Here is a 71,383-nt window from a genome sequence, read left to right on the forward strand (position 1 = left end):
GTTTGATGTTATAAAGCCACTAACACTAACAGTGGAGGCTCCGTGTTTATGTATCTGAAATAACATCACAGCCTCCACAAAAAAAGATGGAAGGGCCAAGCCTGCAAAATATAGCAACAACAAGGATTTAGTTCAAGGTTAGGCTGGAGATCTCTTATCTGATGCCTGCCCGTAATTTATCACATAGAACCCATCATTAGTGTCAAGCTGTTTTATTACCCACTAACTTAACACTGAAAGCTGTTATAGCCAGAGTCAAGTGTGATGTCACTGATGTGAGAATGATTTAGTGCTGGGAGTCAGGGGGGCTCTGCAAGGTTTTCCAGTAACCTGGAGAGAGGGCAGTCCTGAGAAGGACTGCTGGGTAGAGGGAGATTGCAGCCGTCCATATACCCAATCATTTCTATTAAGACTCCTTTCACCACGCGTTTCCGCCTTCCATCAGGAGTATACCTAAGGGGAATTTCCTGGTGTGTGCCAATGCTGCGACGGTATGCCACTGTATAGGCATATACCAGTTTTCTGTGACTGACTGATATTGCAGTAAAAGATGAGCAGCGCCTATGTAACGCCGCTTATCTCTGTATAACGGTCCAGCTCTGACATCAGAATGTGATGTTTATACAAATATTATTTACATACATATCAATGGAAAATTTCTATCGATTGTATCATAAGTAATAATAATCTTTATTTATTTATCATGACAACCTATGCTGTGTGGTTCTTTACAATCCTGCTCTCTTCAGATTTTGTATTTTTGCTTTGTTTCATTTATCTCTTAACCGGCTGACCCAGTCCCTTATAAGGCCCCATGCACACGAACGTGCTTTTGGGGCCGCAATGACCCCCGAAAATCCACGGGAGAATTGCGGCCCCATTCATTCCTATGGGGCCATGCACACGAGAGTGGTTTTCACGGTCCGTGCATGGCCCAGGAGCCCGGACCGCAGAAAGAACGGGCAAGCCTTATTATGGCCGTGTTCTGCGGTCCAGGCTCATAGGAAATAATGGCCGCGGCCATGTGCATGGCCCACGATTTGCGTGCGGCTCGCGACTGACAGTCCTTTGCCGGCCGACACCGAAAATCACGGCCATGCACATGGCTACGGTCGTGTGCATGAGGCCTAAGAAAATAATACAGCTCCTTATAGATTTTTTTCATTAAAGAGGCTCTGTCACCAGATTTTGCAACCCCTATCTGCTATTGCAGCAGATCGGCGCTGCAATGTAGATTACAGTAACGTTTTTATTTTTTTTAAAACGAGCATTTTTGGCCAAGTTATGACCATTTTTGTATTTATGCAAATGAGGCTTGCAAAAGTCCAAGTGGGCGTGTTTAAAGTAAAAGTCCAAGTGGGCGTGTATTATGTGCGTACATCGGGGCTTGTTTACTACTTTTACTAGCTGGGCGTTCTGACGAGAAGTATCATCCACTTCTCTTCAGAACGCCCAGCTTCTGGCAGTGCAGACACAGCCGTGTTCTCCAGAGATCACGCTGTGACGTCACTCACTTCCTGTCCCAGGTCCTGCATCGTGTCGGACGAGCGAGGACACATCGGCACCAGAGGCTACAGTTGATTCTGCAGCAGCATCGGCGTTTGCAGGTAAGTCGATGTAGCTACTTACCTGCAAACGCTGATGCTGCTGCAGCCTCTGGTGCTGATGTGGCCGACACGATGCAGGACCTGGGGCAGGAAGTGCGTGACGACACAGCGTGATCTCTCGAGAACACGGCTGTGTCTGCACTGCCAGAAGCTGGGCGTTCTGAAGAGAAGTGGATGATACTTCTCGTCAGAACGCCCAGCTAGTAAAAGTATTAAACGCTCCGATGTACGCACATAATACACACCCACTTGGACTTTTGCAAGCCTCATTTGCATAAATACGAAAATGGTCATAACTTGGCCAAAAATGCTCGTTTTTTAAAAATAAAAACGTTACTGTAATCTACATTGCAGCGCCTATCTGCTGCAATAGCAGATAGGGGTTGCAAAATCTGGTGACAGAGCCTCTTTAAGACAGATGGCAGCATATTATATGTGGTATGTGATAATGTAGTCGTATAGCATGCAGAACAAACAGGAATACCATGTTACCAGAAATAAATTCACTTTTGGAATGCTGCTGAACTTTTTTTTTTGCCTACAAAACTATTATTGACGAGCGCGTTGATGACCTGATTGCTGTGAACATTGAGTTTTCTGAAATATTATCTGTGTCTACTCCTGCATTGATATGATGCAGCAATGATGTAACGGTAGGGGTATGAAAAGATAAGATTCTTCTTATTGGCAGAGGGTCTTCTTTTGCTACCAGTTGTTTTTATTGCTCCATTCTATCTAAAATTAAAAATGAGCAACTTTACAAATCGTGTTGATTTAAAAATCTCCCGCCGTTTTGTGTCTGCAGCACCTATGCAGACCTAAGTGTCTCCATGGTTACACACAAACCCTGTGTAGATTGATTCTACAAAGAAAAGGGAGAAAAGGGAAGAAGAGTTACACATGACTGCAGGATCAGACTACACAGGCTGGGTTTGTAGTCAGTTTCCATGGAGACACATAGGTCTGCATAGGAGCTGAGACAAAAAACAATAGTTTTTTTCTATCAAGACTATTTGCATAGTTGCTTAATTTTTTGAGACGCATTAAAGTAATAACATATGGTTACAAAAATAGTACTACACATTCTCCGATTTTTTTGTTTGCTGTAAATACATTCATACAAAGCATAGTTTGGATTCTATGAAGTGAAACATAGAGAACAAGTGGCGACGATCTGTTTATTTATGTAGGAGCTAAAATATTATTTGGAACCAATGCACCAAAATCTGAATTAAATTAAAGCCATTGTCCAGTCCGTGGGGTCCACTGTGAGGTATTTAAAGGGGCATTTCAGCCGGATCGGCCGACTAATGTGTATGGAGTGCCCTGACTCTGCCTAATGACAGATGTCGGCATAAAAGGGATCTGGCATTTTGGTTTTCAACATCCCTGATCCTTTGTTTTCACAGGAAATACGCCGCCACCTAAGGTTTCTGGCAGCGGCTTATTCCCCATTGAATACACATGCGCGCTCGGCCGAGCCAAGGGCGGGGGGTCAGGAGGAATAGCTGTTTGCTGAACTAGCGTTTGTCCGACAGCTATCTAGGGTGTATGAGCACCTTTAGACTACTGCTTTCACCTTATTACCACTGTGTGGAAGTGATAGTCTGAAGGCCCAGCAATATGGGGTACATGAGACTGGTATCAGGGGATTAAAGCAAAATCGGTAACGTAGGTAAAGTGCACAGTTTGAATGTTGCAGTACCAGACGCAGCCCATGGACATGAGTGGCGCTGTTTCTGGGAAAAATATCCTGCACAACCCCAGACATGCTGTGCCCCTAAACTAAGATACACTTTTCCTGCATGCGTCTTTCTTTGCATTGCATAGGTCAGTCAATCATTACATGGACACCCATCAATTCTTCTCCGAGACCTCGCTTAACGTCCGCCGAACGACGCATACATTTTACATTTCTCAGCAGAACCTGATAATGTGAATCAGAATATACAGCATTTTATAGGTTTCATTATCTGAGGTCGTATTTCTTGCCGTTTTTTGAACATTAAAATCAGTTTAGGGCCAACAGACTTGTCTTTTCGGATGAAGGGCCAGTAATGGTACATAAGTATTTCTTTCCTCTAGTCTCCTGCCAATGCCTGACAGTCTTGGGGTCACTCTCAGGCCGCTCACTGTATTTATTAGAAATGAGATTTCCCATTTAAAGTACTTTCTGGCTCTCACTCTCATTGCACACTTAATGAATCCACATTTGGGATTTTGCTTGGTGATAATAACAAATCTATACGTTTAACATATATCTGGCATATCTTTTCTCTTGTCATGTTAAACAAACACGAATCCCGGGCTAGTTAAAGCAAATCACTTGATTTGATTGTGTCGCCGTGGAATGACCTGCGGTGAAAGGGTTAATGCAAATTTAACTTACTTGATAGAGGACAAGAATGCTTGAGGTCACTTGGATTCCTGCTGTCGGAGCATGTAGGAGACACGTACATATGGTGCCGGGCTCAGTACCACTATATGATTTGTATACATCACGGCTTGGCAACAATGAGTATAAGTGACCGTCAGAGACATTTTTTTTTTAGAGCTGTCTAAAAACCACCTACCACCAAAAACGTACAGTTATGCTCTTTATCTCCTATCTATCTATCTATCTATCTATCTATCTATCTATCTATCTATCTATCTATCTATCTATCTATCTATCTATCTATCTATCTATCTATCTATCTATCTATCTATCTCATATCTATCTATCTATCTATCTATCTATCTATCTATCTATCTATCTATCTATCTATCCAGGATAATCAGAAATTTCAGACCATCCAACATGGTCAGTACTTACCTCCTCTTCACAAACAAATAATATGCATTTCTGTGCTGTGATATTTCTACATGTACTATGACATCACAGGTTTTATTATCCCTGTACTGTGACATCACTGCATTTATTATCCCTGTACTGTGACATCACTGCGTTTATTATCCCTGTACTGTGACATCACTGCATTCATTATCCCTGTACTGTGACATCACTGCGTGTATTATCCCTGTACTGTGACATCACTCCATTCATTATCCCTGTACTGTGACATCACTGCATTCATTATCCCTGTACTGTGACATCACTGCATTCATTATCCCTCTACTGTGATATCACGGCATTCTTTATCCCTGTACTGTGACATCACTGCATTCATTATCCCTGTACTGTGACATCACTGAATTCATTATCCCTGTACTGTGACATCACTGCATTCATTATCCCTGTACTGTGAAATCACTGCATTCATTATCCCTGTACTGTGACATCACTGCATTCATTATCCCTGTACTGTGACATCACTGCGTGTATTATCCCTGTACTGTGACATCACTGCATTCATTATCCCTCTACTGTGATATCACTGCATTCATTATCCCTGTACTGTGACATCACTGCATTCATTATCCCTGTACTGTGGCATCACTGCATTCATTATCCCTGTACTGTGACATCACTGTGTGTATTATACCTGTACTGTGACATCACTGCATTCATTATCCCTGTACTGTGACATCACTGCATTCATTATCCCTGTACTGTGACATCACTGCGTTTATTATCCCTGTACTGTGACATCACTGCATTTATTATCCCTGTACTGTGACATCACTGCGTTTATTATCCCTGTACTGTGACATCACTGCATTCATTATCCCTGTACTGTGACATCACTGCGTGTATTATCCCTGTACTGTGACATCACTCCATTCATTATCCCTGTACTGTGACATCACTGCATTCATTATCCCTGTACTGTGACATCACTGCATTCATTATCCCTCTACTGTGATATCACGGCATTCTTTATCCCTGTACTGTGACATCACTGCATTCATTATCCCTGTACTGTGACATCACTGAATTCATTATCCCTGTACTGTGACATCACTGCGTTTATTATCCCTGTACTGTGATATCACTGCATTCATTATCCCTGTACTGTGAAATCACTGCATTCATTATCCCTGTACTGTGACATCACTGCATTCATTATCCCTGTACTGTGACATCACTGCGTGTATTATCCCTGTACTGTGACATCACTGCATTCATTATCCCTCTACTGTGATATCACTGCATTCATTATCCCTGTACTGTGACATCACTGCATTCATTATCCCTGTACTGTGGCATCACTGCATTCATTATCCCTGTACTGTGACATCACTGTGTGTATTATACCTGTACTGTGACATCACTGCATTCATTATCCCTGTACTGTGACATCACTGCATTCATTATCCCTGTACTGTGACATCACTGCATTCATTATCCCTGTACTGTGACATCACTGCATTCATTATCCCTGTACTGTGACATCACTGCATTCATTATCCCTGTACTGTGACATCACTGAAATCATTATCCCTGTACTGTGACATCACTGCGTGTATTATCCCTGTACTGTGACATCACTGCATTCATTATCCCTCTACTGTGATATCACTGCATTCATTATCCCTGTACTGTGACATCACTGCATTCATTATCCCTGTACTGTGGCATCACTGCATTCATTATCCCTGTACTGTGACATCACTGCATTCATTATCCCTGTACTGTGACATCACTGCATTCATTATCCCTGTACTGTGGCATCCCTGCATTCATTATCCCTGTAATGTGACATCACTGCATTCATTATCCCTGTACTGTGACATCACTGTGTGTATTATACCTGTACTGTGACATCACTGCATTCATTATCCCTGTACTGTGACATCACTGCATTCATTATCCCTGTACTGTGAAATCACTGTGTGTATTATCCCTGTACTGTGACATCACTGCATTCATTATCCCTGCACTGTAATATCAATGCAGTTTTTTTTATCCCTCCACTGGGACATCACTGGGTTTATTATCCCTGTACAATGACATCAGTGTCCGTATTATCCCTGTGTTGTGACATCACTGTGTGTATTATCCCTGTACTGTGACATCACTGCGTGTATTATCCCTGTACTGTGACATCACTGCATTCATTATCCCTCTACTGTGATATCACTGCATTCATTATCCCTGTACTGTGACATCACTGCATTCATTATCCCTGTACTGTGGCATCACTGCATTCATTATCCCTGTACTGTGACATCACTGCATTCATTATCCCTGTACTGTGACATCACTGCATTCATTATCCCTGTACTGTGGCATCCCTGCATTCATTATCCCTGTAATGTGACATCACTGCATTCATTATCCCTGTACTGTGACATCACTGTGTGTATTATACCTGTACTGTGACATCACTGCATTCATTATCCCTGTACTGTGACATCACTGCATTCATTATCCCTGTACTGTGAAATCACTGTGTGTATTATCCCTGTACTGTGACATCACTGCATTCATTATCCCTGTACTATGACATCACTGTGTGTATTATCCCTGTACTGTGACATCACTGCATTCATTATCCCTGCACTGTAATATCAATGCAGTTTTTTTTATCCCTCCACTGGGACATCACTGGGTTTATTATCCCTGTACAATGACATCAGTGTCCGTATTATCCCTGTGTTGTGACATCACTGTGTGTATTATCCCTGTACTGTGACATCACTGTTTTGTTTTTTATCCGTTACATTACTCCTGCACTAGAACAATAAACATGGCAGGGGAAATACATATTCTCCAGACACTTTTCCTTTTTTCCCAGGATTGACAAGAGTTAAATGCGTTTATGTGGGGGAACCTCCACCCTACCCCTATGATCAGCTCATTGTCGGGGGAACTATAATATAGGAAGGGGTTGTCCAAATCACAAGTAGTATAGTAAGGGCAGCACGGTACCTCAGTGGTTAAGCACTATTGCCTTGCAACGTTGTGGTCCTGGGAGTTTGTATGTTCTCCCTTTGTTGTGTGGCTTTTCTCCCACACCCCAAAAAACATACAGGAATTTAGATTGTGAGAACATCCTCTGCGCTGCGGAATATGTTGGCGCTAATTGAGTAACAGAGTTGAATATAAATAACAGAAATAAATATAAGTAACATAAATAAATAAGTTTCTTTATCCCCTTGTTTAGGGGAAGGTAAGATACAGTTACCCCAACAATAAGAAAGTAAACTAGTTTTGGCCTGTAAAACAAATAAAACGTTCACCTCGTAGGAGTTTGAAGTGTAACCTACTGGAGTCGTGCACCGTCTGACAGCACACCTGAGGAGCGATAAATCATTGCGTCACCTCCCTATGTCAAATGTCTTATTTACTAACAGGCTCTAAGCAGCTTCTCTTCTGTCCTGACCTCATCTTCAACCCACAACAGAATTGTATGTAGATGAGTGGAACGTGTTGTCTCAACCACTTCACTGCTGCACCGAGCACTCCTCTGTTCAAGTGGAGGTTAGATCAAAGTCACATACCCAATCATTGTTCTGGAATCCTATGTGTACAAGCTGCATAACTGAGACCTGGTGAAAGAACAATGGACCGTCCAAACATGGTGCCACCAAAGGCTTCAACCCAACATTCGACAATCAATCCGATTACCACCAGAAATGATCCGTTCTTTGGGAGGTGGAAAACTGGGTCTCCTTTACTCACCTCTTGTGCAGTAGGCGCGTCCAGTTTCTACCATCCACTTCTGGAATTAAAGGGACCAGCCGTGCTTCTATGATTAGTGAAACTCATTATATACATCACTCTTGGATTTGGCAAATGGGCCACATCCATATGACTCCTTTTCCAGTTATCTAGGTCTATGTCCATTTTAGTCAGGGTCGGAAGCCGTGCCATTACCCAAGAGTAGGTCGAACTGTGATTCAGCTCTGGCAGTATAAATTTCATTCCGATGGACAATCATGAAGGGTGGCAGCAGGAGCTTATGGTTTGATTCACACGCGGCAGATTTTGTAGCAGTAATTTCTGCAACTGAAAATCCGTTCCATGCTCAACCGGTCTCAATGTTCACATTGGTCCTTCTACACCGAGCGATAATCGCCCGAAAGATCGTTGGATTGAACAAACATTTCCAATCGTTATCCAGTGTAAATATGGGCAGCGAGCGAAAATTCACTCATTCGTCATTGATCACATCTTTTATGCTGACTTCAAAATTTTCGATTGTCGACAAATGATAAAAACACTTATTGTAACATATTAATGCAAGTCTTATAAAATGTTGACCACTTGCAATTATCGTCAATCTTTCTTTCTGTATAAAAGGACCCTTACTGGGGCAATCAGGGCTGCTTGTGCTTGTTGTTGGCTGAATGATTGTCCGTGGACTGAGAATATGGGGGCATTCATGAAACCCCTTCTTTGGACAGTAAGCGAGCTCATCCTGCACCTACATGTGTCAATTCATTACAATTTACTGCCTTAGGTCTCATTCACACGAGCGTATCAGATTCACGCGCCTGAAAAATGTGCGTGAATCTGGTCCGTGTGTGTTGCGTTATGCATCATTGTGCTTTGCGAGTGGCATGTGTTATTCACGCACTCGCAAAGCACATAATTTTTATTGTTATTTTTTTCAATCAGGCACCGGATTTCCGTACCGGAAGCAGATGGGTCCTGTCACAGTATAGCGGCCATTCTCCAGTACTATTCAAGTATAGGATCAGAGGATCAGCTATACAGTGTACGGAGCCATCTGCTTCTGACACCGGCCACTGCATAACATCCGGGGCCTGGAGGCAGACGGAACAGAAGATCGGTGCAGGGTCCAGATGTCGGACCCCCACCTATCATATACTAATGACCTATCCTGTGGCTAAGTCATCAGTATGAAAAACCGCCCCGTGCCTGGAGAGCCCCTTTAATTAAGCAGTGTAATGATATTCTAATATTAGGGAGAGCAGGAATATCGGCCATCGATAGCGACACGTCATTCCTTGTCTGTGATTTATGTGCCGTGTGTTCTGTAGTGTCAGGAGCTTTTGTTACAGCTTGTGCTTGTTATAAAGTAGAGAAGGAAGAAAAAAGAACCACCGACCCGCAGATTAACATTGTAAACATTCCCACCAATGTTACAGAATACAAAGAGCAGCATTATAGGGCATTACATACAATAACTGTGCCCATACTATTAGAAGACCTGAGGGTATACTATGAGATATTATAATGTGAGGTCTCATCATGGGGTACAGTGCACTGAGATCATATTTATATATTATTATTGGGGTTCTCTGGTTTTATGTGGATACAGCGGAATCAGCCTATAATGAATAGATCTAAACGTTTTTAATGCATTTGATGTTTCAATTCCTCACTTTTATTTTCAAGATCTCTGCTTGCTGCCAGAGAATGGGAAGATTCTTGTTTACTTAGGCTCTGTTCACATCTGCGTTGGGGTCCCGTTCTGACGTTCCGTCCGAGCTTTCCGTCAGAACGGGACCCTGAACAGACATAAACTGACAGACGGAAACCAAAGGTTTCCATTTCCATCACCATTGATTTCAATGGTGACGTATCCGGTGCCCGTGGTTTCCGTTTGTCTCTGTTGTGCACCGGACCCGTCGTTTTTCCGGAAGCAATAGCGTAGTCGACTCAAATTTGACGGAATCGACAACGGAGCCTCTGACGCAGATGTGAACAGAGCCTTAGGCCCCATGCACATGACCGTAAAAACTCTCCGTAATTGTGGACCATAATATGTCAGACCAATTCAGTTCTATTGGCCGTGAACACCTTTCCGTATCGCTATGGATGGGTGTCCGTGCCGTAGAAAATTATGGAACATGTCCTATCTTTTGCATTTTACGGGATGTGATCCCATACTTTATATGGAAGCACGGCCCAAAAATGCGAGCGGCCGGCCACAATCGCGGGCTGTGATTGCGGGGACGGCCGTGCGTATGGGGCCTTACTGTATTATATTATTTCTCAAATCTGTGAATGAACAGCGCAGCTTCTCTTTATATTTATTACATTGTAATATTTTATTATTATAGCAAACGTAAATTAATTGGAAAGGGAGGATCTAGAAAAAAAAAACATAATTATAAATGACCAAGTGGGGGGGGTGGGGGTGGGGGTATTTGTGATCTCCGCACTATAAATTAATGCGAGCTAGATGTTTGCAGGGAGTGAGCAATGGGGTAGGATTGTGACAGAGTGAAATGAAAGTCAGGGCTCAGGGAGGCAGCAGTCAGACAGGAGCCTGGATCTCTCCCTGAAAGATTACACTCCTCTGTAGAGCCCCTGCATTCCCTAAAATCCTAGCAACTTCAAGCTCCCCCTGCATGCAATGAATCATGTTATATAACCTTTACCCCGGCCACCACCAGGTTAATCTAGCAGAATACGCTCTCCCCGCTCAACCTTATTACAAGGAGATACCTTAGACTTCACAAGATCACCACTAGGGTTCTGCTGGACTCATGTCAGCAGCTTTCCAGGAAATGTATTATAGTCCAAAAATGAGTGACCAATTATATAAAGGCCATTCCAATCTCTCCACCTTCCCTGTTACCAGACATATATTGCATTGCTTACCATGGTTAGCTGTTCTATAGATTATAAATGTTTGAGGTTGAGAAAGGATTTAGTCAATCTGACATTTAAAGGCTATGTACACCTTTAAAAAGTTTTTTTGTTTTAAATAAAAATGTGTATCGGTGTGATTGGTGCAACTTTATTAAAAATTATTTGTACGTTTTCAGATACAGCTGCTTTGTTTTTTGTATTCAGAGCAGCTGTATCTTGCGCTGAGACCTGAATCCATCAGGTCAGTGGGACTGACGTGTTCAGTGTCAGCGGGTCCTGTGTGTCTCCGACACTCAGGATCAAGCTGTTATCGATCACATTTAAATTCATAACTTAGATGTGATCAATAACAGGTGGATCCTTCTAGGGAAGCCGAGTAGTTGGTGTATGGGATCATAGTCTATGAGCCTGTACCCCAACTCCTCGGCTTTCCAAGTAAAGCCGATCAGAAACTTAAGCGGCTCAGTACTCACCCGAGCGCTTCTGCCACTTCATTTTAGCGATCGGTGGGCATCTCAGTGCTCGGACCCCCACCGATCAAAACTTCTGACATGTCACTATGACATGTCAGAAACTTTCTGAAAGTTTAGGTACCCATTAAAGTAATAAAAATAAGTGAACATCAATCTGGACAATAAATATTCTTCCAAGAGCCATGGATTTAGATAGCAGAGGGCATACATATACAGTGAAGGAAATAAGTATTTGATCCCCTACCAACCATTAAGAGTTCCGCCTCCTCCAGACCAGTTACACGCTCCAAATCAACTTGGTGCCTGCATTATAGACAGCTCTTACATGGTCACCTGTATAAAAGACTCCTGTCCACAGACTCAATTAATCAGTCTGACTCTAACCTCTACAACATGGGCAAGACCAAAGAGCTTTCTAAGGATGTCAGGGACAAGATCATAGACCTGCACAAGGCTGGAATGGGCTACAAACTATAAGTAAGACGCTGGGTGAGAAGGAGACAACTGTTGGTGCAATAGTAAGAAAATGGAAGACATACAAAATGACTGTCAATGGACATCGATCTGGGGCTCCATGCAAAATCTCACCTCGTGGGGTATCCTTGATCCTGAGGAAGGTGAGAGCTCAGCCGAAAACTACACGGGGGGAACTTGTTAATGATCTCAAGGCAGCTGGGACCACAGTCACCAAGAAAACTATTGGTAACACATTACGCCGTAATGGATTAAAATCCTGCAGTGCCTGCAAGGTCCCCCTGCTCAAGAAGGCACATGTACAGGCAAATGAACATCTGGATGATTCTGAGAGTGATTGGGAGAAGGTGCTGTGGTCAGATGAGACTAAAATTTTGCTCTTTGGCATTAACTCAACTCGCCGTGTTTGGAGGAAGAGAAATGCTGCCTATGACCCAAAGAACACCGTCCCCACTGTCAAGCATTGAGGTGGAAACATTATGTTTTGGGGGTGTTTCTCTGCTAAGGGCGCAGGACTACTTCACCGCATCAATGGGAGAATGGATGGAGCCATGTACCGTCAAATCCTGAGTGACAACCTCCTTCCCTCCACCAGGACATTAAAAATGGCTCGTGGCTGGGTCTTCCAGCACGACAATCACCCGAAACATACAGCCAAGGCAACAAAGGAGTGGCTCAAAAAGAAGCACATTAAGGTCATGGAGTGGCGTAGCCAGTCTCCAGACCTTAATCCCATCGAAAACTTATGGAGGGAGCTGAAGATCCGAGTTGCCAAGCGACAGCCTCGAAATCTTAATGATTTACAGATGATCTGCAAAGAAGAGTGGGACAAAATTTCATCTAACGTGTGCAAACCTCATCATCAACTACAAAAAACGTCTGACTGCTGTGCTTGCCAACAAGGGTTTTGCCACCAAGTATTAAGTCTTGTTTGCCAAAGGGATCAAATACTTATTTCTCTGTGCACAATGCAAATAAATATATATAATTTTGACTATGTCATTTTCTGTTTTTTTTTTAATATAGTCTATCTCTCACTGGTAAAATTAACCTAGCCTAAAAATTCTAGACTGTTCATGTCTTTGACAGTGGGCAAACTTACAAAATCAGCAAGGGATCAAATACTTATTTCCTTCACTGTATAAAGTAAGTAACTAAATATATTGTTCATAAATATATATCTAGTATGCCCATATGTGAGTCACATATAGAGTGGTGTATCTCACCAATTCTGAATATATATACCTACAAAGAACTTATGAGAATAAAAACTGTCAATGCTGACAAATATAAAAAATCTTTATTATTGAACATATAGGACAGATAAAAATAAGTCCCACAATGTGACATCACCAGGATGAAACAAGCGGGATTTAAATAAGCCTACATAGGTGGAAATATACATGTTACATAAGGTGCATAGTGCAAACAGCAGGCAAGGGAATGACTGAAATATGATACATGTATGCAAGGTCAAGCAAACAAACATGCAAGTCAAAAATATATGTACATCCCTTGCGTAATACATGATCAAGAAGCAATGTCCATTGGGGTAGCAGCATATAAGGTAAATGCCATAATTCAGAACCCACTCTAACAACAAGTATATGCCATGTAATAATGAAAGTTCTTCAATACATAGCCATGAATGTTTCAAACAGGGATGGCGTCGTCAACGTGATGATGTCATCACATAGTCATGTCACATAAATTAGAGAGAAGCCTCCCTGCGTCCCCTCTCTGCCTTATGTCATGGGACTACTTGATGACATCACCACGTTGGTGACATATATTTTTGACTTGCATGTTTGTTTGCTTGACCTTGTATACATGTATCATATTTCAGTCATTCCCTTGCCTGCTGTTTGCACTATGCACCTTATGTAACATGTATATTTCCACCTATGTAGGCTTATTTAAATGCCGTATGTTTTATCCTGGTGATGTCACATTGTAGGACTGGTTTTTTTCTGTCCTACATGTTCAATAATAACGATTTTTTATATTTTTCAGCATTGACAGTGTTTATTCTCACATGTTCGCTGTAGGTATATAGAATAGTGGTAGACAGTAGTGTGCTGGGGTGGGGGCCCTGTCACAGATTTTGCCCTGGGACCCAGAAGGGGCCCACACCTCGGGCTGTGAGTGTACTCGATTGTTGTCAGATTTTTACACTGAAATTACATTGAGTGATTTCTTTAGTTTTAGGCCAGATTCACACGAATTAGTGCAAATTCGGAAGTGAAAAACTGCAGTTTTTCATGTCCGAGTTGCACCCGTGCAAATCCCGTTTTCTCGGATCCCCATAGACTTGAGTCTATCTAGGGATACGTGAAAACGGAAGAAAATAGGACATGTTCTATTTTTCCACGGACCATTCACACGGTCCGTTGAAACAAAGGTCGTGTGAATGGCCCATTGATATACATGTGTCCGTGTGACAGCCGTTGTTTTCATGGCCGTCACATGGACTTATAATATGGTCGTCTGAATTCGGCCTTAGGCTGTGCTCGCGTCATTTTTTTCCTATTAAATACTCCCGAAGTATATTTTTAAAGGTGAAGGCTATAATGGGCCTGTATTGAAAAGTATCGTCGACTACGCTTTTCAATACAAGGTGATCCCGCCCCCCAAAAATATACCACATGCTATCATTATTTTTACAATGGATGTCAATGGGCAACATATGCAGATGTACGGTATACAGTTGTATACATTGAGGCCATGTGCTCATCATATGTCGGGAGGATTTTCTGAAAAAACAAGAAGTGAATAGAACCTTACACTGCAGCGTTACTGCCCCTCTGTCTGCTGAATTATCATCATTTTATTAATTGGGTAATCTGACCCCAAAAAATCTTTTCAAATTTTGCTTGGAAGAAATATTTGGGGATTTAGATCTTCCCTACACAGCAGTTTATAAATTGTACATATCCTGAGTAAAACATGCTGACTGGTCCTCCTTAACCCTATGTGTATAATTCCTTAGTACAATCAATCTGAAGGGACTTTATGAGATTAGAAAAAAAAAGTCTGCTTTTAATTTCCTCAGAAACAGCGCCACCCTTGTCCATGTGTTGTGTCTGGTATTGCAGCTCAGCTAAAGATACATCTATGTTTCTAGACAAAAAAATGCAGACCCACTCATTTAGCATTTTCCTGTTTTTATTTTCATCTTTCACACATATGTGAGATAAAGCCTCTGGCTATTTTCTTGGTACCAGTTTATACCCATCTAAGGCCCCATTCACATGGCGTTTGTGATATCCGCCGAGCATATACGGTTTTAAACACTAAAAAAGTATTGAAACATATAGCTCGGCGTATACATAGACTATAATGGCTCACGCATAGACCAAAATAGCATCCGTTTGGTCTATGTGTGTCATGGTTTACGTTGGGATACTTTTTTTTGAAAGTACTGAATACCGTAGTCTGCTGCGCTATTCTGTACTTAAAAAAAAAGTATATACGACATAACAGTTTTTTAAGCATTGATCTCAATAGACGACGTATGGAAACTTAATGCTATACGTTTGTTTCCGTTTACATACAGTAAATCTATCAGGTTTGTTTTGTTTTTCCATCCGTGTTTATTCTAAAAAAAAACAAAAAACTTATACTTTTTTAGGTAAATAACGGACCGACGTATGATGATACGCTAAACGTACACGCTACAAAAACAGACGTATACAGAAAATGGTACATATTTGTATACGTTTTCCAAGGTCCACGTTTTTATAAAAAAACGTATACGCTCGGCGGATAGCACAAACGCAATGTGAATGGGGCCTAACCTGATAGAAGAATGCAGAATAACTGTTAACAGTGTGAGGGCCGGTTCAGACGTGGCGGAACTGCAGTGGAATTCTCCTGCGGCCGGTTTTTATATTTGTTTCAATACATTTTTAGGAAAGTTAGTTCAGACGTTGCGGAAAACTCCGCTGCGGACCACAGGCTGTGGTGTGGAATTTTCCCTCCCAGCATGCACTGTCTGTTGCGGAGAAGAAGCGGAATTTCACTGCGGATTTCAGCCTTTGCAATGCAAAAACTGAAATCTGTGGCAAGTCCGCTGTGATATCTGCAACGTCTGAATTACCTGTCAAATATGCAAATGTTGGTGCAGATTCGTTGCGATTGCCCCAAATCTGTACCAACATTTGCAGCGGAAAAACTCTGCCACGTCTGAACGTGCCCTAAAGACTAGATTCAGACAGGCGTTGCGCATCTCGGACGTGAAAAACTTGCGTTTATCACTTCCGAGGTGCATCCATGCTCTGCGCTGCGAGACGCTATATCACGCATCCCCCATAGACTAGAGTCTATAGAGGCTTGCGTGAAGCCTGTAAAACTAGGACTTTCCTATTGAAACAACGGCTGTGTGAACGGCCACGTTGAATTATATAGATCCATGTAACGGCCGTCACACGGACGTTTAACACGTTTGTGTGAATAAGGGTATGCCCAGACGTGGCAGATTTCGTCCGCAACTGTCCGCACCAATGCCGCACAGAATCTGCGTTGCAGATTCTGTTGCGGCTTTGCCCAAAATGTGCAGTAAATTGATGCGGACTGGTCGTTGCGTATTGAGGGGAAGTACTTCCTTTTTCTCTATCAGTGCAGGATAGAGAGAAGGAACAGCACTTTCCCTAGTGAAAGTAAAAGAATTTCATACTTACCCGGCCATTGTCTTGGTGACCCGTCCCTCTTTCGGCATCCAGCCCGACCACCCTGGATGAAGCGGCAGTCCATGTGACCGCTGCAGCCTGGGATTGGCCTGTGATTGGCTGCAGCCGTCACTTAGACTGAAACGTCATCCTGGGAAGCCGGACTGGAGGAAGAAGCAGGGAGTTATCGGTAAGTAGGAACTTCTATTTTTTTTTTACAGGTTGATGTATATTGTGATCGGAAGTCACTGTCCCGGGTGCTGAAACAGTTACTGACGATCGTTTAACTCTTTCAGCACCCTGGACAGTGACTATTTACTGACGTCGACTAGCAACGCTCCCATAATTACGGGTGCACACACGTAGTCACCCGTAATTATGGGAGCCCCATTGACTTCCTCAGTCTGGCTGTAGACCTAGAAATACATAGGACCAGCCAGAATGAAGAAATGTCATGTTAGTAAAACTAATACGCTCCGCAGCACACATAACATCTACATAACATCTGCGGACTTCATTGCGGAATTTTGAGTCTCCATTGAAGTCCATGGATAAATTCCGCAATGAGTCCGCAACCAGTCCGCCACACGTCCGCAACATCCATTGTATGCTGCGGACACCAAATTCCGCGCCGCAGCCTATGCTACGCAGCGGAATTGTCTGCAATGTGTAAACAAACGCAACTAAAAAGCAGTGGAAGGCAATGGAGAAACGTGTATGCTGCGGATTTCCACAGCAATTCCGCCACGTATGGCCATGCCCTAAGACCTAACAATCTATAGAACTTCCTGATTCTGTGAGTTCCTGATCTGCTAAAAACCTAATTTCACTTTTTTGTGTTGATAATATGTAAAATATTGTGGAAGGTTTTAAGAGCAAGTAAATAAGTGCCCCCTTCCCCTTTCATATCAGTAGGTAGTATTGATATTTCATTGTACCACATCTAGCAGTGCTATTTTATAAATCCCAGACTGTCATATCTGCTGCTACTACTGACAATATCTGTTACCTCTGACTCTATTTTGCATTAAACCAAAACACAGAAGTCAAGAATAGCAACAAAATTATATTAACCCCCCCCCCCTCATAAATGAAAGAAAATCCAGAGCACACTTTCCTATATAATAATGAATATCATATATAATGTTACATTACACTTATACTGTGTTAGAGGGGTTGTCCGGTTTTAGGAAATTAATGTTATTTTTTTTTGTATAATTAAAGTTCTACAATTTACCAATATTCGTGTTTTAATCCTCATGGTTTTCAAGATCTTTGCTTGTTGTTATTCAATGAGAACCTTCATTGTTCACTTCCAGTGGATACAAATCTGTCCTGGTCATGTGATGGACACACAGGTGCAGAGCTCGTCACAGTACAGTTATCAGAGCTGGATAACTCAGTATTCAAAAAGTGATCGAGTAAAGGGGATTTATACCTGTAGAATTATTTTATTTATTGCTCTGATTCATCTAAAATAAAAAATAAGCAACCTACCCCACTCCCCTTCCTGATGTCGTCTGTAGCCATGGAGACATATAGGCCTGCAGAGGAGCTGTAGACAAAAAATCAAGACTATTTGGAAAATTAAAAAAAGTTGATTGCAAGGATCAGTTCACATGTTGCATAAATACTGCGGTTTTTCCCAACGGAATTAGTTGCGGAAAATCTGCCTCAAATACAGTAGCAGGAGAGTGGATGAGATAGAACAAATCTCATCCACGCGCTGCACAAATACTGAGTGGAAAAAAACTATCAAATTGACCTGCGGTGCAGAATTTTATTCTGCAGCATGACAATTGTATTTGCGTGAACGCTGCTTATTTGTTTGCGGGTTTTCCCCATTGAATTCAATAGGGAGTGTAAATCCCGCAACAAACAGCAGTTGTTGCATTTTTTGCGGCAGGTTCGCAGCGTTTATGCCGCAAAAAAACCTGCAACTCAGACAAAAAAAACCTCATACTTACCCAGAAGTGTTCGTCCCTCCAGCTCCTGGGATGACGCTTCATTCCATGTGACCGCTGCTGCAGCCAATCACAGACTGTAGTGGCAGTCACATGTAATAATTCATCATCCCAGGAGGCCGGCCTGGATGACATCAGGGGGCTGGCCTTCTGGGATGACGGTTCATTCCATATGACCGCTGCTGCAGCCAATCACAGGCTGCAGTGGTCTCCTGGGATGAACAGTTTGGTTTTTCGCCCTGAATTCCCTGAGGCGCACAGGGTGGATACGCTGCATGCTTTTACGCAGCGTATCCGCCCATTATGAACTCCGCCTAGAGGTGGACATTGCTGGAATCACACATAGAGTTTTCGTGGCAGTTTTTGATGCAGCTTTTGTGGCAAAATCAGGCATGGAACCAAAAATAAAGAAAAGTACAAGATTACATGCACAGGTTGCGTAATTTGATGCGGAAAATGTGCATCAAAACCGCAGGTACACTCGGGTAATTCCGCAGGAAAAATCTGCACATAATACTGCATTAATTGGTGCGGTTTTTACATTCTGATGCGGAAATAGGTGCGGTTTTATGCTGCAGATTTTGGTGCCTTTTTTTATTATAAACTTGTCAGATACAATTCTGAGATGGAAATACAAAATAAATTGAGAAGCTGCAGATTTTAAAATACGAACTGCAGGTCAATTCATTTACCGGAAAATTTTACAGCATGTAGATGAGATTACTTGAAATCTCATTTACTTTGCTGGTAGTGTATTAAGCCACGGATTTGCATATAATGCGCATCATGTTTATGTGGCCTAAAAGAAAACTGATACTTCACTCTTTTGTATCCACTCCTGTGTGTCGCTATGAAAAACTGCCACAAAAACGGCATGTGTAGGCTATGTTCACACGGAGTATTTTGGGGGAGGAATATCTGCCTCAAAATTCCGTTTGGAACTTTGAGGCAGATATTCCTCTCCCTGCACGCCGATTTTCGCGGCAATTATCGCGCCGTTTTTCGCCCGCGGCCATTGAGCGCCGCGGGCATAAAACAGCGAGAAATACGCTTTCTCCTGCCTCCCATTGAAGTCAATGGGAGGTCGGAGGCGGAAGCGCCCGAAGATAGGGCATGTCGCTTCTTTTTCCCGTGAGGCAGTTTTATGCTGGGTTCACACGTGGCGGAATTTCACTTAAATTCCGCTGCGGACACTCCGCAGCGTTAATCCGCAGCGGAGCCGTTTCTCCATTGACTTCCACTTTAATTTAGCAGTGTTCGTTTAGACGATGCGTAAAATTCCGCTGCGGAGCATAGGCTGCGGAGCGGTATTTGGTGTCCGCAGCATGCTCTGTCTGTTGCGGAGCAGTGGCGGACTCATGGCGGAATTTCTCCATTGACTTCAATGGAGATTCTAATTTCCGCAATGAAGTCCGCAGCTGTCATGCACATGTTATGTGTGCTGCGGATGCGTCTTGCTTTTTTAACTTGACATTTCTTCATTCTGGCTGGACCTATGTATTTCTAGGTCTACAGCCAGACTGAGGAAGTCAATGGGGCTCCCGTAATGACGGGAGCGTTGCTAGGAGACGTCTGTAAATAGTCACTGTCCAGGGTGCTGAAAGAGTTAAGCGATCGGCAGTAACTGTTTCTGCACCCGGGACAGTGACTACCGATCCCAATATACAGCAACCTGTAAAAAAATAGAAGTTCATACTTACCGAGAACTCCCTGCTTCTGTCTCCAGTCCGGCCTCCCAGAATGACGTTTCAGTCTAAGTGACGGCTGCAGCCAATCACAGGCCAAGCACAGGCTGCAGCGGTCACATGGACTGGCGCGTCATCCAGGGAGGTCGGGCTGGATGCCGAAAGAGGGACGCGTCACCAAGACAACGGCCGGTAAGTATGAAATTCGTTTACTTTCACTAGGGAAAGTGCTGGCCCTTCTCTCTATCCTTCACTGATAGGGAGAAGGGAAGCACTTTTCCCGCAGTCCGCAGCAGCTAGTCCGCATCAATTTTCTGCACATTTTGGGCAGATCCGCAGCCGTAATCCGCAACCCGGATTAGGTGCGGCATTGATGCGGACAGTTGCGGAGGAAATCCGCCACGTGTGGCCATGCCCTTACTGCTCGCGGGAAAAAGACGCCGACGCCTCCCATTGAAATCAATGGGAGGTGTTCTCGGGCCGTTTCTGCCGAGTTTTGCTACGCGGTTTCCGCGTCAAAAAACTCGGCAAAATACCCCGTGTGAACATAAGATTTCCTAACTTGCTGATTTATCATAGTTGAATATTAGATACTCTGGACTGCTGCTGTATGTCCAGTAAATAGATGATTTGTAGAGTTATCTCTACCCCCTAGTAGTTTTTTTTATTATTATTATTATTATTATTATTATTATTATTATTATCATTTAAATCCTAGCATAGATGACCCAACTCCCCATGTAGCATGTCCAATAGCACAGATGAAGACCAGCAACAGACCCAATGGGAAAAAAATAAAGATAGATAGATAGATAGATAGATAGATAGATAGATAGATAGATAGATAGATAGATAGATAGATAGATAGATAGATAGATAGATAGATAGATAGATATAGATTAGATAGATGGATGTACATTTATATCTATCTATACATACATACATACATATAGCCCAGCATCAAGTGAGGTGCTGATGTGTAACTGTGATAAAACAATGTATTATCCTATTATTATTGTTGTTAGAAACAGATGTCTGTCCGACTGTACTAAATCTACAGCCCCCTGTATCCCCCCGACAACATTATCAATAGCAGCGTGTATGGTGGTAGTCGGAATGCTGGAAGTTGTAGTTTCAAGGCAGCTAGAGAATCCCAGGTTGAGCAGCGGTGTAGAGCAGGTTTTCTAGTGACTAATGTATATATGATGATTTTGTATTTCATATAACCTGCGTTATGTGATGATCCCTGCTGTATTGTGCGATGTATTCATTAGCTTTATTTTTTTAATCATATAATATGCATATAATTTAACAGCTTCCATATAGTTGCAGCATTGTGTGGACAGTTATCTGCTGCCTTCCCGGTAATCTGCAATGTCGCAGATAGAGTGGATCGTGTTTATGAATACGAAGAATGAAATGTAGCAGAGCTGATGTTTTTTGTTTGTTTCATTTGCTCATTGGTGATAATGGAGTAGATTTAACTTGCGGTCCTATGAAAAACCACAGGTAGCAAAGACTTCATGAGCTGCGCAAATAACAATGTTACCTCGTCTGACAAATGTATCTCTATCTCTGCTGCAACCTATTAGTTCTGATGGCTCATGACAGTACCAATGACTGAAAAGAGGACACAAAATACAGATTGCTACCCACAGCATCCACTGATAATATACCCAGTGCTGGACCCAAACCAGTCCAGTGATGCCAGACACAACTGATGCTCTATTTTCTAGTCCGGGAAATTGCAGCTCCATTCACTTCATGGTTTTCATATAGTTGCCCAAATAATAAATGCTACACACATTGTGAGTGAGGGTTGTAGTTTTATTAATAATAACGAATACTATAAATTATTCAAACCAGCTAATAATAACAATATAATGTCGTTAATACTAAAATAAATCATTATAATAGAAACTAATCGTAAGAAAAAATATTAATACAATAATAATAGTTAATAAACAATAGCTAATAACGATCTGTCTTTACTACAGAGAATAAGACAATTATAACTAATCACAAGACATACATAATAATAAGCATAATATAAACAATAAGAATTATAATACTATAAATGATGATAATAAGAATAATGTAATAGTAATAATAAAAAGGACGATGATGATAATAATAATAATAATAATAATAATAAAAAAAATAATTCTAATAGATGATTATAATAAATAAAAAGTATAATAATAATAATAAGAAGAATAATAATAAACCATAACAATTAAAATAAATAAAAATTATAATACAAATAATTATAATAGATGATTAGAATAAATAAAAAGTATAATAATAATAAATAATTATAATAAATGATGAGGATGATGATCACAGTAATAATAATAATAATAATAATAAAAAATTACAATTATAATAAATGAGGATGATAATATTAATAATAATAATAATAATAATAATAAATAACAATTATAATAAATTAGGCTAATAATAATTGCACGGTGCTTCTGGCTGTCACGATATCAGGATTCCTTCTCTTGGGGTCACAGCAGGTTAATATCTGACAATGTGTCTTGTGGGTGATTAATAATTTGGACATCTCTTATCCCAGGAGTCATTGTCCACTGCCGACAGCTCCATAGTGAAATACTAGGGAGGACAGGAATTATTTGACCTCAGATTATTCCCTCTCTCCCTGCATACAGTAGTGAGGTGTCTCCCACCCCCATCTCAGGTGAATGAAATCTCCCTATACTGGGGGTTCAATACCCAGACCTCTACTCCTCATGGCCACTGACTGGCTGGAGATAAGCTCTCAGTCTGATAATAGTCATTATTAGATTAGACTGTCTCCAGCTCATCTGCATGTATAATGATGTTTTCTCGATCCCTACTGTGCACAATGAGAGATCAGACTCTGTGTCCTGGAGTCCTCTCTCCAGGACTAAAAATACAAGAGGAGGCCTCTCTGGAGCGATGTGTGACAGGGGACAGCTGGAGACCCGCACCCCTCCCGGACTCCGTCTACTATCAGTGTATTGGAGGAATACATGTCTCTTCTGGGCATTATGTAGAATCCTCAGTGCTTCAGATGACAGGTTATATAATACACGAGTGACGACTATAGTAACTATTATACTATCACCAAATAATTACACAAGTCACTACTGCACGAAATAGTGATCTCCAACCTGTAGCTCTCTAGCTGTGCAAAAAACTACAACTCCCAGCATGTCACAGTTTGGAGAAATTTACTAATGTGTATAGAAATAGAATAATGTAAAAATGTCTCTGTCTCTTGAAGGAAATAAATATTATTATTGCTGATATTTAATAGGATATAGAAGACGTCATATGACATCTAAAACTTGTCATATACAATTCGTATGGCGCAACACATGTAATATAGAATAATGTAAATGTGTGATATAGATGCTGACAATGAGACATGAAGTGAAGCACAGCGGCTTGTATGGTCCCTGTAGTGCCTGATATCTGATGAACAATATGTGCATATTATGTATTAAACCAGCACTGAGCTTCATCCCTTCACTATCTACAGATTTAATCTTTACACCGATTTATTAAACTTTTTTAGGATTGCAGACATACAGACAAAGCATAGCTTTCAATTGATACTTCTGAGGTTATCCAAATGTATTATAAGGGTTCATGTGTTTGCTTCAGCTAGACAGGGCACATAGGGCTAAAGGGGCATGCATATACAGAATTGGCACTTAGTTGGTCCGGGATTTGTGTGTTTTTGTTATTGACATTGTAGTCAACCAGTGCAGATTGTGGTTACATTGTGTATGGATTATTTGCATGTTGTTACATTGTATATGGATTATGTGCATGTTATTACATTGTATATGGATGATTTGTATTGTGTTACATTGTATATGGATGATTTGCATGTTGGTACATTGTATATGGATGATTTGCAGGTTGGTACATTGTATATGGCTGATTTGCCTGCTGTTAACAGTCTTTACATTGGTTTTTCATTACGTATTGTCGCATTGTACTTAGTGGGAACACAGTAGTTACATTGTATGTTATGGATTATTGTTGGTACATTGCTAACAATTGTTAGGTTGACTTTTGAGCATGATAGTTATTGTGCAGATTCTGTTACATTATACTTAGAGTGCCACAGTTGTTATAGTGTATCTCAATGGTTTACATGTTATAACATTGTGCCCATGTTACATTTTACCTACAGATTGCGCATTATTGTTATTGTGAAGATTGTGTTACATTGTACTTGGAGCCATAGTTGTTACAGTGTATCTCAATTGTTTACATGTTGTTATATTGTACCTAGAGCGTGACAATGGTTGTTACATTGTATCTGGTTTACATGCTCTCACATTATACCAGGTCAAGTTGTTACGTTGTATCTTGGTTTACATGTTATTACATTGTACTTAGAGAGGTCGTTACAGTGTATCCAGCTGGTGAAATCACATTGTATCTAGATGTTTGTTATGTCACATTGTAAGTATGATGTGCTCCTTCTTCTCTGGGATTAGTAATGAAAAGTGTTTACAGCCTCCACTGAAAGACAGCAACAAAATGGAATAGTGATCCCTGACACACAAGCAGCGCTGATAATACACAAGTTATTATTTATTATTATTATTATTATTATTATTATTATTATTATTATTATTATTATTATTATTATTATTATTATTATTATTATTATGTCCTTGAGACTCATTATCCTTCTACACATGCATGTGTACATCGGTTTGGGTGATACCATTATAGTTTCGGGATTATTTTCTGAGATTATAGAGGTTTTCTGATGATGACTATAAACCCATTGATAAATAGGAGCCGAAACTTTTTCAGATGCCAAGTGCTGTACACAGTCCTATATGTGATATAAGATTACAAGGGTGGGCAACAACCCCGCAAGATACAGTCCTGATGTGAGCAAAATTCACAAATATAATAAACCATCCATGTGTGTGATATACTCCTGGAGTGCCCAACTAAATACGTGTATATAAATTACACTACTGGATAATAGAATTGTAATCCAAAGGATAATCGGTGTGTGTGTGTGTGTGTGTGTGTGTGTGTGTGTGTGTGTGTGTGTGTGTGTGTGTGTGTGTGTGTGTGTGTGTGTGTGTGTGTGTGTGTGTGTGTGTGTGTTATGTATATACGATAATGGATAATAGTCTGATGTCGGTTGAACAGAGGATACACTTCACAATCTGTTATAATGTACACTGAACCCATGTATCTACATGACATGTAGTAGCCCGATATAGCTGCAGACAGTATAGAGTTAATCGGTTATGTTAATGTCTGCAGGGTGATCACTATATATAGACATCATGCGGCCTGACCTTCTATCTGCTCATACCTATATACTGTATGTGCTACAATTCTTGCTACCGTCAGGTGTATAAATATACTACATGGAGTATACAGGAAAACGTCACAATTATTACACTACACTGCAGAAACTACCCCCAGGTACACACAGGATTGTAAATTCCTATATACAGTATTTCTATACTGCACTCATTTATATCCAGATAGAACGTGTTCTCACAGGATATACTACACAGTCCCCCAAAATAGTCCCCCAAAATATGTATGATCAAATTGGTATATGTGTATATATATATATATATATATATATATATATATATATATATATATGTGTGCGCGTGTATATACAAAGAAAAGAACACACACACACACACACACACACACACACACACACACACACACACACACACACACACACACAATCAGACTATATTATATATAGGTACTTCTCACTTTACATACATATACTGTATAACCAAATCAGGACATATTTTATAGATGTATCTAACACTATTCTCTACATGACATATATATATATATATATATATATATATATATATATATATATATATATATATATAAAATCAAATCTCTGTGTTATGCATAGACATATATAGTCCCATTCAATACTATTATTACACTTTACTTACATGTAATCTATTTAATTCTATCTGATATAATTTAGATAGATAGATAGATCGATAGATAAATAGATAGATTATTAGATAGATATTACATCGATATTAGATAGATAGATAGATAGATAGATTATATAGATAGATTATTAGATAGATAGATAGATATGAGATCTATCTAGAGACATTCATATCATGTATCATCTATAAACTGATCGTCAGCACAGCAGGGTTCACATCAGGGTACAGCCAGGTGTTAGGCAGGTTACCACTAGCAGCTGGAGTTGCTGGGTATATTCAGGGCACACAGTAGAGGGTGAGATCCATAACCTGTTGCTGGTGCAGTCACCAATCCCCTGGGACACAAGGTGCTTCTCTGCGCGTCACGTGACTCTGCCCATACTATTGCCCTGCTGGAACGTGTGGCAGTCAGTCAGTCGCTCCCAGGTCGGCAGCACAGGAGGAGAATTGCAGCAGCTCCCCCGCTATACTCCCGGGAGCCCGGCTCGTAGTGTCTGCAGGAACACCGCGCAGCAAAGTGAGTAGCTCTCCCCTCTCCTCCCGCCTGCATCTCACCCCTCTCCTCCCGCCTGCATATCACCCCTCTCCTCCTTATCTGACAGATAAAACCAGGGCAGGTTTATACTGGGACACACGGATGGCAGCGGGACGCGCTCCTTCATATCTTATAACGTCTTATCACTGTACAAATGTTTGCGCCTCATGCCCTCACACCACGCAAGATTTATACCCCGGGTTATCAGGAATCCCTGCTGCTTGTACCCCCAGCGGTGCCCGGGAGATGCTGGGCACAGGGCTGTTGCCCTGAGCCATGCCCTATAATATATATCTATATGTGATCGCTACATGTATGTCTATAGGTATCCTATGAGTCCCACCCCCCAGAACACAGCCCCCTTCCCCCTCCCTGGCTGCAGAGCTCGGGTTTCTTCCTTAACTTTTGTCTCCTCCACACAGTTCCAGGTACTTCAGATGTGGGCAGGAGAGGACCTCGCCTCTCTATAGACCTGGAGCGCGGACCACCACCACCACCACCACCACCACCATCATCATCATCATCACTTGGGCAGGATCTTCTCCAGTTTAGGACGCTTGGGTTTTTGGATATAAGAGGATAGACCATGTACCAGGCGCTCACCTCTAACCATGGCCAGTCTGCTTACCCTCATGATTCAGCCAATTTCCTGCACCCCACTGCCAACCCCTATATGCAGACAGGACGTGTGCCCACTGTGCTGCAGCCCTTCCCATACCTGCAGAGCTGCGACAGCCCCCACCAAGGCCACCACTTGGGCAGCCACTCGGCCTGGACACAGGCGGCTAACGAGAACCACGCGTTTAATGCCAGCAGTCCTCACACCCCTTCGGGCTTCTCTTACTCACACAGTCCACCCGTGGGCAACAACGCTGGAAGGGAAGGAGCCTTCCAGAGCCCCCTGATGACCACAGAACGACTGATGCGCACAGTGAATGGCTCTTACTCCAGCCCGTACCAATATGTCAGCCCGGAGATGCCACCCAGCTGGGCAACAGGGCATTTTGACAGCAGCATGTTGCACAGCTTGCAGGGCAGACCAGGTTTACATGGAAGACGACCCAGCCTGGGTGAGTATAGCACAGGGGCTGCTGAACCTACTACACCAGTGATCTGTAACTGCTACTACGGAGGATATATACAGTATACACATTCATGTAATATATACATAATATCACAGTAATGACCAGTTGATGCTGCAGTGGATATTTATTATCAGTATTATTATTACTACTACAAGATAATATTCTTCTGATCAATGTATGGGGAGGTCTCTGGGGGCTCTGCATTGTGATAGGGATTGGCCACTTTATACTTTGTTTATCTGAAAGGTTTATGCTGCACTTTGATCATTGTGGCTATTAAATACAGCGACTGCTACTGAAACTGCAGGACACAGAAACGCCGGGATTATTTCAGTCTGGATTTAACTCTAGTTAATGAATGAATGTGTAGTCAGCTTTAATAAACCGCGATAGATAGATAGATAGATAGATAGATAGATAGATAGATAGATAGATAGATAGATAGATAGATATGAGATAGATAGATAGATAGATATGAGATAGATATGAGATAGATATGAGATAGATAGATAGATAGATAGATAGATAGATAGATAGATAGATAGATAGATATGAGATAGATAGATAGATAGAAGATGAATATATATATATACGATAGATATATATTAGATATAGGAATACATATACGATAATTAGATATAAAATAGATTAGATATAAGATAAGCATTAAAAATACATGATAGATATTTTATAGATGGATAGTTATTAAATAGACAGATAAATAGATATTCGATAGACAGATAGATAAGACAGAATCCTGTCTAATAATACAATGTATACTTTATTCTATATATATATAAAATGGGAGAGGAAGGAGGAGTACCATGGAACAAAATGTGCAAATCACAAAATATAAAGAAAAACTATAATAACAACGCGGGCAGATACCTGGTGGGGATGGGGTCATATACTGTGTGAATATGGCAGCATTTTGTGTGTGTGTGTGTGTTTGTGTGTGTGGTGTATATAATATGTATGTATGTGTGTGCTTATATCTGGCTGCAGTATGTCTGTATTCATCTCTAGTGCCATGCTATATCGGAAAGTGATTACTAACGAGTTGTTGTGATAACCTCTTTGCAATTGGCATCTGTCAGATTTCAGATACTTGATATTGACTGCAGGGATCACAACAATCAGAGAAGATAATCTCCTCTGTCACACTTATTACACTGGGATGATAATGTTCCCTCACCCTCCTATCTGAGCAAGTAATAATATTCATATTCAATGAGACTTATTATAATGCTGGGCGATGGATCTTTAATAATATTGTTAAGGCTGAGACATGCTGTCAAATATGGTCAATGATAGTAATGACAATGCCATGACTGCTACTAATAATAAGGATGTTATACATAGACCTCCCTGTGCTCTCAGATGTTATTATTAATACTAATAATGATAATAGCTCCAGATATTTTCTAATAAACTACCACAGCTACTACTACTAATACTACTACTAATAATATGTGATACATGACTACAACAGTAGTAATAATAATAATCACCCTTTACTTTACATGGACCTTGTGCCCTCAGATGTTGTTGTCAATACCAATAATAAAAACAATACTAATAATAATAATAGTTCTATATAATATTATAACATATCACAACTATCAATAATAGTAATATGTGATTCCTAACTACAACAGTAATAATAATAATAATAATAATAATAATAATAATAATGTTATAAATAATCACCCATTACTTTACATGGATCTTGTGCTTTCAATATTACTACTACTACTACTACTACTAATACTACTACTACTACTACTATTACTACAACTACTACTACTACTACTATTAATAATAATAATAGTTCTATATAATAATATTATAACACATAACAACTACTAATAATAGTAATATGTGATACATGACTACAACAGTAGTAATAATAGTAATGTTATAAATAATCACTCTTTACTTTACATAGACCTTGCGCTCTCAGATGTTGTTGTCAATACCAATAATAAAAACAATACTAATAATAATAATAGTTCTATATAATATTATAACATATCACAACTATCAATAATAGTAATATGTGATACGTAATAATAATGTTATAATCGCCCATTACTTTACATGGACCTTGTGCTCTCAATACTACTACTACTACTACTACTAATACTAATAATAATAGTTCTATATAATAATATTATAACATATCACAACTACTAATAATAGTAATATGTGATACATGGCTACAACAGTAATAATAATGTTATAAATAATCACCCTTTACTTTACATGGACCTTGTGCTCTCAGATGTTGTCGTCAATACTAATAATAAAAATAATAATAATAGTTTTATATAATATTATAACATATTACAACTAATAATAATAGTAATAATATGTGATACATAACTACAACAATAGGAATAATAATGCTATAGCTGATTACCCTTTACTTTACATAGACCTTGTGTTCTCAGATGATGTTGTCAATACTTATAATAATAATAAAAATAAAAATAGTAGCCCTATATAATAAATTACCACAACTACTACTAATAAGATGTGATACATAACTACAGCAACAGTAGTAATAATAATAATAATAATAATAACAGTGATAATAATAATTTTATAGATAATTATCTCTTTATCTTACATAAACCCTCCAGTGCCCTCAGATGATGATAATAATAATAATAATAATAATAATAATAATAATAGCTCTATATATTATAAACTCACTACTACTAATAATAGTAATAATAATATGTGATACATAACTACAACAATAGTAATAATAATGTTATAGATAATTACCCTTTACTTTACATAGACCTCGTGCTCTCAGATGATGATGATAATAATAATAATAATAATAATAGCTCTATATAATATTATAAACTCACTACTACTAATAATAGTAATAATATGTGATACATGACTACAACAATAGTAATAATAATGTTATAGATAATTACCCTTTAATTTACATAGACCTCGTGCTCTCAGATGATGTTGTCAATACTTACTATAATAATAATAATAATAATAATAATAATAATAATAATAATCATAATAGCAGCTCTATATAATAAATTACCACAACTACTAATAATAGTAATATGTGATACATAAATACAGCAACATAATAATAATAATAATAATGATATAGATAAATATCTCTTAGCAAACATAAACCTTCAGATGTTGATAATAATAATAATGTTACAATCCCTTCTGACTGTGTATGTTCTCTATGGCAATGATCTTAACACATTCAATAAATACTATTTATTATGATGATTATTATTAGCATATTAAGATTTCCGCTAAATTGAAGTGTTTCCTGGGCTGCTGCTAATATTATTGTCTGCATTAGCGCATATAGAAGATTGTCTATAGTTATTAATAGTCATAATAAACAATTATGGCAGCAGCACAGGGAACATACTTACATTCAGTGTTCACCTGGCATAATATACTACTATAAATAATAATACTTATACTATAATACAATCGTCTCTATTTTCTTATATGAAGCTTCTAATAAGAAACATAACAACAATAATATATGTAATAATAATTATAATCATTGGTATAATAATCCTCCCTCTCCTCTTATAATAACAAGACATCCCTTGACCATACTGTCATATATTGATAAATAATCGTCCATTGTGCTCTTGCAGTAATAATAATTATATGGTACAGAGAATCCCGTGTACTTATAATATATAATATCTCATACTATTATCTCCATTTAACGACAATAATCGTAATATTAAAATAAAATACTAATTCTAATACTACTGAAATAAGCACAGGGAGAATTATGGACTTTATAGATTTTCTTGCACATGTCATTATTATTTTTGATAGATGAGAGCAAACAAGAGAATTATTTATTACAGTTGTTACAATTATTAGAACATGCACATGGAGACACCCTCCAATATCCCTTATTATAACGTAATAATAATACTAATGTTAGTACATTATAAGCACATAACAGCACAGGAAGAATATTATAATGAGTTAATGCTTTACAGCATAATAACATTAGTATTACTAGATGAGAGCATAATAATAATAATAGGAATTCATATTCTCCGATCAGTGAATGTTACTATTTTGCTGTAAATAATGTGGAAATTTACAATAGGAGTATAAGACTTACACAGGTGTGTTGATAGATATTAGATATATATTTACTGTGTGTTGTATTGTGTGTCTGTATGTGTGTGTGCATGTAGATTTATTGATGTATAAAGTTTGTATGTATCTGTGTATTGTGTTACTCTCTTTCTCACAGTATGTGTGTGTGTATATATACATATGTCTTTCTGTCTCTTTCTTTCTTCTCTCTGTCTCTTTCTCTTATTTTTCTTTCTCCGTCCTGTTTCTCTCTCTCTCCCTCCCTCTCTCCCTCACTCTCTCTCCCTCTCTCTCTCCCTCTCCCTCTCCCTCCCTCTCTCCCTCCCTCTCTCTGTCTCTTCCTCTCTCTCTCTCTCTTCCTCTCTCTCTCTCTCTTCACCACTCTCTATATGTGTGTACAGTACAGTGTCTAGATTTCCCTGCAGGCTGGTATGATAGCGCTGTCTTCCGTGCATGGATCTGTCCACGATCGTCTTCAGTTTGGGAATAACCTGACAGTCAGGGCCGCGATCCTAGAGAGACCCTCTATTCCGTGTCATTCACATTACTACAATGTTACTGTAAGTGCGACACTTGTAGTAAAGTGACAACGTGGGGGAGGGGTGGTCGTTCTATACACTGGTTCCGACAGTCGGGGGGTATGCTGTGTAGTCGGGTCGCTGTGCTCCGTTATGTCTGCTGCTTCCTCTTGACGCGATCTTGGTGCTGGCAGTCCTGTGGAACTACAAATGCCAACTTGTCCTATGAGTTCTGAAGCTGAGGTGTAACAATGACTTCTTCACTAGCAGCCTTCTCTAAACCATAGCGAGTCAAGTGCAGAAAGACTACAGTGTATCAATGGGAAGATCTAACCTTTATTAGTGCAGGGACAGAAACTTCACCTGAGGGTATTATATACTGGATCTGCAGCTCTTGTCACAGGTATATACATATGTCTCTCTTATTCATATGCAGCCTGTGATATTGGATTATTGTCCTATAGAAGTAAAGCAAGTTGTAAAAAACATACATACAGCTTCCTGTTTTTATCTAGAAAGACTGGACACAATACAGACAAATAATCCAGTATAGATCTTATGCACATGACAGTATTTGGGATCACAATCACATAGATCCAGAAATTAATGCATATTGTGTACAAAGTTTTCCTTATGCCGTCCACATAACTGAGGGCATCCTGTTGGTACAAGCGCTTGTCATCAGCCAAATTATTCTGATATATTCACACGCGGCAGATTATTTGCAGAAATTTCTGAAAATTAAAAATCTATTTCATTTTCTATCAATACGGTGGTGTCTTCAGCATGGATTTCTGCAAACCTCATTCAGCATAATGCGACGGTCGCAGAAATGTTTGCAATAAATCTACTGTGTGTGAACATATCCGAAGGCCAGGTTCCCATATATCCAGCGTAATTTCCCTACATTACGGTACATTCGTAGATGCTTGTCTATGGGATTGTTTCTGGCATTCTTTGCATCAGGTTGTGCAGGATGTCTACCTGAAAATCCGTGACTAATCCGGAGCAGAATTAACATGCTAATCCGCAGCATGACCTGAATTCTACATGTTTTTGTTCCGATACATGTGGATGGGATTTAAAAAAAAAAAACCATCCACGTGCATTGTACTGTAAATTGTTACAGATTTTCTGTGAAAAATACGCCCCCTAAAAAAAATTCCCCGCTTTTTTACGCCCGTTTTTGAAGCTGTTTTTCTATTGTGTCAATGAAAAACGGCTCCAAAAACGGCTCAAGAAGTGACCTGCACTTCTTTTTACGTTTTGTTTTTTTTTAAAAATGAGGTGTAAAAAAACGCCCCATCGGAACAGAACACAGTATTTCCTATTGAAATCAATGGGCACATGTTTGTATGCGTTCTGCTTCCGATCTTTCAGCCATTTTTCGGGATGTTTACGGCCCGAAAAACGGCTGAAAATAGCCCGTGTGACCATACACTGAGGGACACCGCGTGCCGCTTTATGGTGCTCAGTGCAGCACAGTATTGCAGGGTTATTCTCTCCTTGCTTCTAGGGAAATATATCTCCATAAGGCGACATTCACATGTTACGGGATTTAGTGAGGACAATCCGCACCTGATACTGCAGTTTTTTAATGCATTTTTAGGTGCAGTTTTTTCATTGTTTTAGGCTACATGCACACGTTGCATATTTTGCTGCAGAAAATATGCAGCAAAACCGCAAGAAATTCGCAGAAAAAAACTGCACCTGAAGGTGCGGTTTTTAATGTTTTTCGGTGCGGTTTCGATGTTTTGCTGTGTAAATCACTGCGTTTTCATGCATATTTCTGTAGAACTACAGGGGTAGAATTCCGTAGTGGAATCGCAGGATAGATTGACATGCTGCGGTTTCGGAAAATACGCGCCGCGGGTCAATTTACGTCCTAAAAAATACGGCAGTGTGGACATGAGATTCCCTAGAATTTCATTGTCTATGCTGGTACTGTATTACTCTGCGGTTTTGCCACACGCAAATACGCGCAGCAAAACGGCATGTAATACGCATCGTGTCCATTGACCCTAAATGCAGAAATAGGTGCGGTTTTATGCTGCAGATTTTGATGCTTTTTTTTTTATAAACTTGTTACATACAATTCTGAGGCGAAAACGCAAGATAAATCGACAACCTGTGAATTTTAAAATTCGCACCGCAGGTCAATTTACGTGTGGAAAAATTCTGCAACGTGTAGATGGGATCACTTAGTGTCTCCTTTAGGGCATGTTCACACGAGGGCTGAAAACATACCCGTAATTTCAGCCGTAACGGCATGTGCAGGCGCTTGAACGCCGCGTCCATTACGGCCATAATTAGTGCTGCTATTCATTGGAGTCAATGAATAACGGCTCCAATTATGGCCAAAGAAGTGACAGGTCACTTCTCTGACGCGGGCGTCTATTTACGCGCCGTCATTTGACAGCGGCGCGTAAATATACGCCTCGTGTGAACAGACAAACGTCTGCCCATTGCTTTCAATGGGCAGATGTTTGTCAGCGCTATTGAGGCGCTATTTTCGGGCGTAATTCGGGGCAAAAACGCCCGATTTACGTCCGTAAATAGGCCGTGTGAACATACCCTTACTTTGCTGGTACTGTATTATGCTGTGGATTTGCCGCAGGTAAATTCACGTGGGAATTCCGCACGTAATACGCATCATGTGCATTTGGCCTAATACACCATTTGATGGAGCACGCTACAATTTTTTTTCTTTTCTACCTGATTCATGTAGAACATGACAGAGAAAAATCTCCATATGAGGAATTATACAGAGGTACAATTGGGCCCTATAGAAGTCTAAGGGCTTATTCAGACGAACGTGGTATACGTCCGTGCACGGACCTATGTTAGTCTATGGGGCCGTGCAGACTGTCCGTGATTTTTACGCAGCGTGAGTCCGCTGCGTAAAACTCACGACATGTCCGTTCTTTGTGCGTATTTCGCGCATCACGCACCCATTGAAGTCAATGGGTGCGTGAAAATCACGCATGCCGCACGGAAGCACTTCCGTGGGACGCGTGTGATTCGCGCAACAGCAGTAAAACTATGAATGTAAACAGAAAAGCACCACGTGCTTTTCTGTTTACAAACATCCAAACGGAGTGTCATAATGATGGCGGCTGCGCGAAAACAACGCAGCCGCGCATCATATGAACATGACACACGGAGCTGCTAAGTACCTTTTGTGCGTGCAAAACGGCGCATTTTTTGCGAGCGCAAAACGCACACGCTCGTGTGAATCTGGCCTAAGGGTGCCCCTTTACGGCTCTGTGCAAGTCCGTGGATGCATGGAGCTGGAATATTGCCATGTGCATGAGGCATTAACCTGCCTGCAGGGGCACAGCTATAGGGGGTGCAGAGATATCAGTCGCACCCGGGCCTTGGAGCCTGAAGGGGCCCAAAAGCCCCTGAGCCGCATAAGAAGACACCAGTATTATAAATTATGTATAGTAGATGGGAGCCCTGATATAGATTTTGCATTGGGGCCCAGGAACTTCAAGTTACGCCTTTGCCTGCCTGATCCTATTTTTCCCTGAGATAAGCAGTGTCAGAAATATCTGGCAGCCACTTACCGAAACGCCCACCAAATGGACGAGCCAAATGGTCACGGTTGGGCAGTAGTCGGGTGAGATAACTGTAAGGGCTAGTTCACACAGAGTATTTTGGAGCTGTTTTTAACACGGAAACCATGTCGGAAACAAAATCGCCTCCCATTGATTTCAATGGAAAGCGGAGACGACATGCCCTTTCTTCGGGCGTTTTCGTCTCTAACCTCCCATTGACATTAATGGGAGTCAGAGAAAGCGGTTTTCGTGGCGTTTTTTTTTTTTGCCCGCAGCGCTCAATGGCTGTTGCAGAACTACAACTCCCAGCATTGCTTGACAGTTACAGTATATATATATATATATATACAAACGTGCTGAGTTGTATCTGGTGTGAAATCAGCAGGAGGAGAATAAGTGGCGGCTACGACCTCTGGATAAATCTCTGTACAAAAGTCACTTGTGCTGCCTGGCTGGATCTTGTTCTGTAGTTGAAAACTTTGCTTGATTTGACAGGTGCAGATAAGGGAATAGCTACACGTCCAGTTATCAGCAAATGATCACTCCATGGGAGTAATTGACCCTAAATATTAGTAATGTCAAAGCGATCACGCTGCAGAAAAGGTTACACAAGCCAATGGACAGGCCGGTTCACTCATCACCATTATACAATCACCACTATCAGATGCTGCATTATTCAACTCACTGCAAGCAAATTAAACCCTCTTTAAGATTAATCCCCTGTCAAACAGCAGAAGTAGTGTGGGCAGGGACGATGGGGGTTATATTGTTTCATACAGTGAGAGGCTGACTTATCACTGTTTATTCTGCATTGTTGTACGATGAATCTACAGTTGTCTGAAGATAAGTCACACTATTATATATAAATAACAATCCGATAATGGATCGAATACAGTCAGAGCTTTCCATAAACTAAACAGTCGGAACAATGTATTGTATTTATTTTGCATATATAGCGCCAACCTATTCCACAGCGCTGTGCAGATATTGTCATCACTCACACGTGTAAATAATTCTGTATCTGCTGGTTCAACGTAGATCCAGTTTTACTGGTCAACACAAAGACAGAGCGGCCCCGCCTAATAATAAGGGTATGTTCACACAGGGTGGATAAAGGTGAAGGTACGCAGCGTATCTGCCCCGGAGCCCGCAGGATATTCCGACCAAATTGTGGTGCAGTATTTCGGCCAGAAATGTCCGCTGCGGAAAACCGCACATAAAAATGTAAAAAAAAAAAAGTTATACTCACCAATAGCAACCGACCTCTTTGGATGACGTTTCATCCCATGTGACCGCTACAGCCTGTGATTGGCCCCAGCAGTCACATGGGAGGAAACGTCATCCCTGGAGGCCGGGCTGGACACAGGAGCATCGAGATTTGGGTAAGTAGAGACTTTTTTTTTGTTCTGAGTTGCGATTTTTGCGACGGAATTTCAGCTTTTCCTACGCAAAAATTTTAATTCCCCTTTGAATTTAATGGGGAAAACCTGCAACAGAAAACCAGCGATTCCGCAACATAAATTGACATGCTGCGAATTTAAAAAAACGCACCGCAGGTCAACTTATGAACTGTTTTTCTGCGTTTTTTCTACGCAGCGTGTGGATGAGATTTGTCCAAATATCATCCACTCTGCTGCTACTGTATTACGCCTATGGATTTTCCGCAATGAAATACGTTGTGGATAATACGCAGTATTTACGCTCCGTGTGGACTTACCCTAATGGTGGAGTATGTTTACAGGCGGCAGGTTAGTTGCAGATATTTCTGTGACTGTCCCATTCATCTCAATGGGGTTTGCGGAAATCCACATGTAAGGAATGGATTTTCAGTCGCGGAAATCTCTGTAATACATCTGCCTAAAGCCTTATTCACACGGACATGTCCGATTTGCGCGCGCAAAAGGTCCGTGTGTAATCAGCATATGGTGCGCGGCTGCGTGATTTTCGCGCAGCCGGCATCATGATGACACTCTGGTTTTATGTTTACAAACAGAAAAGCACGAGGTGTTTTTCTACTGTAGCGCGCATCACACGTGGCACCCGGAAGTGCTTCCGTGTGCCGAGCGCGATTTGCACGCACCCATTGACTTCAATGGGTGCGTTCTGCGCAAAAATGGCCAAGTATAGGACATGTCATGAGTTTCACACAGCGCACGCACGCTACGTGAAATTCACTGACAGTCTGAACGGCCCCGTTCATTAACATAGGTCCGTGCGACGCGCGTGAAAATCACTCACGTAGCACGGACGTATAACACGTTCGTGTGAATAAGGCCTAAGGGTGAATTCACATGGGGCATAAAAAAATGCACCAGCGTATTTTTTTTAAACACACGCATATTTTTCAGCGCTTTTTTCTGCGGATTTGACTGCGTATTTTGTGGCGCTTTTCTTGTTTTCTTGCTGCAGATTTCAGTGGTGTATTCGAAATAACATTGAAGTCTATTAAGAAATTCTGAATACAAAATCCGTAGCACATACATGTACGGAAATAACCTCAAGGGTATATGTCCTGCTGACGGTGCCTCCAGTTTGTCGGTGACATAAGAGGGGATGTTCACAGAATACGATCAAATCCATTTTTGATACAATTTCCAAAATTTGATTGCGACGTTTGAATATACCCATATAGCACTGCACTGTCCAAATCACAAGAGCCAATCAACAAATGATATGAAATGCTGTTCATGGTGGTCTATGGAGCTCAGGGTACAGACTGTCATAAAACAGTCTGTAGTCTGCTGACCTCCTGCGGGGGAGCTATAGGGAATTTGCTCCTCCATGTAGCTGCTGTAATGTATCATATTCTGATATGGAGACTATATTAGGGAGTGGTATAAAATATACTTATAATTGTGCAACAAGAGTTTATTAACTGATCATCAGATGTTTAACTCGTGTATATAGATCCTGTATATAGATCCTGTATATAGATCGTGTATATAGATCGTGTATATAGATCCTGTATATAGATCCTGTATATAGATCCTGTATATAGATCGTGTATATAGATCGTGTATATAGATCCTGTATATAGATCCTGTATATAGATCCTGTATATAGATCCTGTATATAGATCCTGTATATAGATCCTGATAGTCCAATGACTCATAGTAGGTCCATCAGTTGTTTTGCTTTTTCTGGATAGAATAGTGCAGCATCTTACACTACCTGACACAAAAGAGCCCGAGTCTCCTGCTGGAGCTGCTTATCCCAGTTTATAGTTTACAAAGTACTAAGGCTTCGTCCACATCTGCGATGTGGCATCAGTTTTAGCGGATCCGTTGAAAAAAAACCAAAAAAACACTGACGGATGCCAGACTTAATGCAACGGAAGGTAAAATATGGGCCTGTTCACATCACCGTTCATTTCCGTTCCGGGGTTCCGTCGGAGGTTTCTGTCGGGTGAACCCCGCAACGGAAAGTGAAAGCGCAGCTTCCGTTTCAGTCACCATTCCGGCAGGTTTCTGGTTTTCCGACGGAATCAATAGCGCAGTCTACTACGCTACCGGAAAACCGACTACCGGAAAGTCGACAACCGGAAACGGAACGTCAAAACGGAACTCTGACGCAGATGTGAACGAAGCCTTACTTCCGTTCTTCTGGTCCTCTGACTGAGGGATCCATGAAAACGGGATCTGCACGGGTGGATTTTTCACGTCTGAGTTTGCACTTGTTCGTGTGAATCTAGCCTTACTTTTACTACATGGGTACACCATCCGAGGGGGCAGAACTCTATCCCTGCACTTTCCCATTTCCATATTAGAGAGGGCTGTGCCATTTTATGTTTCGCCTCAGGCATTGGGAAAGCTATAGTTCCTCCTGGCATTTTTTTGTGCAATGTACATCTCATTCTACGCTCTCATATTGTCTGTGTACATCAAAGTGTTCATTTCACTCATTTATGTCCATGTCAGGGTCTTCCTCAAATTGGAGGATGCTCACATCACAGAGCTCCTTAGATTGACTGGGGAATCTGCCCGCCCCCCCCATGCGGCCCCTCCTCCCACTCCCAGGGTCTGTCATTTGTCAGCTGCAGAGCCCGGGTGATAGATTTGTATTTTAGGAGCTCACCAAAAACTGTCCGAACCCGGAGCTGTGAGCCATAAGCATTCCATCAGCCCCCAGCCTGCCTGTCGCCAGCAGTCAGCATGGAAAACTATGTGATGGAGTTCAGGAAAGTTTCCAAGCCCCCTCCTCCTTTTATCATCTTACAATAACATTGAACTAATCATTTATTGTCCGGCTCTGTGGGGAGCGCTGGGAAAGTACAAGCTCTTTGCTGCTGAGGGGTTAATTTTTTTTTCCAGGTGTGCATGCAAAGGGTTACCAAGACTGCTTTCAATCAATCTCCATTTGCACCCCCCATTCACCCTTGTGCCAGTGGGGAGCTATGTATCACTCACACAAATTAATACATGTTATCATGCTCAGGGCTTGGCAGCCATACATTACACATAAAATATTGTCCTTCTATACATTAGAGTCAGGTCACCGCCAGCACTCCCAAATAGTCATTACAGCATTAACATTAAGCAGAGTGCAGCTGAAATGTGACAAAAATGTAAATGCCCCAGTAATAGAGAAGGCCAGATCAGAAAACAACGCCACTTATTAAACGTTAACCCGCACAATTATGTCACTTGTGCTTGATAAACCTGCAGCACAAAACACGGTGACCTCACCTCAAACAGATCCCGGCCTCCTGCCGCATTCCCGTGTCACAAGGATCCATCAGCACCCTCATCTCTGATGGTTTATGGAACGTGGCCGGCCGCATACTGCGATGGAGCATATAACATTCATTTACCATCACCGGACTATTTGGTGGAACATTCCCTGGGGTGGTTACCCTGATCCATGAGTATTTCCTGCCCCCCAAATGTCCCATAATATTTTGAGAGTAACTTTGAAATGACTGTTCTTGTGCCTTTGACCCGTCCCTGTAGCAGAATTATTTATTAATCTCATATATCTATCTATCTATCTATCTATCTATCTATCTATCTATCTATCTATCTATCTATCTATCTATCTATCTATCTATCTATCTATCTATCTATCTATCTCATATCTATCTATCTATCTATCTATCTATCTATCTATCTATCTATCTATCTATCTATCTATCTATCTATCTATCTATCTATCTATCTATCTATCTATCTCATATCTATCTATCTCATATCTATCTATCTATCTATCTATCTATCTATCTATCTATCTATCTATCTATCTATCTATCTATCTATCTATCTATCTATCTATCTATCTATCTATCTATCTATCTATCTATCTCATATCTATCTATCTATCTATCTATCTATCTATCTATCTATCTATCTCATATCTATCTATCTATCTATCTATCTATCTATCTATCTATCTATCTATCTATCTATCTATCTATCTATCTATCTATCTATCTATCTATCTATCTATCTATCTATCTATCTGTGTCAGTCTATTGTCCCAATATATACTGTATATATTATAAGATAGATTTCTGAGTAGTGATATGGCAAAAATGCCCCAAAAAAACAATATTTGTGTCAATGTTGTATAATTTTGGTTATTTACACAGGGTAATTGTGGTTGGATCTGAATGATAAGTGTTCTGTAGAAACAGGTCTGTGTTTGTATTACTGTACATGGGAGATGATAGAGCTGCAGAAATAATAATTATCATTGAACAGAACGTAATCATTTCAATGAGGGATTTTTATTTGTTTGTTTTTATGTCCTACTCCTAACATAAATAATTTCAAAATTTTTATTCCACTATGTTCACACAGTCGACACAAAATTACCGCAGGATCCGCAGCAGAAATCCGAGGCTTATTTTGAATTTTCTGTTGATGTGCCATGAATCCACATGTGGAAATCTGCATTGAAATTTTCCTCAGTGTCTGAGCGGGGTTGGAGTAACTTCATTCACATGCATTGGATGAGGATTGTCATTGGATTTTATGTGGATTTCCGCCGGGATCTGTGTCAAATCTGACATGTGTGAAGAGTGCCTAAGGCCTCATGCACACGACTGTGCTCGTAATCACGGCTCGTGATTGCGGGCACGGCCGGCTGCTGACGGCCGCTCGCATTTTTGGGCCGTGCTCTTATACAAAGTATGGGAGCACAGCCCGTAAAACACGAAAAAAACTGAATGGGTCCGTAATTGCGGACTGTATTACGGTTCGCAATTACGGTGAATTTTTATGCTCGTGTGCATGAGGCCTAAGATAGTCATCAAGTGTTAAATGTAACAACTTTGTCATTTGAGCTCAGTGGTATGGACTCTCCTGTTGCTACATGGAAACAGTCAACAAGCTGGGCATAATGTGGCCACATAGTAGGGTCAGTATAACGGGCACAATACTTGGACCCTTTTGGTGAACTAAGTAGAATCGGGGATGGGTCATGTCCAGGTCGTAATACATCTGTGTAAAAGTGGCCTAATGCCCGTGTTGTGGCTACCGATTATAACGGAAGCCAAGACGCTCTGCCGCCAGCGCCCAACAAACACCACTGGCTTACAATGTAGTCCGTCAGGATCCAGCATGATGTCCATCGCTTTTACTGGGAAAATAGCACTGCATGCATTGCTATTTTTTCCGTCAAATTTGACTAAATCTGTGACGGAGCCCGACGGACCACGTTGTAAGTCAACGCGGTCCGTCGTTTGATGGATCCGGCAGTCTGTTCAGCCTCCGACGCAGATATAAACAGAGAATAATAGCGATCTATCTGGTCATTTAATTTTTACCAGGTCAGTGTTTTGGGGATGTGATAGATTATCATTCTTATTCACTTCTTATCACTAATTGCAAAACGCCTTCCTGTCCGCAGAATACTTTGAAGATTTCCATGCAGAGGGAAGAGAATGTGTCAACTGCGGAGCAATGTCCACCCCGCTGTGGAGACGAGATGGCACCGGACACTACCTATGTAACGCCTGCGGACTCTACCATAAAATGAATGGAATCAACCGACCTCTCATCAAGCCACAGAAAAGACTGGTAAGAGACGTTCTTCCCATTTCACCCATTCATTGAGATCCTACCATCTAAAGCAGCCGTCTTCAACCTGTGGCCCCCTAGCTGTTGCAAAACTACAACTCCCAGCAAACCCTGACAACCACATCCCATTGATTTCCATTGCGTCCTCGTACACATTTCTATTGCATCTGCACTGCAGGGAAAATGTAGTATTTCATGGATTCCATTCAAGTGAGTGGGCAACCATGTAATACATGGTCACGTCAGAATGAAAGCTCTTGTCCCGAGCGGGGTGGCTCCACTCTTAGGGTATGTTCACACGGCCTATTTACGGACGTAAATCGGGCGTTTTTGCCCCGAATTACGCCCGAAAATAGCGCCTCAATAGCGCTGACAAACATCTGCCCATTGAAAGCAATGGGCAGACGTTTGTCTGTTCACACGAGGCGTATATTTACGCGCCGCTGTCAAATGACGGCGCGTAAATAGACGCCCGCGTAGAAGAAGTGACCTGTCACTTCTTTGGCCGTAATTGGAGCCGCTATTCATTGACTCCAATGAATAGCAGTGCTAATTACGGCCGTAATTGACGCGGCGTTCAAGCGCCTGCACATGCCGGTACGGCTGAAATTACGGGGATGTTTTCAGGCTGAAACATCCCCGTAATTTCAGCCGTTACGGACCCCCGCCGTGTGAACATACCCTTAGGGTATGTTCACACGTAGAGTCAAAAACGTCTCAAAATACGGAGCTGTTTTCAAGGGAAAACAGCCCCTGATTTTCAGACGTTTTTTGAGCAACTCGCGTTTTTCACGGCCGTTTTTGGAGCTGTTTTCATTGGAGTCTATGAGAAAACGGCTCCAAAAACGCCTCCATTATGTCTGAAAATAGGTCGTGTGAACCCAGCCTTATAATATCCATGTGCCCTAATAGGGTTTTGCATTCAAAAGGTTTAGACTCTCCCTGTGCCACATATTAGAGGTTAATTCCTCCGCAATACGGCATATGATAGAAACCGGAGGCAAGCGGAGGTACAATATGGCTTCATAGATTCATCATGGGTTATAAATGGATGATCGTCGTGTGATTATAAACCCAGACATATGCACTATAAGGGTATGTTCACACGGCAGCGTCCGTTACGGCTGAAATTACGGTGCTGTTTTCAGGAGAAAACAGCACCGTAATTTCAGCCGTAATGGCATGTGCAGGCGTCTTTCGCTGCGTCCATTACGGACGTAATTGGAACTGGTTTTCCATGGAGTCCATGTAAAACGGCTCCATTTATGTCTGAAGAAGTGACAGGCACTTCTTTGACGCGGGCGTCTTTTTTATGCGCCGCCTTTTGACAGCGGCACGTAAAAAAAATGCCCGTCGGAACAGAACATCGTAAGACCCATTCAAATGAATGGGCAGATGTTTGCCGCCGCTTTTGAGCCACATTTTCGGACGTAATTCGGGGCTAAAATACCCCAATTACGTCCGTAAATAGTGTGTGTGAACCCAGCCTGACGCTGGACGCTTGTGTAGAATGAAGGTCCTGGTCAACAGAGCTGACAATCTACTATAATCCTGCGCTACAAATAATGCAGTCGTCACATTAATGGGAGTTTGTTTGGTGGTAACGTAACTCCTGCGGTGTTTGGTTTCTGTTCGCACCGTCCTGAGCAGCTTTTTCTTTTAAACGCCAGATGGGGAAACCGTCGGCCATAAACCTTTTATACTACAGTTGCTTTAGATTAACACCAAGAAGTCAGATTTTCTGCGAGGTGCGAGAGCTGAGATCTCTATATAGCTTGATGTGTGAGGCTGAAGGGTTATTGGGGGCCCCCGCTTAGGAGTAAGCTGCACTCTCTGAAAACGGGTAGTCACTCTCTCCAGAGCATTAACGGCATTAACATCGGCTTCTGCAGAATCCATCACATCATACCTGTGCATAACACTGCTGTAAAGATTTAGACACCGCAGAGACCCGTGCTGTGCTATGCGTCTGCTATACTATAGACACGGGGAAGCAAATACTATCAGTCCGTTCATTTTGTATCACTGCTTTATATGACATTTTAAGAAAAGGGAAGGATGGGGCCACGGCCACCATGTTGGAATATCATCAGAGTATCTTCTCTATGCAGCCTAATACGCACCCACATGTGGGAGGGGGTTGTATATAACCAGCGCGACAAAGAAATAAAACAAACATTAGTAATGACCAAATGTCCTGCATAATAAAAATCTGTGTTATCGAAGGCCCCCTTTTTATATATCCGGTGATCCAGCGTAGTTTCCGTCCGGCGTGGTACAGAAAGGCCGGAGGGAAACTGATACCAGAACTGATCCAGTGCTTTCCTATAAGATAGTTTCTGGCATCAGTTGCATTTGTTTTAACGCCGTACGTCCACCATTGCCGGATAGAACTACTCTGCATGCCGCGTTTTTACGTCCGGCTTTAGATGCCGGACCGGTGCGCGAAACTTCATCAGTTGTGTCCGGCTCAGGCTAAAAACAACTGGCCCGAAGCAACTGATATACAGTGAAGGAAATAAGTATTTGATCCCTTGCTGATTTTGTAAGTTTGCCCACTGTCAAAGACATGAACAGTCTAGAATTTTTAGGCTAGGTTAATTTTACCAGTGAGAGATAGATTATATAAAAAAAAAAAAAGAAAATCACATTGTCAAAATTATATATATTTATTTGCATTGTGCACAGAGAAATAAGTATGTGACCCCCTACCAACCATTAAGAGTTCAGCCTCCTCCAGACCAGTTACACGCTCCAAATCAACTTGGTGCCTGCATTAAAGACAGCTCTTACATGGTCACCTGTATAAAAGACTCCTGTCCACAGACTCAATGAATCAGTCTGACTCTAACCTCTACAACATGGGCAAGACCAAAGAGCTTTCTAAGGATGTCAGGGACAAGATCATAGACCTGCACAAGGCTGGAATGGGCTACAAAACCATAAGTAAGACGCTGGGTGAGAAGGAGACAACTGTTGGTGCAATAGTAAGAAAATGGAAGACATACAAAATGACTGTCAATCGACATCGATCTGGGGCTCCATGCAAAATCTCACCTCGTGGGGTATCCTTGATCCTGAGGAAGGTGAGAGCTCAGCCGAAAACTACACGGGGGGAACTTGTTAATGATCTCAAGGCAGCTGGGACCACAGTCACCAAGAAAACCATTGGTAACACATTACGCCGTAATGGATTAAAATCCTGCAGTGCGCGCAAGGTCCCCCTGCTCAAGAAGGCACATGTACAGGCCCGTCTGAAGTTTGCAAATGAACATCTGGATGATTCTGAGAGTGATTGGGAGAAGGTGCTGTGGTCAGATGAGTCTAAAATTGAGCTCTTTGGCATTAACTCAACTCGCCGTGTTTGGAGGAAGAGAAATGCTGCCTATGACCCAAAGAACACCGTCCCCACTGTCAAGCATGGAGGTGGAAATATTATGTTTTGGGGGTGTTTCTCTGCTAAGGGCACAGGACTACTTCACCGCATCAATGGGAGAATGGATGGAGCCATGTACCGTCAAATCCTGAGTGACAACCTCCTTCCCTCCACTAGGACATTAAAAATGGCTCGTGGCTGGGTCTTCCTGCACGACAATGACCCGAAAAATACAGCCAAGGCAACAAAGTAGTGGCTCAAAAAGAAGCACATTAAGGTCATGGAGTGGCCTAGCCAGTCTCCAGACCTTAATCCCATCGAAAACTTATGGAGGGAGCTGAAGATCCGAGTTGCCAAGCGACAGCCTCGAAATCTTAATGATTTACAGATGATCTGCAAAGAGGAGTGGGCCAAAATTCCATCTAACACGTGTGCAAACTTCATCATCAACTACAAAAAACGTCTGACTGCTGTGCTTGCCAACAAGGGTTTTGCCACCAAGTATTAAGTCTTGTTTGCCAAAGGGATCAAATACTTATTTCTCTGTGCACAATGCAAATAAATATATATAATTTTGACTATGTGATTTTCTTTTTTTTTTTAAATATAATCTATCTCTCACTGGTAAAATTAACCTAGCCTAAAAATTCTAGACTGTTCATGTCTTTGACAGTGGGCAAACTTACAAAATCAGCAAGGGATCAAATACTTATTTCCTCCACTGTATGTGAACCCACCATTAAGGGGTTACTTTATTGTTGCAACAAATTTTGTCAATTACTTCAATGTATAAAAAATAAATAAACTATTTGGAAATAGTCTCCTACCATTTGGTGTAAACAGGACTATGTGTCTCCATGGTGACAGACTGCAAACAAACCCTGTGTAGTCTGATTCTGATGTCATGTGTTACCCTCTGTCTACTGTCTAGATTAGCAACCAAATTGGGGGGAGATGAAGTAACATAAGTATAGGATCACACTACACACAGGGCTTGTTTGTAGCCTAATCATGGAGGCACATAACTCTGCATAGGTGCTGTATACACACACAAAAAAAGAAGACGATTTGCAAAATTGCTTCATTTTTTTTATTTTGGAAACGTTGCAGCAATTTAAAAAATGGTTACAAAAATGTACATTAAGCCTGAAACTGATCGTGATAACTGATCTCATAGGATCTCTCTTCAATCCTTTGTTCAGGACGGGATGTGCACCCTAGGTTATATTTTTAGACTATTTGTAGGATAAGGTGATGGTCCCACTACCAGATAAGAAATAGAAGATTATTGTATGTACGGAATAATGCCATTTAGATGGAAGGAATGTAATCATAACCATAACGCGGTGGATGCTTCCAGCACTTCATGGGTTAAGCAGCATCACTGTCCCTAACACAAAGAAGTTCAGTGTAATACAGGGAGAGAGGAAATGGAACATGTGCTGCATATAGTGAACGTCTCCTCAGGGTACGCAGCAAATATAAGGAGGCTTTAATAAAAGGATAATATACGGCACTTGTGTGATATGGAGGGAATTATAGAGCGCAGGGGGTTTATACATTATAGGGTTTATTTACCCGCAGGTATACATACGTTCAGCGGCCAGACAGGCACGTCCTGACTCAATGACAACTATTTGCATTATAAGTTGCTATGACATGAATAGACCGATCTATATACCTGGTGTTTTCAGCGTATTACAATGACCACTCACCGAAAGGGACGTGCAGCGAAATAAATAGCAGCACCTAATGGTGAGTGGCTGCAGAAGGAAAGATCAGGGGCTGTGGTGGCCCTAAGAGGACAACAACATAATAAACGGGCAGTGCACAAGTGCGAAAGGGCAGAAATATCATACGGTAGGGATGCAGAGGTGGCAGTCACATCCGGGACATCTGAGGAGGCCCAAAAGCCCCTCTGTCATATAAGACAGAGTATTATAAATGGCACCGTTACAGATTTTGCATTGGGGTCCAGGAGCTTTATTATGACTCTGTCATAGAGGCAGACCAGGCAGCTGCTAGGGGCCAATTGAGAAGGGAAATCCCAGCCCAGGTTTTTACCAGCTTCTGGTTCTAATTGGGAGATGGGCTCCACTTACCCATGAACATTACAATGTTAGCAAGTGAAGGGTAGAAACTAAAGAACCATGCTGCCATTTTCTCTTAGATGGGATGGTATAGGATGGGCCAAACAAGCATTGGATCATTCATATTTTCGGGTGTGTGTGCTGGTATGAACTGCTCCAAAGTGGAGCCCCATTAACACGTTAGCCATGTGGCCCTCTCTTTTCTTTTCTATTCTTCTATGATTCTACATGGTGTTAAGTCATTGCTCGCAACGGAGCAAACTTATTACAAGAACTCCAGTATGGGCTCATTCTTATAGCTGTAGTACGGATCCATGTGGTATTAATCCCGAATATGGCAGTCATAGAAATCTATAGGCCCAGACTGTACCTCCATGTGTCTCTGATTTTACATGGAGTCACACAGGGGTATTAATCTTGTCGAATTTTCAATGCCTTATTATGGAAGTATTCTCTGCATCTATAGAATAATAATGTGCCTCATAAGCATCACAGGGGGGCAAGGAGTCCAACATTGACGTGGGCATGAGTCCTAATGCAACGCTTCACTTCACCTAATGCAACACTGACACCATCTTGCCCCCACTGCTATAGACAACAAGGTCATTTTTTTTTTAGACCGTTTTGATAAATAAGGTCCCAATGTTCCATGGAAAAATAACTTATTGTTATAGGTTTTGTCTCATCAGAGTCAACCCCTATCATAGGGCGGCCCCCTGAGGCGATCAGCAGATCAACCTGGGTCCCGCTCCCGGCACCACCGGCAAACAGCTGATTTTCCGCCAGGCATATTACCCACAGCGGCCGCTGCAGGAAAAATGTGGTATTACATGCAGCCATTTAGATGAATGGGCGTTCTTGTAAGACCAGTACGGCTCAAGTCTGCCAGAACTGAAGTCGCTTGTAAAGAGCGGCTCTTTGTTCTGGCATATAGGGACCCCCCACTATAATGTCTCTATGCCCTAATAAAGAATATGGACAGGGTTGTAGCACTGTATCTCTGTGTGGCTAGTTCAGAAGATCATCCCTTCGGGCTCATTAGGACCAAAACATCAGTAAACCCATCTCCAGACATTAATGGGTTGTATCATGAAGACCAACCCTGTCCATATCCTGTATTAGGGCATATGGACGTCATAGCGGGGGTCCCCCGGTCGGCATCTCCTCTATAATCCAGTACGAGGAAATGCTCCTATTCTGGCGAACTCGAGTTGTCCATGTAATCCATTCATCTGAATGGCCACCAAATAATATTACATTTTCCCCCGAGCGGTCGCCTCAGTGAAAATGCCTATTTGCCGGGGGTGCCGGCTGAGTCTACCCCTTTAAACCATTTAACCGGGGGCAACTGCTTCCTAAAGCATTACCTATCCCTCTAATAAATCTGTTAGTTATAACGCCGTTTGGGTTTTGGCCCCGGTTGCTCGTCTTTTATAACAATGACATCTGAGATTTATTTTATAGCAAATTATTTTTTACTTTGGAAATATTTTTGGCAATCAAACTTATTCATGTAAAACAATTCCAAGTAGAGAAAAAAAGGTTAAATCTTCACATTGCAGTAACCCTTGGCTGACTGATGGTCCTGTACTGTGCATGGAGACCAACGACCTTTCAGCTACTTAGTGGAGGACGGGATGAGATCGGAGGGTCATTCACAGAGGGTTACTGGACGTTCAGTTATGTCTTCAGGACACATTTCGTTTTTAGATGTATATTTATGTTCATTGTTCTGGGATCTCGCTCCCGGATTCTGAGAAAGACCATTCACTATGTGTAACATGTATAATCCACACATAAAAATCTCTACTATATGTCATACCTTCTGATGGTCCATTGTTGACATAGGGCAACTGGTTAATACCATAGTACATATTCTACAAAGACGGCCCTGATCAGAGGCGTAGCTATAAGAGGTGCATTTGCACCTGGGCCCTGGTAAATGAAGTTGCCCAATGGTCCCTCTGCAGCTTAAGAAGTCACTAGTATTATGAATGGCACATGGAAGGTGGGGGGTCCTGTTATAAATTAAAGTTAGGGGAGGATAGGCCCAATGGTCATGATGCCCTTCAAGGATGTAAGGAGGGGGATGGTGTGAACATACAACAGGAAGGGTGTCTATTGATTGTTACTATGGGGTTCCCTTGCATCTATGTACTCCACCAGCCGATAGAAATAATTTTTGACCTATCGTAGCCTTAAAAAATTCTATTAATTTTGATATGAGGCCAATGAAGTGATTCAGCTTTGGATCGGAGATACGAATTAAAATCCAGTTGCAGATCTGATCTATATGGGTACATGCGACTCCAACGGTATCTGTCTCGTCCTACTGAAAAGCTCACGGCAGCCATCTGGATTTTCAGTGAGGCAATTTAGGCTCTGTTCACACTAGCGTTAGTTCTTTTCTGCCAGGTTTCCAGCAGATTTCAATGGTTAGAATAGAGTAACATGAGGCGATATACGGAAACCCAACTAACCCATTATATGTCAACGAGGTAAAGAAAAGTATAATCATGACGGATCCGACAAATGGATCATGGATCGGTCATGGATGCTTTAAAAATGGAAGTCATGACGCAAGTGAGTACAGAGCCCTCCATTAAAGGATCTGTCGGCCATTCTGTAAAAAATACCAGAACTTCGACAGACCCCCATTAAGATCTGAGGTCCATTGGTGACCATTTGGATCTGTTGGACAATGCGGCGTGGCACAGTAAAAAGAAGCGAATACCTGACTGAAACCTGAACGGACCCATTATCAGTATTTGGGGTAAAGTGGAAACATCATGGATGGGGGAAAAAAAACGGAAACCATGTATGAACAGGGAGCGACGCAAATATGTTACGTGTTACGACAAAAACATTATAGCGTTTTATTTTTCCCTACACAGATGTATAACTATCCCCATAAATTGCCTGAGCCTCGTACATGTGATCAAACATTGCGTCGCTCATTTTTATATAAATAAACCGCACAGTTCAAAGTTTGAGACGGAGGTTCTTCCAGACAAGGTCAAAACGTTGCCAGAGAAATGTGACCGGCCCCTTTAGTTTAAAGTAAACTGAGAGGAAATTAGGAGTAAAATATCGTTCTTCTCCTGTCCTTGACAAGCCTCTGGGCCTTGCAATCGTCCATCACTAGCGCTCAAGATTTAGGATTTAGGGAGGAACATTTTCAGAGACAATATTTTTGGAAGCAGCTAATGGAGACTCTGCCTTTCTCTGCCTGTCTCCAGCTCCGGAGCTGCCAGCAAATGATGACTTAACCCTTTCATAGGGCAGGGAAGGATTGCAGACCTTTCAAGATAAAGAGAAGAAATAAACACCACAATCATTCCACTACTTTATCCATTACCAAGCCAAGGAAACACTGAGCGCTGCGCTCCACCGTGGTTTTTATTACATACGCGAGAGTCCAGCTTACACAGAGGGGGGTATTAAGATTACATGGGGTTGTTGTAGTTACCTACCCCTGTAATTCACAACCTTTTCACCCTGACAAAAATGTTCCCTTCGTGGGGAACTCTAAGGGCCTGTTAAAACGTGTTTTTTTTGCGCTGATTTTGATGTCGGAATCTGCGCCCAAAAATGACCGAAATCTGCGTTTTAGCCTATGGTGGAGCTGCATGTCCTTAATTGCTGCGGTTCCGCATCTGACCTCTCATTAAAATCAATGGGAGGCAGAAAAAACCAGCGGCGCTCGTTTTCTGAAGGAATTTTGAGCCAGATTCTTTTCTGCCTGCAAAAACCTCAGTGTGAACTAGGCCTTACAATTACCCTACCCCGCCCCATCATGGGACTATCTGGAGGTGCCCATAGACATTAGACGTGGCATCTGATAACTTATGTTTATGGCCAGCTTTAGTCTAGATATGAAAAATTCAAAGCAAACTCATCTGATCTTATTATAATCATGAAGGTCTCGATATTTCCCATCTCCAGGGTGAATATAACTCTTTGCAGTTCTTTAAAGTGCCCATACATATTAGATAAAAGTTTTCCCAACCTACCGGAAATAGACAACAATCTAATGTGTATGGGGGTCTCCCGAAAAACTGATAACGCTTCTCTCATTCCCCTCTCTCGTCGAAATAAATATAAACACTCAGTCGAACCAAGCGTGCAGGTTAATGGTGGAGTCGGGAGGATATAGTGATCATCAAAACGTGCGTTCGGCCGACAGCTATCTAAAGTGCATAGGCACTTTCAGTAACTAAACTTTCAAAAAACTTTTGGCATACCATAGTGATATGTCAGAAGTTTTGCTCGGTAGGGGTCCGAGCACTGAGACCCCCACTGATCGCTAAAACGAATCGGCGGAAGCGCTCGGGTGAGCTCTGTGCCGCTTCGTTTCTGATCGTACAAGTCTATGTGTCTATGAGTCCGTACACTGGGTCGCTCAGCTTTCCGAGAAAAGCCGATCAGAATCGAAGCAGCACCGCACTCTCCCGAGCCCTTCTACCGCTTCTTTTTAGCGATCGGTGGGGGTCTCAGTGTTCGGACCCCCACCGATCAAAACTTCTGACATGTCACTGACGTGTCAAAAGTTTTCAGAAAATAACCCTTATGTGCTGCTCTATTTTTTTTTTCCCTTCATTTGGCATAAGGAACAAAGGTCTCAAAGTTACTTACCAGCATCACACCATTGTTTGGGGTTACAACATTTCTGAGTGTTGCTATAGCAAAATCACAGAGAAAAATGAGGTGCTAGAGTGTTACAGCTCTGCTACGGGATTTTTTATTTTTTTTGCCATTATAATTTTTTTCCAGTTTCTCAAAATGAAATGAAATCTTTTGAAGGACAAGTCCATTACGTTATAATTATTTTTTTCTTTGCGATCTCCGAGAAAGCCAAAAATAATCTACGTTGTGGTTTCATTAACCTTTGTGTTTTTTCCCAACTCAAAACTCAACATGGACAATCTAAGAGCAATTACTGTCAGATAGAAAATTCTTCTAACTATTCATGTCCCCCATAACGAAGGGGAAGTTGTTTTTCTATAGTGAAGATATTAGTTAATATGTTATAATTTTTTTTTTTGCATAACACCAGTTGAAACGGCTTGAAAGGTGACAACTATTTTTTCTGACACAGAAAAGGTTTGGACCCTTGGTAGTTGGCAGGCCTAATACAGCAATTGAAAAACGGATGCCAGAGGCATTGGTCCAATCCATGTACACACCCTCTGATACGTCACAGAGGATTCCCATAACAGCGTGAGTTTCCCGGCGCGCCGCCAGTAGCCCCATGAACCCCTGAGGACGCTACATAAGTAGCGAAACATGTCGGGGGGGCTCTCTTCCTAATTTTAACGCATGCTGGAATGTGGGCATCTCTACTTTATAATTTAACAATTTAACTACTTAGGAGGTCTCCGTCGATATCGGTGACTTCCTGAATCTGCTTGTCTGCAGTCACAGACGGCAGGAAAACATATATATTGCTATAGCCACAACGGCTACTGACCCCATCCATGCATAGAAAATTTTAACTATTCATGTTGGTTTTGTCTGTCTGTTTACTTGCTGGAATAGCATAATAAAGATTATTATTCAAAATTTGAAAATTTAACTGTTCTATTGGTAGCTGGGAAATAAGGCTTCCTTGCCTCTGGTATCCGTTTTTCAATAACTATTTTTTCTGAACCCGAAATGTGGCTCTGAGCAGTTGCCACTTCCCTTCCCCCTCTCCGCTTGGCAATTCATATAAAATGCGTTAAACAGCAGGGGGCAGCAGTGAGCACAAGAAAAAGATCCACCCAAGGAATATAGACTATGAAATCTGTCTTCCGACCTGGGCATGATCCTGGCTATTAAAAAAAAAAAGTACCCAGGTAGCATTTTGTGATCCACACCTTTCTTTTTCATTGCAGTCTTCCTCTAGACGTGCTGGACTTTGCTGTACAAATTGCCATACATCCACTACAACCTTATGGAGGCGAAACTCAGAGGGGGAACCTGTGTGTAATGCATGTGGCCTATACATGAAGCTGCATGGGGTAAGTAGAGAATCAATGCTCCTACTATTTTGCTGGAGATATTCTGTAAAATGCGCTGTAAATATATAAGCTGAGCACTGATTGGTTTACAATAGGCCTGCACGGTTTTACAATTAGACTGTTTTGATAAATGAGGCCCATTGTGTTAGGTAATTCAATATTGTAAATAAAATGCAGCACAAACTAACCGTGCAATTTACAATTCATATATTCTGTCTCTGTCTAGGTTCCTCGTCCATTAGCCATGAAGAAAGAAAGTATTCAAACTCGAAAGAGGAAACCCAAAAATGTCAAAGGGAAAACAACAGGTAATGAAAGAATTTGTTTCATTTACTATACTTAAAGGGGTTATCCGACTTTCTTAAATAATTTTACTAATGGCTGCAAATGACATAAATTTAAAAAAACAAGCAGAACTCCGCAATCCTTTCCCTCTGTTCCAACGCTGACGCTCCGGTGGCACTCCAGTTTATTTTTAAAGTGTAATTAAACTTTTAAAAAACTTTTGACATGTCATAGTGACATGTCAGAAGCTTTGATCTGTGGGGTTCTGAGCACTGAGACCCCCACCGATCGATAAAAAGAAAGCGGTAGAAGCAATCAAGTGAGTGCTGTGCCGCTAAGTTTATGATCGGCTTTCCTTGGAGCGGTGTACGGGCTCAATAGAAAGTCTATGAGTATGTACACTAGTCGCTCGGTTTTCCAAAGCAGGACACCCATCAATCAAAACTTCTGACATGTCACTATGACATGTCAAAAGTGTTTTAAAAGTTTTGTTACACTTTAACATGCAGGCGGCTAATCAGATGGCTCAGTGGTAATGAATCGTAAAACATGACCGCTGAGCCCTCTGATAGGCAGAATGGGTCACATGTTGCCTGCATTTAAACAATCACTGGTACTACTGCCGGAGCAGTAGCTGTTGCGTAGTGATATGTCTCCTATGACTACACTGGTCACTTGTATTTTGTGTTGAAATTTATCATTCAGAAATCAAAAAAGTGTTTTCCTGTTGACTTTTACATCAATAGTTATATCATGGTGACATCTCTTCCAGGGCCAAACACTTCAGCGAACAACTCTCCATCATCAGTTACAACAGACACCACTCCGGTATTAAAAACAGAGCCAACACTATCTATACAGTACCCTGGACAGTCTATAGGACCCGTCTCTCTGGTAAGAAATTATAAAAATGACCTTGAGTAATGACCAGCGACCATTTAATGTATAGTGAATGACAATTCTGGTAACCGGCGAACCATTGGTTTAATGAGAAGATAAAACATTGTCTATAGCATGGAACTCATCACGCGTTTTGCACACCTTTGGACAGCAGAGTGGTTTTCCGACTACTAGTTGGGCTAGAGGTCTTCCAGTCTGGAAATCATCATTCTCATGTATTGTTTTGTTTTATTTATAGGGTCAAAGCCAAGCAGACGAAATCGTAGCCGGTTCTCATGAGCTAAAATATATTTCAGATGAATATCCCTTTAGTCCAACACTGAACCAACAGTCGGGACTCAGCGTTCCTCACCGTCAGGACTCATGGTGTGCGTTGGCTCTTACCTAAAATATTTCACTTTCCTGGAACACTTAGAGGCTAATGTCTCTACTTGCTCTAGTGAGCGGAGATGTGCAGAGACACGGCTTCTCTTCACATTGCTCAAGGGACAAAGAACAGGACTGGCACTTTTTGTAGTCAGAGACTATGAGCATGATCTCAAAGTTCTTAAGATCCTTCACCTCAGGAGAAGAGTATCCCTATCCTCCAAGGAGGTTGTAGCATCTCACACGAGATCCAAAAGGTGGTGGGACGGGGTCCAGATGACAATCGTGGACCACTTACAATGATTTGCGTTGTTTTGGAAGCCTTGATGTGTTTTCACGGCTGCAAGGGGATTCGCTTCTTACCCAAAATCCTTGATGCCTTTGACAATCAAAAGAAACTGTAACCTTCAGTTTTGAGTTGAATTGGAGACTTCTAACTACAAAGTGCAACCAACCTGGAAGATAAAAAGTATAAAAAACAAAACATAAAAAGAACTCAAAAACATTTCACAAAGACTATTAACAAATTGCCAAATATTGATTCCTTCCTTTCTATTACCTTAAGTGCAATTATTTCCACTTTTGAATAAAGAGTGATAACGTGGCACCAAGAAAAATAATGAATAACATTGGCACAATTTCCATTACGGCTTTTCCAAGTAAATTATTCTATTTTTTTTCTGCTTTCAGATTTATCATAGGAACCGATTTGATAAATTGCTCGTTTCAGACAAAGTTTAGTCACTTTTTGTGAAGTCTTTTTTATTCAATGTTAAACTTCCTAAGCAATCTGGTAAGAATTTAAAGTGAATATACACCCGTGAACACCATAAGCGGTCCACAATTATGTACTCATGCTTTTCTTAATATATCTCTCAAAGCTTCATTTTTCTGATGCTGAGCTCCAAATCCCCTGCATAGCCATAGTGTTAAAGGGGTTTTCCCACTAAGGACATTTATCACCTATCCTGTGGATAAATGCATGATCGCAGGGACTCCCACCAATTGCAGTGCGGAGGATTTTGAATGGTGAGGAAATCGCGCTTGTGCGCTGCCACTCCATTCAATGTTTATGGGGCTGCAAGAGACAGCCGAGTACATCGCTCGATTGTTTCCGTTGGCCCCGTGGACATTGTATGGAGGAACAGCACACATGGGCGACTGCCGCTCTGTTCAAAACCCTCCTTACTGAGATTAGAAGAATGGTTGGTGGGAGCCCCAGTGGTGGGAGCCCCCAGCGATCATACATTTATCACCTCTCCTTTGGATAGGTGATAAATGTCCTCAGTGATCTCTTCATAGGGGTTTTCCAATCTCAGACATTTATGACATATCAACAGGATATGCCATAAATGTCTGATAGATGCGGGTCCCATTTCTCGAGAATGGGCGCCCCCCCGACCCCGTACTATGGAAACAGCTTAGAAAGCTACACTGTTCCGGAATTTGAGAGTTACAAAAACAGCGTAGCTCACTGTGCTGTGCAGCTTCTATAACTCCTATTCACTTCTATTGGAGTTATGGAAACAGTGCAGTACAGCAAACCATGACTAGCTCTCCGCTGAGTCTCCGCCTAGATAAAGTGGACAGCAGCCATCTCACCAGGCAGGTATGGGGTCAGGGGACTCCTATTCGCAAGAACCCATAAATATCTAAGATGGGAATACCTCTTTAAATGATACAATTCTAACTACCTGCAGCCACCACTAGGGGGAGCTTAATAGCTTACTGCATACGGTTTAGACACTGAACTCAATAACAACATAGTATGCGGTAAGCTCCCTCTAGTGGTGGCTGCCGGCAGACACAATTTTAGAACACTGTTATATTTGCTAGGCTGGGGGGGGGGGGGGGGGAGAGGATGGTGGCCGGAATGATTTCATGGGTCTGCTAGAGTTGCGCTATAAAGGGGTTGATTGTCAGAAAGGAGCCACTGTGGCAATCAGTTGATCGCTGCAGGTTCGGTTCCTGGCACCTCGGCAAACAGCTGATTTTTCCAGAGAGAACCTGTGGCCAGCCATGCATTTCCCCCTGCAGTGACCTCTGCATGTATTGCATGGTGGCCATTCAATTAACTTGGACAGCTCAAGTGCGCCAGAAGGAGAGCCGCACTTACAAAGCAACTGTACATTCTGACTGAAAGATGGGGGTCCCAAGTAGGGGATCCACCTCTATGACGTCCATATACCCTAATAGGTCATATGGACAGGGGTTGTATTTATAAGACAACCGCTTTAAATTTGACATAGTATATTACAGAATATCATAAAAACCATTACAATATTGTCCTGTCCCTTGACCATTGAAGAAATTTGTATTATTACCGTCTGCAAATATCTCCCGTCACCAGCAATTTCTGCCACAGATAAAAGTCGGCTCCACACTTTCACTAAAGGACTCACTAAAAGAGATCTTCAAAAGAGCGACTACAGTTTCTTATCCGTTTTATTAACTGTGTAAGAAAGAAAACAAGGTCCTTCCTTTCTCAGCCTTTGTTTGACCTCTGCACTAGAGAAATAGCGGGTCCTGTTCTCAGAAGATGTAATACATATGGAAAGGTGGATTTCACATAGAATTTATACGTTCGCTCTCACTCCGCAGGATAAATCAAACTGAATTAAGGTTACAAGTCATAAGGAAATTAATGGCCTTCTTTCTCTTTTGGCTCAGTAGCAGCCTGGCTCTCATTTTTTTTTTTTTACGGTCACTATAAAATAAAGTGTCGCTGTATATTTACAATGACACGATTGCTTCTCTAGTTTCGGACCTTATTTAGTTTATAAACTGAATGCAACAGATTTATATATGTGGGGACCTCAGTGTTACATTTTTCAGGTTCAAATGTTTCCATAACATTCCCATGCACAGTGCCCATATAATAGTACTAGCCTTATTGATGCTCACATAATAGTATCATCCATACCAATATCCATATAATAGTATCATCCATACCAATATCCATATAATAGTATCATCCATACCACTATCCATATAATAGTATCATCCATACCAATATCCATATAATTGTATCATCCATACCAATATCCATATAATAGTATCATCCATACCAATATCCATATAATAGTATCATCCATACCAATATCCATATAATAGTATCATCCATACCAATATCCATATAATAGTATCATTCATACCAATATCCATATAATAGTGTCATCCATACCAATATCCATATAATAGTATCATCCATACCAATATCCATATAATAGTATCATCCATACCATTATCCATATAATAGTATCATTCATACCAATATCCATATAATAGTATCATCCATACCAATATCCATATAATAGTGTCATCCATACCAATATCCATATAATAGTGTCATCCATACCAATATCCATATAATAGTGTCATCCATACCAATATCCATATAATAGTATCATCCATACCAATATCCATATAATAGTATCATCCATACCAATATCCATATAATAGTATCATCCATACCAATATCCATATAATAGTATCATCCATACCATTATCCATATATTAGTATCATCCATACCAATATCCATATAATAGTATCATCCATACCAATATCCATATAATAGTGTCATCCATACCAATATCCATATAATTGTATCATCCATACCAATATCCATATAATAGTATCATCCATACCAATATCCATATAATAGTATCATAATAGACATATAATAGTATCATCCATACCAATATCCATATAATAGTGTCATCCATACCAATATCCATATAATAGTATCATCCATACCAATATCCATATAATAGTATCATTATCCATTATCCATATAATAGTATCATCCATAACATTATCCATATAATAGTATCATCCATACCATTATCCATATAATAGTATCATCCATACCAATATCCATATAATAGTATCATCCATACCAATATCCATATAATAGTATCATCCATACCAATATCCATATAATGGTGTCATCCATACCAATATCCATATAATTGTATCAGCCATACCAATATCCATATAATAGTATCATCCATACCATTATCCATATAATAGTATCATCCATACCAATATCCATATAATAGTATCATCCATACCAATATCCATATAATGGTGTCATCCATACCAATATCCATATAATTGTATCAGCCATACCAATATCCATATAATAGTATCATCCATACCATTATCCATATAATAGTATCATCCATACCAATATCCATATAATAGTATCATCCATACCAATATCCATATAATAGTATCATCCATACCAATATCCATATAATAGTATCATTCATACCAATATCCATATAATAGTATCATCCATACCAATATCCATATAATAGTATCATCCATACCAATATCCATATAATAGTATCATCCATACCATTATCCATATAATAGTATCATCCATACCAATATCCATATAATAGTATCATCCATACCAATATCCATATAATGGTGTCATCCATACCAATATCCATATAATTGTATCAGCCATACCAATATCCATATAATAGTATCATCCATACCATTATCCATATAATGGATAGTATCATCCATACCAATATCCATATAATAGTATCATCCATACCAATATCCATATAGTAGTATCATCCATACCAATATCCATATAATAGTATCATCCATACCAATATCCATATAATAGTATCATCCATACCAATATCCATATAATAGTATCATCCATACCAATATCCATATAATAGTATCATCCATACCATTATCCATATAATAGTGTCATCCATACCAATATCCATATAATAGTATCATCCATACCAATATCCATATAATAGTATCATCCATACCAATATCCATATAATAGTGTCATCCATACCAATATCCATATAATTGTATCATCCATACCAATATCCATATAATAGTATCAACCATACCAATATCCATATAATAGTGTCATCCATACCAATATCCATATAATAGTATCATCCATACCAATATCCATATAATAGTATCATCCATACAAATATCCATATAATAGTGTCATCCATACCAATATCCATATAATAGTGTCATCCATACCAATATCCATATAATAGTATCATCCATACCAATATCCATATAATAGTGTCATCCATACCAATATCCATATAATAGTATCATCCATAGCAATATCCATATAATAATATCAGACCTATCAGTGACCATATAACATTCCCATTCATAGCACCTATATAACAGTACCAGCCATATTGGTGCTCACATAATAGTTCCATCCTTACCAATGTCCATATAGAAGTATCGGGCAAATTAGTACACGCAGATTACCATGCGTATTGCCCATATAATGATGCCAGTCATATTGGTGCTTATATTATAGTAACACACGTAGTGCCCATATAATAGCACTAGATTACATAATGTCCATATATTAGTACCAAGTATAGACGCACTTATATAATAGAACCATGGTACCGATATAATTTTGCTAGCCATAATGCCAATTTAAAATATCCAGTATGAGTGCCTAATGTAAAAGTACCAGCCACTGTACCATATAATAGTAGTGCCAGTCGTAGTGTGACATAGCAGTGCCAGGCACATTTTTGGGGTTGAAGGGGGATCATGTACTGGGATGGGAGAGAGGATGTGGCCACCAAAAAACAGCTCCAATAGATGGTAGCCTTTTAGATTTTTGCCATAGGGCCATTTCTTCTTCATGTACACCTATCCAAGTCCAAGCCTGGTGGATATCATGACATTTTAGTTTTCATTCATACTGGGAAAACGACCACTATTTCCAGTGTGTACACAGTTCTGCCATGACTGAACCAGACACGTCCCATTGAGAGCAGTGTAAATAATTTTGTAGACTTTGCGTATATTGGAACAGTTTCAGAATCCTTCCTAATTTTAATATTATGACCAAGAGAGTTTTTTTTCATATGTCACCATAATTTGTGGTATTAAAGGAACTCCGTTATTTTCCCTCAACCGCGTTCCATCATTGGGACTAGAAAAATCGCCATGAAGGTTTAGAGGATTTGTTCGAAAAAGACTTGCAGCTTATCAGGCACCTAGCATAACACGAGCAGCTTATAAAGCTTTGTACAAGGGTATACATACAATACAGATGGCCCTTTTGGCTTCTATGGGGCACACGGAGAGCGGGACCCGGGTCGCATTAACTTATCCCCTTACCCCATGTGTGGTAAATCCCTAACCCTCTGCTGGTATCATAATGAGTGAGAGGGATAATAGAGACAATGGTTGTGCCACCCTATGGCTCAGGCACTGGCATAAACCAACACCAGGAGGGGGACCTTTATTAATATTTTTGGGGCCCCTCTCCACTGGACACCCATGCATTTAAAAAACAATAAACCGGGAACTAGGTTGAATTTGCCATATCGGCAACCTTTCTAACTTTGTTCTGCAGCATTTGTGCACCTGGGTCGTACTTCTCACCTACGTTTCACTCATAGAAGACTGTTAAGGAGAATTGGGCTTATACAAGTTGGGCGTACGGTTGCTAATTTTTTGGTATCTTCCCACCCGGTCCCTGGGGCAACACCAGTTATAAACTAGGGCTGTGTTTTTCCTCCGAATGCCCACAAGAGACAGGCGGAGAATGAGAGATTAGACTTCTAATCACACCGATAAGTGCTGCATGGAAGGCCCTTGAAGTTAATACCCTGTACACTCTACAGACGGCAGCCACTGCAGTCTCCGGCCTGGTCTGTGCTACTGTGTGCCCTGGGCCTGTGTCAGCGCTGTCTTTCCTGTTATACAGCTGTTTTTTATGAAATCAATTGCAGCTGCACAAAGGTCTACTCCCCTGGCGGCTTTTACAACTTAAAGACAACGCGTCAGCTTTTATTTCTGTTCCACGAGAAAATTGCTTCACTCCTTATTAAGCGATTCCTTTGGTCTCCGAAGACAGTCTGCAGTGCGGTGGGCAGAGCCGCTGTACCCTTAGTAATGAGGACATGAAAGGCCTTCTTACACAAGCAACCACTTCTCGGATTGTTAGCCCTGTGCTCAGTGTTTGTAGAGAGCTGAACTTTACACTTTATCTGTCAGGTACAGGGGAAGGTCACCAGGTGAAGTGGAGGGGAAGCATTAACCCCCTCATTCCCAGAGAGGTTAAATATAGTTCCCCGGTAACTTCCTGGGAATTTTTTAAAAAACAAATAGTGAACTTTGCAACTTGCTTCTGAGCGATATGTAGGTGAAGGAAAGACTAAAGGCCCCTTTACACAGGCCTATTATCGGGCAAACGATCGTTCATCAACTGGTCGTATTGTTTTAGAAAACCCAAATATTATCGTTGTCGGCAGCACATTTTGGTGTGTAAACAGGGTGACGCGTTGCCGGCATGATAATAATGTATGGGGACAAGTAACGAGCGCTCGTCCCCATACTAGCTCTTTGTGTAAGGAGCAAACGAGCGCCGATCAACGAGCTGTCTCATTGATCGGCGCTTATTGCACCGGCCGGTGTAAGAGGACCTAAAATCCAGGTATATGACGGCCCTTGGGCAACAGACTACAGTGGGTCCCATGGCTACCCCAACCTTGTTTCGACAAGCATAGAACATGCTTACCCAGATTACTATTGCTTCTTCCCCCAAGATTAGTGGGCACTGGCATCTGCTGGCCCTGGATGGGGATAACGTAATATGGTTCTGAGAAATGCGATCGGTTTGACCATGGGAACTGTATTGGTCAGAATTAATTATAATGCAACCAGAGCCCACCACCACAGATTGGGTAGATGGTGATAATGATCAGATCGACGTACACAGTCATCATACGTTGGGCAAACACAAATCTATACAGCCATCGTCCGTGAGATCTCTGCACAAGGACTGAATGTTAGTGCGAAAGCTTCAACACTTTCTAATCGGAGGTTAAAGAGGTTGTATGAGCGCCACTCTTGTCCGAAGGTTGTGTCTGGTAGCAGACATGGTTTTATAATCTCATACAACCCCTTTCATGGCACTGGCAACCACTGAAAATACACTGAAGGTCGCACTGATTGCTCGGACTGAACACCCCCTTTAATGAGTCTTTTTGCCCATGACCATAACGGAGAGGGAACCGTCATAATAATGCATCATATGCGTTACAGCTCCCCTGTCAATGGCACTTCAAGGCCAGTCCATGTTGTTTAAAATCTCAAAATACTGTGAAATCCTTTTAATCCGGGGTTGGGATGTGACAGGTTTGTGTTGTCGTAAATTCTGGATTATTGGACAGTCATAGAGAAGTATATACCACAGGGATGTACGCTATTTTTTTTTTAATGCATTTTTCCTACTAACATCCTACTTTTCATTTTGGGCTATATAATCTGTATCGATTGTCCGATTTATATATATGGTCGGACGCTGCAGTTCAAGACTGAAAATAATTTTCTCCCTTCAACCTTTGCATTGGATACAGTGATACGACTCTGCACGGAGCCTTCTCCATTTACACAAGACAGTGTTGACATGTTGGACAGTCAAGTAACAGAATTGCTCGACTGAATAGAAATACCTAACCGTTCCACCCTCCCCGAGCCAGCAGGGTGGCCATATGTGCAGGTGGAGTGACAATGGGTCAATAGAAAATAACTTAGTGATTTATTAGCTTTCACATTTAGAATATGTGCACCTCTCTTTCACTTACAAGATAGAGTAGAAAAAAATTGAAAGGCACTAAAAAGTTATTTTGGAAATAATTTACTAAAATAGTAAATTCTATGGTCCACAATATTAAGTTAAGTGGGTCTAGAGCTGGTGTCCAATCAAGGCCTTCTTATTGGTGGGGTGCACACATGCGGCCGAATGTTGGGAGTCCAGGTCTGTAGACAGATGCACCTCCAAATTTACAATTAGTTATAGACGGGAAGCTCTGAGTGGATCCGCTGGAGTGCAGCACAAAAAGAGTTGCAATTCACAAAGATAAGTCAGTTATAAAGAACATATAAAGGGGCCCACAATCTATATTGGTGGCCCCTATCTAATAGTTGAGAAAGTAGAAGCTTCAAAGCCAAACACAAAGTTAAGGCTCTTTCACACAGGCCAATGATCATGTGATCGCCCGTTCCCGATCATTGCCCACTCGCCAATGATTGCCTGATCGCTATATGGCAGCACATCTACCAGGAAGGGGAAGGGAAGGCAGGGAAGCTAGCTCCACCCGCATTGGCTAACTATAGCAAATTAGCATATAGGAAGCCAACAGAACAGTGGGCCATATCTCTGGAACGAGGGGGTCCAGGAGAAAAGGAAAAATAGCACTGGAATCACTGAGTCAGCGCTATTCAGATCAGTTAACCAGTTCAACTTATTTGACCTAGTGACAGGTCCCCTTTAAATCCCTCCATTCAGCCTCATGTAAGAACATGTTGGTAGACGTAAGAGAATGTAGGAAGCCCCTAGTGCAACTATGGAGAGGGGGGCTCCAGATTTGATTAGCCAAATATTCCTTCCCATAGGTTTACATGAACCGTTTGCAGATCTTGTAGGACCCCTCTTGACCCAAGTTAAACACTGTCTGCAAACAAGCAAAGCGGAAACTTCTCCAAAGTTCACACTACCCTTGATCTGAAGTTGATCATACATGGCCTGATTTTTCTGCCTGAGACATCAATCCAGGAAGCCGATAATCAGAACTTCAGGAGGTTAAAAAGACATCTTAAAAAAAAAAAAAATCAAAGTGATCATTCCTCTTTCTCATGGAACTGCAGTACCTGTGCTGCATCGGTTCCAGAAAGAGGGCAGGTGTCTCTCTGACAGTCTGTTTCTGTGAGGCATTGACCCATGATGAGAGGGTAGCTCAACAAGCATTCAAACAGAATTTCAACTCAAGCTAAATGGTAAAGTTACAGCACTTTCATTACTCAAGTAATGAAGGAAAAAAGGAAAAAATGCAAATTGTATCGAGCGCTCTGGTGTGAATGGTTCACTGAAGATACTAATTCCACACGGTCATGGATAGTAGTAAAAGGATTTATTGGAGAACATATAAAAACAGATAAAAAGGGGTTGCTGCAACGCGTTTCAACCTCGTACGGAGGTCTTCGTCAGGCATCTAGGTACTACTCAAGTAACCGGAAGCTGTGTCTTTAATCCCAGCAAAACCCCTTAAAGAGGCTCTGTCACCAGATTATAAGTGCCCTGTCTCCTACATAATCTGATCAGTGCTGTAATGTGGAGAACAGTGGTTTTATTTTGAAAAACGATCATTTTTGAGCAAGTTATGAGAAATTTAAGATTTATGCTAATTGGTTTCTTAATAGGCAACCGGGCGTGTTTTTACTTTTTACCGAGTGGGCGTTGTACAGAGGAGTGTATGACGCTGACCAATCAGTGACCAATCAGCGTCATACACTTCTTATTGTTCCAGCCCATTGTTACAGTGTGATTGTGCTGTGGATCATGCTGGGCTGGAACAATGAGAACTGTATGACACTGATTGGTCACTGATTGGTCAGCAACATACACTCCTCTGTACAACACCCACTTGCTAAAAAGTAAAAACACGCCCAGTTGTCTATTAAGGCCCCATGCACGCAACCGAGCCCGCAATCACGATCGGCCGGTCGCCGACTGCCACCCGCATTTTCAGGCCGTGCTCCCATACAGGCCGTGCAAAAGAACGGACATGTTTCATAATTTTCGGAACATTTCAACAGCACAGACCCCCACCCGTAGCGCAACGGAAAGGTGTCCACGTTCAATGAAAGTGAATGGGTCAGTTTTTGCGGACCGCAATTCCGGTCCGCAAAAACTGACCCATTCACTTCCATTGAATGCGGACACCTTTCCGTATCGCTACGGATGATTGTCCGTGCCGCAGAACTGTGCCGGGAATTATGGAGCATGTCCGTTCTTGGTCTGCAATTGTGGCATGGACTCCTCCATAGAAGTCTATGGGGGAAGCCAAGATTGCGGATGGCTACGGAGGTGCATCCGCAAATACAGATAGCCAGCCGCAAATACAGAAGTGTTGCTAATCAACACAAAGAAGATTTCCCATCAGCCAGGCCTATTTTTTTTGCGGATCCGTATATACGGATGCACTACGGACCGAAATTGCGGACACCATTCAGCAGAAATGGGTACTTTGCTGATGACTATAAAGCAATACGGGACCGTATTTACGGTCAGTATTTGCGGATACGGTCGTGTGCATGGGGCCTAAGGCCCCATGCACACGACCGTGCCCGCAATCACGGCCCGCGATTGCGGGCACAGCCGGCCGCTGACTGACAGCCGCATTTTCGGGCTGTGCTCCCATAAGGTATGGGAGCACGGCCCGCAAAATGCGAAAGAACGGACATGTTCCATAATTCCCGGAACATTTCCACGGTACGGACACCCTTCCGTCGTGCTACGGAAAGGTGTCAGTGTTCAATGAAAGTGAATGGCTCCGTTTTTGCGGACCGCTATTGCGGTCCGCAAAAACTGAGGTTTTTTACGGTCGTGTGCATGGGGCCTAAGAAACGAATTAGCATAAATCTAAAATTGTTCATAACTTGCTCAAAAATTATAGTTTTTCAAAATAAAAACCACTGCTGTTATCTACATTGCAGCGCCGATCAGACTATGTAGGAGACAGGGCGCTTATAATGTGGTGACAGAGCCTCTTTAAGCAATTGTAATGAACCAGTCTAGAGAGCTATCGTAGTGACAGGTGTACATAACGCAGGAAGGGCTCCGTCACCAAATGTGAAATCTGTATGAAAACAAATTATCTCCAATTAACATCAGGGCTGCAGTGAGGATGCAGAGATGACTCGTCCGCAGTATAATGAGATGTTTGGGGGAGGATTTCGGACCCAGATTTCTGCAAGAGGTGTGTTTTTAAGAAATGGCTCTCTATCAAAACGTCACTGGTTCTGCAATGCAGTCTCCTCATCAGAATGTTGTCTCTTGTCTGCAGTTCTCTGCAAGGACACATGGGAGGGAGAGAATGCCAACTTGAAAAATTATGGCCAGTCTTGCACAATGATATATATATATATATATATATATATCACATATATATACATACACATACACACTACCATTCAAAAGTTTGGGGTCACCCAGACAATTTTGTGTTTTCCATGAAAAGTCACACTTATATTTATCAAATGAGTTGCAAAATGACTAGAAAATATAGTCAAGACATTGACAAGGTTAGAAATAATGATTTTTATTTGAAATAATAATTTTTTCCTTCAGACTTTGCTTTGGTCTTGGAATGCTCCATTTGCAGCAATTACAGCATTGAAGACCTTTGGCATTCTAGCTGTTAATTTGCTGAGGTAATCGGGAGAATTGTCACCCCATGCTTCCAGAAGCCCCTCCCACAAGTTGGATTGGCTTGATGGGCACTTCTTGCGTACCATACGGTCAAGCTGCTCCCACAACAGCTCTATGGGGTTGAGATCTGGTGACTGCGCTGGCCACTCCATTACAGATAGAATACCAGCTGCCTGCTTCTTCCCTAAATAGTTCTTGCATCATCTGGAGGTGGCTTTGGGTCATTGTCCTGTTGTAGGATGAAATTGGCTCCAATCAAGCGCTGTCCACAGGGTATGGAATGGCGTTGCAAAATGGAGTGATAGCCTTCCTTATTCAAAATCCCTTTTACCTTGTACAAATGTCCCACTTTACCAGCACCAAAGCAACCCCAGACCATCACATGACCTCCACCATGCTTGACAGATGGCGTCAGGCATTCTTCCAGCATCTTTTCAGTTGTTCTGCGTCTCACAAATGTTCTTCTGTGTGATCCAAACACCTCAAACTTCGATTTGTCTGTCCATAACACTTTTTTCCAATCTTCCTCTGTCCAATGTGTGTGTGCTTTTTCCCATATTAATATTTTACTTTTATTAGCCAGTCTCAGATATGGCTTTTTCGTTGCCACTCTGCCCTGAAGGCCAGCATCCCGGAGTTGCCTCTTCACTGTAGACGTTGACACTGGCGTTTTGCGGGTACTATTTAATGAAGCTGCCAGTTGAGGACCTGTGAGGCGTCTATTTCTCAAACTAGAGACTCTAATGTACTTGTCTTGTTGCTCAGTTGTGCAGCGGGGCCTCCCACTTCTCTTTCTACACTGGTTACAGCCTGTGTGTGCTGTCCTCTGAAGGGAGTAGTACACACCGTTGTAGGAAATCTTCAGTTTCTTGGCAATTTCTCGAATGGAATAGCCTTCATTTCTAAGAACAAGAATAGACTGTCGAGTTTCACATGAAAGCTCTCTTTTTCTAGCCATTTGGAGAGTTTAATCGAACCCACAAATGTAATGCTCCAGATTCTCAACTAGCTCAAAGGAAGGTCAGTTTTATAGCTCCTCTAAACAGCAAAACTGTTTACAGCGGTGATAACATAATTGAACAAGGGTTTTCAAGTGTTTTCTAATCATCCATTAACCTTCTAACACAGTTAGCAAACACAATGTACCATTAGAACACTGGAGTGATGGTTGCTGGAAATGGGCCTCTATACACCTATGTAGATATTGCATTAAAAACCAGACGTTTGCAGCTAGAATAGTCATTTAGCACATTAACAATGTATAGAGTGTATTTCTGATTAATTTAATGTTATCTTCATTGAAAAAAACTGTGCTTTTCTTTCAAAAATAAGGAAATTTCTAAGTGACCCTAAACTTTTGAACGGTAGTGTATATAAACGCTAAATGGACAAAAGTATTGGGACACCTACAGGATCTTTTATCACATCCCATTCTAAATCCACAGGCATTAATATGGAGTTGGAAAGACTTTCTACAAGATTTTGGAGCTTTTCTGTGGGAATTTTATCTCATTCATCCAGGAGAGCATTTGTGAGGTCAAACACTGATGTTGGAGGAGAGGTCCTGGCTCGTAATCTACGTTCTAGTTTATCCCAAATATGTTGGATGGTGTAGAGGTCAGTCAAGATCTTTCACACCAAACTCCCCCAACCATGTCTTTATGGACCTTGTGCACTGGACACAGTCATGCTGGTACAGAAAATGGCCAAACCTCAAACTGTGCCCAAAAAGCTACAGCTGACACAATGCCATCAGGCAGGTAACGTTCGCCTGGCATTCGCCAAACCCGGACTCATCCATCAAGACCGCCAGATAGAGAAGCGTCACTCCACAGACCACGTTTCCGCTACTCCAGAGTCTAGTGGTGGCGGCTTTACACCACTCCTCTGATTCTTGGCATTGTGCTTGGTGATGTAAGGCTGGCATGCAGCTGCTTGGCCCCCATGCCATGAAGCTCCCGGGCACAGTTTTGTGCGGATGTTAATGCCAGAGGAGATTTGGACTCTGCAATTATTGAGTCAACGGAGCGTTGCGACTTTTCTGCACTTGCACCTCAGCACTTGGTGCCACCGCTCTGTAACTTCACATGGTCTGCACTTCGTGGCTGAGTTGCTGCTGTTCCTTGCACTTTACAATAATATCACTCACAGCTGATGGTAGAATATCTACGAGAAAAGAATTTCCGGAACTGACTTGTTACAATGGTGGCATCTTATTACAGGACCGCGCTGGAATTCAGTGATCTCTTTACAATGACCCATTCTCTCACAAATGGCTGTAAAGGCGACTGCATGGCGAGTGCCGGACGGTATTCACCTGGGGGAATGGGACTGAAGGAAACACCTGAATTCAGTGATATACTTTTCTCCATATAGTGTGTGTGTGTGTATGTAATATATATGTGTGTGTGTGTGTGTGTGTGTGTGTGTGTGTGTGTGTGTGTGTGTGTGTGTGTGTGTGTGTGTGTGTGTGTGAGAGATAGTTATGGGATAGATAGATAGATAGATATGAGATAGATAGATAGATAGATAGATAGATAGATAGATAGATAGATAGATAGATAGATAGATAGATAGATAGATAGATAGATATGAGATAGATAGATAATTGATCCATAGATAGATAGATGGATAGATAATGAGATAGATAGATAGATAGATAGATAGATAGATAGATAGATAGATAGATAGATAGGAGATAGATAGATAGATAGGAGATATGAGATAGATAGATAGATAGATAGATAGATAGATAGATAGATAGATAGATATTAGATAGATAGATAGATAGATAGATAGATAATTGATCCATAGATAGATAGATGGATAGATAATGAGATAGATAGATAGACTCCTGTCCTTTTTTGACGGAACAGTCTCTGCCTTTTCATTGATTTGGTCCGTGAAGCAACAGACTGCACGCAGAAGCCATCCGTGTGCGGTCCGTGTTTCTCGGAACCGTC

The 71,383-nt window shown here is 41.3% G+C and overlaps 1 protein-coding gene across 1 annotated transcript; it reads left to right on the forward strand.

Annotated features, from left to right (window-relative positions):
- Positions 1 to 27,271: 27,271 nt before the first annotated feature.
- On the forward strand, positions 27,272 to 56,901 carry GATA5 (GATA binding protein 5). The gene is made up of 6 exons (XM_075845226.1): positions 27,272 to 27,907; positions 42,978 to 43,147; positions 54,490 to 54,615; positions 54,842 to 54,923; positions 55,673 to 55,794; positions 56,039 to 56,901. Exons 1-6 carry the CDS (start codon positions 27,424 to 27,426, stop codon positions 56,186 to 56,188), a joined length of 1,134 nt encoding a protein of 377 aa, XP_075701341.1. The 5' UTR covers positions 27,272 to 27,423; the 3' UTR covers positions 56,189 to 56,901.
- Positions 56,902 to 71,383: the final 14,482 nt, after the last annotated feature.

This window comes from Rhinoderma darwinii, chromosome 13 (assembly GCF_050947455.1).
Source record: "Rhinoderma darwinii isolate aRhiDar2 chromosome 13, aRhiDar2.hap1, whole genome shotgun sequence".
Classification (NCBI taxonomy): Eukaryota; Metazoa; Chordata; class Amphibia; order Anura; family Rhinodermatidae; genus Rhinoderma; species Rhinoderma darwinii.

What these genes read in the sequence shown, in the direction of transcription:
- GATA5 (XM_075845226.1), top strand. Translation starts at nt 27,424, where the DNA reads ATGTACCAGGCGCTCACCTCTAACCATGGCCAGTCTGCTTACCCTCAT. An exon ending in TCAAGCCACAGAAAAGACTG is followed by an intron (nt 43,148 to 54,489) that starts GTAAGAGACGTT and finishes TTTTCATTGCAG; the next exon opens with TCTTCCTCTAGACGTGCTGG. An exon ending in CTATAGGACCCGTCTCTCTG is followed by an intron (nt 55,795 to 56,038) that starts GTAAGAAATTAT and finishes TTTTATTTATAG; the next exon opens with GGTCAAAGCCAAGCAGACGA.